This window comes from Dipodomys merriami, unplaced genomic scaffold, assembly GCF_024711535.1.
Source record: "Dipodomys merriami isolate MVZ:Mamm:240054 unplaced genomic scaffold, mDipMer1.0.p SCAF_71, whole genome shotgun sequence".
NCBI classification, from domain to species: Eukaryota; Metazoa; Chordata; class Mammalia; order Rodentia; family Heteromyidae; genus Dipodomys; species Dipodomys merriami.
In genome coordinates, this window is record NW_027206302.1 from 1261353 (window position 1) to 1313982 (window position 52630).

Consider the following 52630-nt stretch of genomic DNA (forward strand, 5'->3'; position numbering starts at 1 on the left):
GCTCTCAGTAATAATAATGGTTGTTTTCCCTTGTTAAGCCCCTACTAATTCTCAGGATGGTGGTAAGAGGCTTTAAAGATACATATCTTTGGACCCTAATAGCCCTGAGGAAGGTATTCTTATTACCTCTGCTTTATCAAAGAAGTTGAACAAAGCTAAGGTGCCTCAGTACCCTGAATCACCAAGTTCTGAATCATCCTACACTCCAAACTAGATTGAGGGAGAAATTTGGGAATAATTAGATTGAGAGTAAATAGGGTAGGAGAATAGAAGTCATTGAAATGAATGCAGAGTAAAACCAGGATTTGGGTCTGGGAAGGTGGCTTAGTGGTACACTGCTTGCCTAGCATGCATGAAGCCCTGGGTTGGATTCCTCAGTACCACATAAATAGAAAAGGCTGGAAGTGATGCTGTGGCTCAGGTGGTAGAATGCCTTGAGCAAAAGCAGCAGGGACAGTGCCCAGGCCCTGAGTTCAAGCCTCAGGACTGACAAAACAGCAACAACAACAAAAACATACACACACACCAACAGGATTTTCAGGTCCACAGTCTAAATAAAGTAGCTACAAATCATTATAAAATCAAATTATTGAGCCGGGCGCTGGTGGCTCACGCCTGTAATCCTAGCTACTCAGGAGGCTGAGATCTGAGGATCGCGGTTCAAAGCCAGCCCGGGCAGGAGAGACCGTGAGACTCCTATCTCCAATAAACCACCAGAAAACCAGAAGTGGCGCTGTAGCTCAAGTGGTAGAGGGCTCGCCTTGAGCTGAAGAGCTGAGGGACAAGCGCCCAGGCCCAGAGTTCAAGCCCCACGACTGACAAAAAAAAAAAAAAATCAAATTATTGGAAGTGACGTTGTAGCTCAAGTGGTAGAGTGCTAGCCTTGAGCTGAAGAGCTGAGGGACAACGCCCAGGCCCAGAGTTCAAGCCCCACAACCGACAAAAAAAAAAAAAAAAATCAAATTACTGGGTTGGGAAGGTAGCTCAGTAGCAGAGTGCTTGCCTTGCATGCCTGAAGCCCTGGGTTCGATTCTTCAGCTCCACATAAGCAAAAAGAAAAAAGCTGGGAGTGGCGCTGTGGCTCAAGTGGTAGAGCGCTAGCCTTGAGCTGAAGAGCTGAGGGACAGCGCCCAGGCCCAGAGTTCAGGCCCCACGACCGGACCAAAAAAAAAAAATCAAATTATTATTTCTGTTCATAAACTCTATAGTCAGGAAGTTTATACTGCTATTTGTTAATGTTTACCACAAGCCTGCAATGTAGATATTACCTCCCACTTCATAGAAGAGGAAGGAAGGTTCTAAGAGTTGGTGATTTTCCTAATGATACACCAAAGCATTGCTGGGTTTGAATGTCTGCCTTGCTCCAAAATAAGTCTTTTCACAAGGCTGTTAACCCTCAGGTGAACCTAGGTCTAGGTGAACCTAGACCTCTAGGCTTCAGGGCAGGTTTCCTTGACTCCCATCTTTCTGGGAAACCCTTCACAACCATTCTAAACCCTGCAATGGAAAGTTACATTTTTGCTTGAGCAGTATGCATAAAATGAGAGTTTTACACCACAAACCCAAATTCAAGGAGTTCTACATGTCAGGTCTGGTCAGGTCTCTGTGTGCCAAATGAGACATGGTGAAAGGAAGAGAAAGATTACATGACACAATGTTATGGGAAGACTTTGCTTGAGTGTATTTTTAGCCATCTTTGAGGTACAGACATGAGTTATACGTTTAAATAGACAAAAGGCAGGGGTCAGGTGGAGAGAGGTATGCATAAAACAGTCTAGCGGCAGCACATGACTGAGAGCCAGTCAGGCTTGATCAGGTGGTATCTTGTTACGGTGAGTCATTGATGTCTGGCAGGTGTTTTGTCCTTCTTGGATTTTCAAATGGCAATAAGGTACCTATAGGAGAAAATAGCTCAGGATGAAAGACAGAGATACAAAATAGAGGAGACTGAGATACTTAGTTTTTATCCTGCTTTTAGTTAATTTGTGGCTCTATTATGAAGTCAGTGATCATCAGCAAAAGCAGCTTTTAAGCACTTTATTTTATACTGCAGCCTTAGGGCCTTGGATATTCTTGGGTTCTCCCTAGGAAGAAGAGCTCCTAGGACTCCTCTTCAACTGCATTCAGATAAAGGAAGTAAAGATCTGGCGGAAATCTGAAAAAATACTTTCTTAGTTTTTCTTTTGTGTCTATTTAAGGTGTACAACCAATGTTTTAATCTACATATGCAGTAACTGTTTATGCTAGTCTAGAAAACCCAGACACACCACTCCTCAGCTCCTTCCCAGACACATCTTTATCAAAGTTTTATTAGTCTCAGCTCAAGGTACCTCTATCAGGGCATCTCATTACAGAGCAAGGACACATTAGCCATTTGTAACACCACTGCCCAAGCAAGATTTTCAAGGACAGAGGCAGAAATGAATTGCAGGGGAGTTATAAATCCTCAGTGTCCTTTTCCTCTTCTCACGAAGTTGCCTTCAACCTACCTATTTCTTCACAGTCTGAAAGTATCTCTCACATTATCATCTCTTCTCATTTACTCACACTTCCTCCTGCCTGGAACTCATTTTCTCCTGGCTCAAATCTACTGTTTTGCATCCTAATCACACTTAATTTTCAGTTATCTTTTGGCACTTGCCATATTACCTTCCTTGTTACAGTTATTAAGAAAATCCACATTCAGCTGGGTGTCAGTGGCTCACATCTATAATCCTAGCTACTCAGGAGGCTGAAATCTTAGGATTTAGGTTCAAAGCCAGCCAGGGCAGGAATGTGGATTTTTTTTTTTTTTTGGTCGATTGTGGGGCTTGAACTCTGGACCTAGGCGCTGTCCCTCAGCTATTCAGCTCAAGGCTAGCACTCTACCACTTGAGCCACAGTGCAACTTCTGGTTTTCTGAGTGGTTTATTAGAGATAAGAGTCTCTCACAGACTTTCCTGCCTGGGCTGGCTTTGAACCAAGATCCTCAGATCTCAGCCTCCTGAGTAACTAGGATTACAGGCATGAGCCACCAGCGCCTGGCTAAAATATACTTTTTTTTTTTGTTTTGGTTGGTTGTGGGGCCTGAACTCTGGGCCTGGGCACTGTCCCTCAGCTCTTCACATCAAGGCTAGCGCTCTACCACTTGAGCCACAGCACCACTGCAGGCTTTTTTCTCTTTGCTTATGTGGTGCTGAGGAATCAAACCCAGGGCCTCATGCATGCAAGGCAAGCACTCTACCACTGAGCCACCTTCCCAGCCCCAAAATCTACATTCTTTTTTTTTCTTATTAAATCTACATTCTTTTAAGGGGAAATGCTTACTATATTTCATGGAATTAGGTTATTGTCTAATTCTAGAATCACAAATAAAAACCAGTTTCTTTAAATTTGTTGCATTTGTGTTTGGACAGTTTTTGCAACCAATAAAGAGCATCCTGACTCCTTAGAGCCTTTGAAACACAAAAGAGGCACCACTGACCCTTTGTGAGATCTGCTGTCTTCCTCATGGTACCCCATTTGTGAGTTCTTCTTAGTATAATTCTGTTCTTCTTGCATTGAGTACCCCAGCCTTTTAAAAATTTTAAGCATTAAAAATATATTTCCCTGCTGGGCACCAGTGGCTCATGCCTATAATCCTAGCTACTCAGAAGGCTGACATCTGAGGAGCGGGGTTTAAAACCAGGCCAGGAGAGACAGGCAGGAAAGTCCATTAGACTCTTATTTGCAATTATCCAACAGAAAACAGGAAGTGACGCTGTGGCTCAAGTGGTAGAGCTAGCCTTGGGCTGTAGAGCTGAGGGACAGCACCCAAGCTCAGAGTTCAAGCCCCATGACCTACCCCCCCAAAATATGTATATTATGTATGTGTATGTATATATATCCCAATCTCTAAGCATAGAAAGCATTATAAGTACATATGTAGAGTATCCAGCCTCTTTGATTTTGTTTTTTTGTTATTGTTCGTCGTTTGTGAACTCTGGGCCTGAACTCTGGCCTTGGGCACTGTCCCTCAGCTTTTCAGCTCAAGGTTAGTGTTCTACCACTTGAGCCACAGTGCCACTTGAGTTTTTTCTGTTTATGTGGTGCTGAGGAATCGAACCCAGGGCCTCATGCATGCAAGGCAAGCACTCTACCACTGAGCCACCTTCCCAGCCCCCTCTTTGATTTTAAATGCAAAATGTGACAATAACTTGTCCAGCACTGGTGGGTATAATCCTAGCTCCTCAGGAGGCCAAGATCTGAGGATCATGGTTCCAAGCCTGAGCAGAAAAGTCCAAGAGACTGTATGTCCCAAATAACCAGCAAAAAGCTGGACTGGGATTGTTGTCCAAGTGGTAGAGACCCACTATAGCTAGCAAGCCCAGCTAGTCAGGTCCTGAATTCAAACTGCAGAAGGGGGTAGGGAATTCTCTGCTCCAGGTACAGTGGGTCTCTAATCTCTCCTTCCCTCGTAAGTCCTACAATAAGTAGCCTTCAGTCTTCCCACGGAGCCATCCTTCCACGATTTCCCCTGCAGGCTTTCTCCCCCAACTCCACCACTCAGCCAGGCCTCTCCCTCCCACCTCCTGGTCCTCTGTTTGGGCAGTATTTTCCTCCCCTCCTTTCCCGGCTTCAGCCGGCAGCTTCCTCCCTGCCGCCTCTAGGTGCGAGCCTCCCCGCTGCGCGACCCCCCGGCCCGCCCGTTGGAGGAGGCGTGGCCCAGGATTAACAAGTCTCCCGCCCCACACTTGGCAGGCCGGCGCGCAGACAAAGACATTCCACCACCCCCGTCAGCTCCCCCAGAGGGGGGCGGGGCCATGTGCACCGCTAGCGCGGAGTCACGTGGGAAAGAAAAACGAAGGAAGTCTGCGGCAGCCCGCGCACGCGCGCCAAGCTCTGGTCCGGAAGGCTCAGACGGAAAAGTAAAAAGAGAGGCGACGTTTGCTGGCGCCCCGGTGATGCGCATGCGCACTGTCCCTACTGGGGACTTTGTTCTCCGCGGAGAAACTCTAGGGCGGTGCCGGTGGCAGGCTGCGCACGCGCGCCGCCTCACTTCCGGTGCTCTCTCGCTGGGTCGTTCGGGTCGGCTTCGGTCGCTGTCGATCCGGCTCTCCCACCTCCGCCAACCGCCGTCGGGCCTCTGCCGCCGCTGCGTCGCTTCCTCGCTTGCTCGCCCCACATCCTTCGCGATGCAGCGCCGGGACGACCCTGCCGCGCGCATGACCCGGTCCTCGGGCCGCAGCTGCTCCAAGGACCCCTCAGGTGCCCACCCCTCGGTGCGTCCGCCGCCGTCTCGGCAGCCGCCGCTGCCTCACCGGTCCCGGGGAGGAGGAGTCCGGGGGGGCGCCCGGGCCTCGCCCGCCACGCAGCCACCGCCGCTGCTGCCGCCCTCGGCCACGGGCCCAGACGCGACGGTGGGCGGTCCAGCACCGACCCCGCTGCTGCCTCCCTCGGCCACAGCCTCGGTCAAGATGGAAACGGAGAATAAGTACCTGCCTGAACTCATGGCCGAGAAGGATTCACTCGATCCGTCCTTTACTCACGCCATGCAGTTGCTGACGGCAGGTAAGCGGGCCCCGGGGGTCGCCTGGCCATCAGGCCAGGGATGGCCGCCGCTTTGTTCCTTTGCTCCCGCCCCCTCGGAGCCTGAGCATCAAGGGCTCCCTATCTGGTTCCATCCTTCGGGAGCGTGGAGACCATGTTTCCACCCCGGTCCGGAGTGGAGGTTTCTGGGCCGCGGTGAAGGCCCGAAGACGACTTTTTATTAAGCCATCTCCTAGCGCGAAGTGTTTTGATGGATAATGCCCCGGTTCCCGCCCACTTCCCCAACCCTGCCTCCTCCTCCTCCTCCTGCTCCGAGGGTTCAGATCCTTCAAAAAATGAACCTCTAACTCGCCGCTTTTCCCAAAAGGAAAGCCTTCTTTCTTGCTCACGAGTGGCCGCGAGCGCCTGGACCGAGGGTGTAGGAGGTGAAGACAGTTCGAGCGGGGAAGGATCGTGGAGGGAGGGCCGAGGTGAGGTCGTGGGACCGTAGGAATGCCCTTCCCAGCGCACCGCTGTCGATGGGGACAGACCATACTCAATGGTAACTGGAGCTTAAGTTACTCCGAGGCAGAAATGACTTGTGGGAATCCGACCTTCAGTTTTTCCGAATCTCATTTCCGATTTCGGCCGATGAAAATGAGAATTGTTACTTGGGCAGAAAAGTTCGTTGCCCTTTATTTCACAACATGTATTCACCATCATTCAAAGGGGAAAATAACCCTGGAGACAGTGAAATAAGAAGGTAGATGGGGGGGGGTTAGGAACTCCCAAGTTGGTGTGATGTTCCTCGGTGCGATGAACAAAAATTATTAAGTTGCTCAAGCATGGTCTATTTCTAGTTTTCTAGCTTGAGTGAAATAAATTAGGAATGGTAGACTTCTTTGTTCTCTTTATCTGTAGACTAGGTTTCCTTTTCTGATTAACACTGCCAAACACTCAGATACAAATTTCTCCCCCCACACCCCAAGCCATATGATCCTTTCTTCCAGTTGTTGTAGTGTGTCTTTTGATACCTAAATTTTTATTAACGCAAGTAAAAATCCATGCTTTCAACCCTGAATAAGTAGATGGAACAGTTGATAAATTGTACACAGTTCACCATTTCCTTCTTTTATTTTTCCCAACATTGGTGAGGGGTCTTAAAACACAGCAAACAAAACACGTGGTCAAGAAGCAGACATTAAGGTAAATTTAGACTTTCACTTCAGAGCTTTGCTTTTATAAAATGTTCAAGTTGTAATTTCTTTGTTCTAACATTAAGCTCTTTGAGGGAAAGAAAGTATTGCATTATATTTTTCAAATTGGCTTGTAAATAGTAAACTCCAGCCGTTTTGGACCATTCTGAAAGCATGTACCTGTGGACAGTGTCACAGTGTGTTAAAGGTTGATTTGTTGGTTTTAGTTTTCTAAGTCTTCACTCAGATTAAATGAAGGAGAATAAAATAACTTAAGGTTTTCAGCTTAGTTTGGAAACCTAGCCTAAATTAGTTTTCTTGGGAAAATTTCTGAACCTCAGTAACTTCATCTGTAAAGTAGGTTGGTGAATTGAGAGGATTAAGTGATGTATGTGTAAAATCACTAGTAGTTTCTTTGACCTAAACTCATTAGATAACTTCTCAGCACAGCTTTCTTTCTTTCTTTCTTTCTTTCTTTCTTTCTTTCTTTCTTTCTTTCTTTCTTTCTTTCTTTCTTTCTTTCTTTCTTTCTTTCTTTCTTTCTTGTTGGTCACGGGGCCTGAACTCTCTGAGCCTGGGCACTGTCCCTCAGCTCTTCAGCTCAAGGCTAGTGCTCTACCAGTTGAGCCATAGCACCACTTCTAGCTTTTTCTGCTTATGTGGTGCTGAGGAATCGAATCCAGGGCCTCATGCATGCAAGGCAAACACTCTACCACTGAGCCACCTTCCCAGTCCAGCACAGTTTTCTTCTAATTATAAATCCATGATAAGGTATGAAAACATAAGTTATATTTTTGCCTTTCTAAATAATGCCTATGATGCTCATCTTTTAAAAGATGGCTTCTAAAAGCTGGTGAGCCTTAAATGTTACTTACTATTTTTATTCTCAGCAGCCTAACTTGTTACTAATTTGTTACTCTAATTTTTTGGGGCGGGGGGAGTCCGGTCATGGGGCCTGAACTCTGGGCCTGGGCTCTGTCCCTCAGCTCTAAAGCTCAAGGCTAGCGCTCTACCACTTGAGCCACAGTGCCACTTCCGGCTTTTTTCTTTTTGCTTATGTGGTGCTGGGGAATCAAACCCAGGGCCTCAGGCATGCAAGGCAAGCGCTCTACCACTGAGCCACCTTCCCAGCCCTTTTTTTTTTTTTTGCGAGTCCTGGGGCTTGAACTCAGGGCCTGGGCACTGTCCCTGAGCTTCTTTTGCTCAAGGTTAGCACTCTACCACTTGAACCACACTGGCACTTCTGGCCTTTTCCAGTTATGTGGTACTGAGGAATTGAACCCAGGCTTCATGCATGCCAGCACTCTACCACTAAGCCACATTCCCAGCTCTTTAAAAATTTTTTTTAACTTGGATTTTCCTTTTAAAGTAAACTGAAATTTCATTGGAGAAATGATATTGAACTGATATTGGCTCACTTGAAACAACCGAATTGTTACGTGTGGAATTTTGGAGACTTTCTTAGCATGGATGAAGCTTCATATGTGTTTGGCCTAGATTTTAAAAATGGTTTCTGGTGCTAGGATTAAACCCAGAATTTTGTGCATACTAGTCAGGTGCTCTTCCACTAAATTACATGTTCCATTTCCAGCTTTTTTTTTTTTGGTAGCACTGGGTTGGAACAGATATGTTCTTTCTGTATAGCTCCGGCTGTCCTTTACTTCATCCACTGAATGCTAGAATTACAGGCATGTGCCACCATGCCCCATTTAAGGTATTTCTTTTTTTTGTTGGTTTTTTTTTTTTTTTTTGCCGGTCATGGGGCCTGAACTCTGGGTCTGGGCGCTGTCCCTCAGCTCTTCAGCTCAAGGCTAGTGCTCTACCACTGGAACCACAGCGCCACTTCCGGCTTTTTCTGTTTATGTAGTGCTAAGGAATCGAACCCAGGGCCTCATGCTTGCAAGGCATGCACTCTACCGCTGAGCTACCTTCCCAGCCCCTAAATACTCTCAATTCTTTTTTTTTTTTTGTCGGTCGTGGGACTTGAACTCTGGGCCTGGGCGCTGTCCCTCAGCTTTTCAGCTCAAGGCGAGCGCTCTGCCACTTGAGCTACAGCGCCACTCATTTAAGGTATTTCTGAATAATCTGGAAAAAGGAAAAGGGGTTGCAATGAAGTCACAACAAAAAAAAGTGAAGAAATGGGATTCTGAGAAGAGAGTATTTAAGCTCTGATAAAAATGCATGTAATATAGCTAACTTTTTTTTTTATGTCAGGCAGTGTCCTAAGTACTTCACATTAAATATCTAACCTTCACAAAGACTGTCAGCACATAGTTTAGTAATTGGCTAAGGTAACAATTACTAAGAAATCATCCAGGATTTGAAATCAGTTTGCACTTGGATTCATGCACCTGGTACCTCTCTCCCTCCAACAGTTCTTTCCCCCTTCCTGTATTATAGTGCTACCACAGTTGTACTTTAGAAAGTAAGTTGTAAAGTGTGCCATGGTAACAAATATCTGTATTTTCCGGGCTTGAGAGGCTGAGGTTGGAAGATCAGCTCAAGGCCACCCAGGGCTACATATTAAGACCCTGTCTCAAAAGTAGAAGTAATCTCTAGTTGAAAAAAGCATAAGCCGGGCGCTGGTGGCTCACACCTGTAATCCTAGCTGTTCAGGAGGCTGAGATCTGAGGATCTCGGTTCAAGGCCAGCCTGGGCAGGAAAGTCCATGAAACTTATCTCCAATAAACCACCAGAAAACCAGAAGTGGTGTTGTAGCTTAAGTGGTAGAGCGCTAGCCTTGAGCTGAAGAGCTGAGGGATGGTGCTCAGGCCCAGAGTTCAAGCCCTGTGACCGACAAAAAAACAAAAACAAAACAAAACATAAAATCTATGGGAAAATACCACATTGCTAACAAGGCAGTAAAGATGAAAGAAGTCAAGAAACAAGAGGAGGGGGAAACAGCAGAGCCTAGCATTTAAGGGCTGTGACTAGGAAAGGATCCTAGAGAGCTGTGTAGGTGGTATAAGGAGGGTGGTCTGGCACCTTATGTGGAATGGGAAGAGTTGCCATACCACCTTTGCCAGTACTACCTACACAACTCTCTCTCTGATCCTTTACCTAGTTTATTTTGCACTTATTCATATGTGGTAAACTATCCAATAGTCATGTGTGTCACCACCCCTTCTTCATGGCTAGGCTTGTCAGCTCCACCAGAATAGGGTTCATTTGTCAACTTTGTTAAACAGTGCCTCACCTATTCCTTAAAGAGTGCTGCCTAGAGAAGCCTGCAACACATTTTTTGTTTTTGTTTTTGTCGGTCGTGGGGCTAGAACTCTGGGCCTGGGCGCTGTCCCTGCACTCTTCAGCTCAAGGCAAGCGCTCTACTGCTATACATTTTATGAATGAATTTTCATCTTTATTGTAGGATAGGAAAAAATTGATGATTCCAAGGAATGTAAATTTTGAGTATAGATTTCTGATTGGCCAAGTTGATAGCTGTCATGACAATTAGTAGCATTTACAGACATGCTAAGTCTTAGTTATCTACCCATTCAAAGTAAACATTTTGAATACATTAACAGTCACCAGCAGATCTTGATTTGAATCAAGAGAACTATACCATGTCCTTGGAAGGAGGGGAGACTAAAGCTATAAAGCTGACAGTAGTTTTCAATTAATACTGATTTTTTTTTTTGCATTTTCCAAACTGATTCCAACTTGCTTTTTCAGTTTAACAAGTTGAATATAAGACAGGTGAAAGAATAAGTTTTAAAAAATATTTTTAGACTACTGAAAACAGTACATTGACAGGTCAGACAAGAGGTAGGGCTTAAAAGGATTTGAATTAAAATTCTTACACATTGTGGATAATATGTGAATTGGTACAACCACTTGGGATAACAGTTGGACATTCCTTTACCAATACCATCCCTAAGAATATACCAGAAGAAACCTGTACATGAATATTTTTTGTACCTGACTATCTCATTCATAATATGGTACACCTGTACACAAACAGTACTTTGTTTCATCATGTATTTGATAATCTGAGAGTTACAAAATATACATCAGTGAAAATGAATGAACTACATGTATGTACATAAAACAACATGAATGAATCTTGGGAAATGGATCTTAGTTAAAAATAAGACTAATATTGAGCCAGGTACTGGTGCTCAAGCCTGTAATCCTAGTTACTCTGGAGGCTGAGATCTGAGAATCACAGTTTGAAGCCAGCCCAGGCAGAAAAGTCCCCATGAGACTCTCATCTCCAGTTAACCACTAAAAAACCAGTGGTAGAGAATTAATCATGTGCTAACCTTGAGCAAAAAGAGCTCAGGAAGAGCACCCAGGTCTTGTTACAATCTATTGTGTTTAAGTAATAATATGCTATTTCCCAACCTTTAATTTTGTGAAAGTATGCTTCCCCAAAAGCAAGGTAAAAGTTAATGATAATCTAGGCTCAAAAGGGTGTATAATGGTTTAAGTAATAAAGTAAAAATTTTAGATTTGATGAAAGTCAACATGTCTTGTGGAATGTAGCAGTGTTGTGGGAAAAACAAATCAGACATCTACAGTATTAATATAAAGAGCATGAAATAAGATCTAGTTTTTGGTGAATGGTGTTAATAATGTGCAGCAAAGCCGGGTGCTGGTGGCTCTTGCCTGTAATCCTAGCTAATCTCAGGAGGCTGAGATCTGAGAATCATGGTTCAAAGCCAGCCTGTGCAGGAAAGTCTATGAGACTCTTACCTCCAATTAGCCACCAGAAAACTGGAAGTGGAGCTGTGTCTCAAGTGGTAGAGCACTTGCCTTGAACTGAAGAACTGAGGGACAGCGCCCAGGCCCAGAGGTAGAGCCCCATGACTGATGAATAAATAAGGTGCAATAGTAATCTTTATGATAGTAATAAAGCTCTCTCCTTTTAATTTCAAGGTAATGGATGATCAAGCTCATTATCACACATAGTATAGGTAAATTTGAATCATTTAAGAGTGTTTAACTGTATATCCTGAGCATGTGAAATTTTTCCTCAGTTGCAGTGCTCAGAACCATATTACACTCATGGATACCAGTGTCTAATACAAAGCAAAATGATTGGGTGTGGTTGGAGGCCCCAAGCTCAAACCCCAGTACCACCAAAAAAACATACATTCTCTTCCTGCCCTGGCCAGGTTCACACAGAACCTATGAATGTTGATAGTGGTATTATTTTGGGGGGTCCGGTTGTGGGGCCTGAACTCTGGGTGCTGTACCTCAGCTCTTCAGCTCAAGGCTAGCACTCTTAACACTTGAGCCACAGCGCCACTTCCGGCTTTTTTCTTTTTGCTTATGTGGTGCTGAGGAATCGAACCCAGGGCCTCATACATGCAAGGCAAGCACTCTACCACTGAGCCACCTTCCCAACCCTGATAGTGGTATTATTAACCCATTTATTTCAAATTATCTCTCCAATAGGTGAATAAACTGGTTACTCCCTATCATGGGAATACTACTTAGTAAGGCAAGAAATAAGTGTGTGTGTGTGTGTGTGTGTGTGTGTGTGTGTGTGTGTGTGTGTGTGTGTGTGTGTGTGTGTGTGTGTGTGTGTGTGTGTAGTGTACACACATACAAAATTTTTTTTTTGAGATAAGAGGCTTGTGCCCAACAACTGGTGACTCATACCTGTAATCCTACCTATTCAGGAGGCTGAGATCTGAGAATCGTGGTTCAAAGCCAGCCCAGGCAGGAAAGGACAAGAGACTCTTTATCTCCAGTTAACTACCAGAAAACTGGAATTGGAACATTGGCTCAAAGTGGTCAAAAGCAGCTCAGTGACAGTGCCCAGGCTTTGAGTTGAAGCCCCATGATTGGCTAAAAAATAAAAAATGAAGGCCTTTTGTTTTGTTTTTTTCTTTGCAAGTATTTCTATACATGTGATTCCAAAAGGTGGTACCAACAGAAAGGTAGAGAATCATCCATTCAGTAGTAATAGCAAGTGCACTGGGAGGACAATGTGATCCCTGACCTTTTGGAGTTTATTTGCCCTCCTAGTAATACTATTTCTGGGAAGATTTCTGGAAATGTTCAGGAAATCTTGACCATTGTCTTATTCCTTAAGCCACAAGTGATAAAAACTCATGCTTATAACCCTAGCTACTTAAGAAGCTGAGATCTGAGGATCATGTTTGAAGCCAGCTCAGGCAGAAAAGGCCATGGAGCTTGAACTCTGGGTCTGGGGGGCTGTCCCTGAGCTCTTCAGCTCAAGGCAAGCACTCTACCACTTGAACCACAGCACCCACTTCTGTCTTTTTCTGTGTATGTGGTGCTGAGGAATTGAACCCACTGCCTCATGCATGCGAGGCAAGCAGTCTACCACTGAGCCACCTTCCTAGCCCATGCACGAGACTCTTATCTCCAGTTAAACACCACAAAAGCTGGAATGAAGTTGTGGCTCAAGTGGTAGAACTCTAGTTTTGAGCTAAGTGGCTCAGGTACAGCGTCCAGGCCCTGAGTTCAAGGCCCGGGCCAACACCAAAGAATAAAAAAATAATAGTCCATAATCACAGCACTTGGGAGACTGAAGCTGAGACAGTAGGATTGCAAGTTCAGGGCTAGTGTGGGCTACCTGTGTCAAAAGAACAAAATTCATGTTCTGTCCTCTGAGGTATATTAAATAGTCTTAATTCTAATAAGCCTGATGGGAAAATTTAAATTATAATAAAAGAGTAAAAGAAATATGCTATAAGGTCAGTTGAGTTTACTTTGGTATAAATGGTATAAACTGTGTCTTGGATTTAAGTGTCTTCTTGTCACTGGTTTTGTGCTCTTATACAAACTATATAAATGTTTTAAACCCAGGCTTGTCTATTACATGGAAATACTAGTTATAAAGGCAGAATGAGAATTCAGAAGGAAGGCATTGGGTAACAGGATTGAGGGGGGAGCGTCACTTTATGTTGTTTACACCTCAGCTTTTCCTTGGCTCTTGGGACATCCAAGGTCTCCAGAGAGACCTTGGCAAAAATCACTTAAAGGAGTCAGTTTCAGAAATGTTTAGAAAGTACTTTTGCCTGAGGGCAAGCCATTTTTAGGAAGCTACTTGATAATATTTTAGGCTGTCCCAACTTTTTTTTTACTTTCCCAGGAAAGTAAAGCCAAAAAGAGAAATAGAGTTGAAAACAAAGAGGAATGAAAGACCATCAGGCAGCTGAATATCTGAGACTCCCACCACAGTCTCCATCTTTATCCACTGTTCATTGTTTTTAAGTTCATGACAGCGACTGAGGGTAGGAATTTTACTTAAAATTTTTTTTTCTTAAAAAATCAACTCAGGCCACCAGTGGCTGCTCACACCTGTAATCCTAGCTACTCAAGAGGCTGAGATCTGAGGATCTTGTTTCAAAGCCAGCCCGGACAGGAAAGTCCATTAAGACTTTTATTTCCAATAAACCACTAGAAAACCGGAAGTGATGTTGTGGCTCAAGTGGTAGAGCACTCGCCTTGAGCTGAAGAGCATAGGGACAGTGCTCAAGCCCAGAATTCAAGCCCCATGACCGACCCCCCCCCCAAAAAAAAAAAAAAGTTAAAAAATCAACTCAGCCCGGTGTCAATGGCTCACACCTGTAATCCAGCTTAGCTACTCAGGAGGCTGAGATTTGAGACATCTCCAGTATGCTATCAGAAAACCAGAAGTGGCATTGTGCTGTGTGGCTCAATGGTAGAGTGCTACTCTTGAGCTGAAGAGCTGAGGGATAGCGCCCAGGCCCAAAGTTTAAGTCCCACAATGTACAAAAACAACTCTTAGCCAGGCGCTCTTGGCTCATGCCTATAATTCTAGCTACTCAGGAGGCTGAAATCTGAGTCCAAGCAGGAAAGTCTGTGAGACTCATCTCCATTAAAACACTCAGAAAACCAGAGGTGGCCCTGTGGCTCAAGTGGTAGAGCACTAGCCTTGAAGAGCTGAGGGACAGTGCCCAGGCCCAGAGTTCAAGCCCCACAATCGATCTTCTTTCTCCCCTGCTCCCCCCTTACCCCCCAAAAAAGGTCTTGTGTACAGGGACTTTTTCTGCCCCAGCTGGCTTTGAACCTCTATGCTCAGATCTCAGCTTCCTGAGTAGCTAGGCAGGATCCACCGTGCCTGGCTACTAAAGTATTTTTGGGGGGGGGGGTCCGGTCGTGGGGCTAGCACTCTACCACTTGAGCCACAGCGCCACTTCCGGCTTTTTTCTTATGTGGTGCTGAGGAATCGAACCCAGGGCCTCAGGCATGCAAGGCAAGTGCTCTACCACTGAGCCACCTTCCCAGTCCCTACTAAAGTTTTTTTTTTTGGGGGGGGGGTCCAGTTGTGGGGCCTGAACTCTGGGCCTGGGCGCTGTCCCTCAGCTCAAAGCTAGTGCTGTACCATTTGAGCCACAGTGCCACTTCCAGCTTTTTTCTTTTTCCTTATGTGGTGCTGAGGAATCGAACCCAGGGCCTCAGGCATGCAAGGCAAGCGCTCTTCCACTGAGCCACCTTCCCAGCCCCTACTAAAGTATTTTTTAGGATAAATGAAGTGATATTTCTACACTATTTGGAAAATATGCATTGGATAAATGACCGTTTCATCCACTTCCAAATATAGAAGATAACTTTTACTAAAACTCCAGTTGTTGCTTGGTGTTGCTGTCTAGGCTAAACTACATTGAATGGTGGTTGTGTGTGTGTACGTACGTGCGTGTGTGCACGCACATGTATGCAAGCACTACCCATACTGGGATTTGAATTCAAGGCCTGGTCACTGTCCCTTGAGCCCCTAGCTCCATTTCTGGCTTTTGTTTTTTTTTTTGTTTTTTTTTTTTTGGCTGGTGCTGGTGTTTGAACTCAGGGCCTAGGCTCTGTCCCTGAGCTTCTTTTGAGCCACGGCTTCATTTCTGGCTTTTTTTTTTTTTTTTTGGTAGTTTAGTGAAGATAAGAGTGTGATGGACATTCCTCCTTGGGCTGGCTTTGAGCTCAGCTTTCTGAGTAACTAGGATTATAGGCGTGAGCCACTAGCATCCAGCTTCTAAGTTTTTAAAAGTGGTATAAGAAAGATACAGCTGAACTGCCTGCCTACATAGTTAGGAAAACAAGCACAGATCAAACAAAATATGTAATTTGTTCCACATTTTTACAAACATTTTTTTGATAAGCATACATTTATGATATAAGGATATTCTATTGTGACAATTACAAAGAAATATACAAGGTATACCAAATGTTAACCAACTCCGTGATATTCCTTTTTTTTTTTCTTGGTCGGTTATGGGGCTTGAACTCTGGGCCTGAGCTCTGTCCCTCAGCTCTTCAGCTCAAGTCGAGCGCTCTGCCACTTGAGCTACAGCGCCACTTCAGGTTTTCTGGTGGTTTATTGGAGATAGGAGTCTCACAGTCTTTCCTGCCCGGGCTGGCTTTGAACTGAGAATCCTCAGCTCTCAGCCTCCTGAGTAGCTAGGATTACAGGCGTGAGCCACCAGTGCCTGGCTAACTCTGTGATATTCTTATACAATTCCTTCATTCTCCCTTACTGAAGGTGTATTTACCACGGTTTCATTATGCTGTCTTTCTGAACTCAAGGCCTTGCACCCTGGGTCCACAATTTGAGCCAGGCTTCTACTTCTAGCTTTTCCTTGGTTAATTGGAAATAGAGACTTCTAGATTTTCTAGATTTTTCTGCCCAAGCTGGCTTCAAACCAAGATTCTCAGATCCAGAAGATCACAGTTTGAGGTTACCCAGGCCAAAAAGTTCATAAGACTTCCAAGAACTGGAGATTTGGCTCAAATGGTAGAGCTCCAGTTGAACAAGAAGCCAAATGAGTATGAGGCCTGCTAATTTCATACTCTGGTACTGCAAAAAAATATTTTTTTATAAGATCTGTTAAGGGTATAGATTTTCATTGTATGTTTGAGATGGAGTATTTTTTTTTTTTTGGTCGGTCGTGGGGCCTGAATTCTGGGCCTGGGGCCTGAACTCTGGGCCTGGGCACTGTCCCTGCGCTCTTCAGCTCAAGGCAAGCACTCTACTGCTTGAGCCACAGCGCCACTTCCAGTTTTCTAGTGGTTTATTGGAGATAAGAGTCTCACGGATGGGCTGGGAAGGTGGCTCAGTGGTAGAGTGCATGCATGAGGCTCTGGGTTTGATTCCTCAGCACCACATAAGCAAAAAGAAAAAAGCCGGAAATGGCGCTGTGGCTCAAGAGGTAGAGCGCTAGCCTTGAGCTGAAGAGCTGAGGGACAGCGCCCAGGCCCAGAGTTCAGGCCCCACGACCGGACCCAAAAAAAAAAAAAAGAGTCTCACGGACTTTTCTGCCCAGGCTGGCTTTGAACTGTGATCCTCAGATCTCAGCCTCCTGAGTAGCTAGGATTACAGGCGTGAGCCACCGGCACCCCGCTGGAGTGTCTTTATATAGTAAATCTGTGGTCCTTAAACCAGAAATATTTGTTAGGAATGCAAATCCTAACACAAATCTCAGCCTGGAGTTGGAACTCTGAAATCTGATTTTAACGAGCCCTCCATCATTCTGTTCATTCTGAAGTACATGCTGAAGTTTGAGAACCCTTGCCAAAGAATTACTGAATTAGGAATACAGTATGAGGGGCTGGGAAGGTGGCTCAGTGGTAGAGTGCTTGCCTTGAATGCATGAGGCCCTGGGTTCGATTTCTGAGCACCACATAAACAGCAAAAGCTGGAAGTGGCTCTGTGGCTCTTGTAGTAGAGTGCTAGCCTCGAGCTGAAGAGCTCAGAGACAGCACCCAGGCCCAGAGTTCAAGATCCACAACCGATTAAAAAAAAAAGAAAGAAAGAAAGAAAAATACAATATGAGCATTTTGTGGTGTTACTGGGGCTTGATTGAACTCAGGGCCTGGGCACTGTCCCTGAGCCTCTTGCTCAAGGCTAGCTCTCTACCACTTGAACCACAGTGCAACTTCTGGCCTTTTGTGGTTAAGTGGAGATAGAATCTCTTGACTTTTCCTGCCTTGGCTGTCTTTGAACTATGATTTGGTGCCCAACTTGAATATTTTATTTTTTGCCAGTCCTGGGGCTTGAACTCTGTCTGAGTGCCATCCCTGAGCCTTATTGTGATCAAGGCTGGCATTCTACCACTTGAGCCATAGCACCACTTCCAGCCTTTTCTGAGTAGTCTATTGAGATAAGAATCTCACCAACTTTTCTGCCTGGCTTCGAACTGTATTGTTCATATCTCAGCTTCCAGTGTAGTAAGGATTGCAGGCATGAGCCACAGGCAGCCACATATGAGTAGTTTTTATAAGAATATTCTGGGGGGGGGTGGGGGGGAGGCTGGGAAGGGATGGGAAGGGGAAACAAAGGAGGAGGCTATAATGCTTGATAAGAAACGTACTCATTATCTTGCCTATCTAATTGTAACCCTTCTGTACACTATTTTCACAATAAAAAATAAATAAAAATTAAAAAAAGAATATTCTGTGTTATTTAGAATATTACTTTGATTTTTAGAGAGATTTCCTTTTATGATTCTTAGTTGTAATCATAAAAATTTATAGGTGCTGCTCATTCCTTGGGCACTGCACCTATTTCTGTAGAATGGTTTGAAAAAAAGTACTTCTTTGAATTTTCTTGTTTAGGACATTGGTTTAATTTGGGCTAAACAGTGGTGAATATATATTAAGTACTCATTAAGAAATGAGCTTCAGGGGCTGGGAAGGTGGCTCAGTGGTAGAGCGCTTGCCTTGCATGCCTAAGGCCCTGGGTTCGACTCCTCAGCACCACATAAGCAAAAAGAAAAAAGCCAGAAGTGGCGCTGTGGCTCAAGTGGTAGAGCGCTAGCCTTGAGCTAAAGAGCTGAGGGACAGCGCCCAGGCCCAGAGTTCAGGCCCCACAACCGACCCCCCCCCCCAAAAAAAAAAAAAAGAAAGAAATGAGCTTCAGGGGCTGGGAAGGTGGCTCAGTGGTAGAGTGCTTGCCTTGCATGCCTGAGGCCCTGGGTTTGATTCTTCAGCACCACATAAGCAGAAAAAGCTGGAAGTGGCGCCGAGGCTTAAGTGGTAGAGCACTAGCTTTGAGTTGAAGAGCTGAGGGACAGCGCCCAGACTCAGAGTTCATGCCCCACGACCGACCCGCCCCCCCCCCTCGAAAAAGAAAAGATGAGCTTCAAGTGATAGAGTGCTAGCCTTAAGCAAAAGATGCTCAGGGATAGTGTGTGGGCCCCCAAGTTCAAGCCCCAGTACTGGAAAAAGAAAAAGTCACAGATTAATTTTTAAAATGAGCTTTATTTGGATATGAGCACATAAAAACTTACTTTATTTTGTCTTTCTAATAATTTGATGAGGTGTAGATATTGCCTTTTATCTTACAAATGAGGAAGCCAGTATTCAGAGCAATAAAATAGCTTATCTAGGTTAGCCTGGGGCTCTTGCCTATAATTCTAACTACTCAGAGGGCTAAGCTCTGAAGAAGTTCAAAGCCAGCCAAAAAATTCCAAAGACTTATATCTGCGGTAAACCACCAAAAAGTGGTAGAGAGCCAGCTTTGAGCGATAAAGCTAAGGAATAATGGCCAGGCCCTGTGTTCAAGACTCTGTGCAAGAATGCACACATGCACACACACACAGCTTAGGTCAGGTGCCAGTACTTGTCATCTAGGTAGTCAGAAGGCCATAGCAATTTGGGCCAGGCAGCAAAGTCCCGGAAGACTCTTTATCTCCAATTAAAAAGCTAGAAGTGGAGCTGTGGCTCAAGTGGTAGAGCACTAGCCTTGAGCAAAAAAAGCTCAAACACAGCACTCATGCCTGAGTTCAAGCTCCAGGACTAGCAAAAATCCCACAAACTTATCTAAACTAACAATTACTGAATAGCAAAGTAAGAACCAGGTCTTTCAAACTCATAAGATCATTTAAACACAGGGATAACTCCATTAAAATTTCTTTGTAGCATTAAGGCTTCTACAAAGAAATTTTAATGGAGCTATCCCTGTGTTTAAATGATTGATGTTTGGTTTTTCATCAAGATGCAACTGCCTACATTTTTTTTCTTAGTTTTTTTTTTTTTTTTTTTTGGTGTGGAGGGGGGAGGTTTGCCAGTTCTGTGGCTTTGAATTCAAGGCCTAGGTGCTGACCCTAAGCTTTTGCTTAAGGCTAGTGTTCTGTCACTTGAGCTACACCTTTACTTCTTGCCTAGGCTGACTTTTAAAAGTACAATTCTTAGATCTCAGGCCCTGAGTAGCTAGGATTACAGGCATGAGCCACTGGTGCCCTGCCATATAGATTTTTTTTTTTTTTTTTTTGGCGGTCGTGGGGCTTGAACTCTGGGCCTGGGTGCTGTCCCTCAGCTCTTCAGCTCAAGGCGAGCGCTCTACCACTTGAGCTACAGCGCCACTTCCGGTTTTCTAGTGGTTTATTGGAGATAGGAGTCTCACGGTCTCTCCTGCCCGGGCTGGCTTTGAACCGTGATCCTCAGATCTCAGCCTCCTGAGTAGCTAGGATTACAGGCGTGAGCCACCGGCGCCCGGCTGCCATATAGATTTTTATTTTTATTTTATTTTATTTATTTTTTTTTTTTGTCGGCCGTGGGGCTTGAACTCTGGGCCTGGGCGCTGTCCCTCAGCTCTTCAGCTCAAGGCGAGCGCTCTACCACTTGAGCTACAGTGCCACTTCCGGTTTTCTGGTGGTTTATTGGAGATAGGAGTCTCACGGTCTCCCCTGCCCGGGCTGGCTTTGAACTGCGATCCTCAGATCTCAGCCTCCTGAGTAGCTAGGATTACAGGCGTGAGCCACCAGCGCCCAGCTCATATAGATTTTTAAATTAGTATATAATAGTTGTTTGGGGAGTTGTTCATTATAACATTTCCATACATTTATACAGCATACCCCATCTACTTCATACCCTCTATCACTCTCCCTTATTTTTTCTTCCCTTTCTAAAAACAATTTCAAGTTTCATTGTTCTGTTTTCATATATGCATACAAAGTACTTTGACTATATTAACCCTCATTTATCCTTTACATTCTCTCCTACTCCTACTGATACCTGGACCCTAACACTATTTTATTCTCCTGTTACCTTTTTTTTTTTTTAAGTGTATATTGTACAAAAAGTTCAGGTTTGATACTGGGGCTTGAAGACAGGACTTGAAGCTCTTGTTTCTTTCATAGCTGGCACTCTTACCACTTGAGCCATCCCCCTAGCCCCTTACTTCAAGCTTTTGACTGGTTAATTGTAAATATGAGTCTCCCAGATTTGTCTGCCTGTGCTGGCTTTGAGCCAAGATTTTTTTTTTTTTTTTTTGGTTATGGGGCTTGAACTTGGCCTGGGTGCTGTCCCTCAGCTCTTCAGCTCAAGGCTAGCACTCTACCACTTGAGCCACAGTGCAACTTCTGGTTTTCTGATGGGTTTTATTGGAGATAAGAATCTCATGGACTTTCCTGACTGGGCCAGCTTTGAACTAAGATCCTTAGAGCTCAGCCTCCTGAGTAGTTAGGATTACAGGTGTGAACCACCCGCACTTAGCTGAACAAGATTCTCTTATCTCAACCTCAGAGTAGCTGAGTATAGCACTTGTTTTTTAATCTCCTTGATATTTTGACTTGTTTAAATCCCTTTATCAGTCTTGACCCATCTCACTCTATTATTTTATTAAATTCATTTACTCTGAAATCAAATATAATGTCTAGTGAGTGTAGAGACTTCAGGTGATGGTGGACAGCAGACAGCTCTTAATGGAGGCAGGCTTTGGTGACTTCAGCCATTCTGTCTAAAATTGCACATTCATTTTATACAGTAATCCATGCTATTGCTTTAAGTAGTCTTGGCAGTTTTTGTTTTGTTTTTAACCTGAGTAGAAATAAATCCTGTTTTTCTGTTTAGAAATTGAGAAGATTCAGAAAGGGGATTCAAAAAAAGATGATGAAGAGAACTACTTGGATTTGTTTTCTCATAAAAATATGAAGCTAAAAGAACGGGTGCTGATACCTGTCAAGCAGTATCCAAAGGTAAGACTAAAGTATCTCTCCTCTGATTTAATTTTGTCAGTAGGGCAGTCTTTGGAAAATGATAAAGACTTCCAGGGATTGCAGTATATAAGAACTGAAGCCTTTGAAGCTTCTCTTCCACAGTATATTACCTGTTTTTTACAGTTGAAACATACTAATATCAAAGCTATAGTCAGGAACAAATATAATGTTTGTTTGTTCATTTGTTGTCAGTTGTGGGGCTTGAACTCAGGCCATGGGCACTGTCACTGAGCTCTTTTGCTCAAGGCTATCTAGGGCTCTACTAGTTTGAGCCACAGCTCCACTTCGTGTTGGAGATAAGAGTCTCACAGACTTTCCTACTCACGCTAGCTTCAAACCACAATCCTCATATCTCATCCTCCTGAGTAGCTAGGATTGCAGGTGTAAGCCACCAGCACTTGGCTCTCTTTTTTTTTTTCCTTTTATTAGTTTTTATTTTTGTTTTTGTAGTACTGAGGAATCAAACCAGGGCCTCATACATGTTAGGCAAACACTCTACCACTAAGCCACATTCCGTGTCCTCCTCCCAACCCATTCTACTTTCTTTTTTTTTTTGGGGGGGGTCCAGTCATGGGGCCTGAACTCTGGGCTCTTCAGCTCAAGGCTAGCGCTCTACCACTTGAGCCACAGCGCCACTTCCGGCTTTTTTCTGTTTGCTTATGTGGTGCTGAGGAATCGAACCCAGGGCCTCATGCATGCAAGGCAAGCACTCTACCATTGAGCCACCTTCCCAGCCCCTCTCTTTTTTCTTATTGAGTAGTAGTACTTAGTACTGGGGATTGAACAGCCTTTTATTTGCTAGGCAGTACTTTATTAGTAGAGCCACACCTCCAGTCCATTTTACATTGGTTATTTTCAAAGTAGGGTCTCATTTTAGGCATAGTACTACAGTCTGGGCTATGTTCCTTCTACTTGTGCTTCCTTGTGTAATTGAGCGTTTGCCACTATATCCCACTATTAAGCTTCCCCCAAGCTGGGATAATAGTTGCATGCTACCATGTCCAGCCATTGGTTGAGATGCAGTCTCACAAACATCTTTTTGCCCAAGCTGGCTTGAGTTATCACCTCCCAGAATGCTAGGATTGGTCAAGCGGTAGTGGTGTAATCTTAGTACATAGTAGGCTGAGATCTGAGCATTGCTATTGAATATCAGCCCAGGCAGGAAAGTCTATGAGACTCTTACTCATCCCCCAAAAAGTGAAAGCAGAGTTGTGACTCAAGTGGTAGAGTACTAGTTATGAGCAAAAAAACTCAGGGACAGTGCCCAGACCCTGAGTTCAAGCCCAGGGATGGATGGATAACCCCTCCACCCCCCAACTAAAAAGCTAGGATTGAGCTCCATTTATAATAATTATTTTGTCACAATCAAAATTTCTTTTTCAGATGTTTGGTTCAAGTTCTAAGTTGAAAGAAAATAAAATCCTGGCGGGAGCTGGTGGCACATGCCTGTAATCCTAGCTACTGAGGAGGCTGAGATCTGAGGATCATGGTTCAAAGCCAGCCCGGGCAGGAAAGTCCGTGAGAATCTTATCTCCAATAAACCACTGGACTGGAAGTGCCGCTATGGCGTAAGCTGTAGAGCACTTGCCTTGAGCTGAAGAGCTGAGGGACAGGGCCCAAGCCCAGAGTTCAAGCCCCACAACTGACCCAAAAAAAAAAGAAAATCCTGAAGAGTTGCTCTCTTTCAAATATAATCTGAAATTAAATAAAAAAAAGATATATAAACCAAAGACAAGTGGCTCATGCCTATAATCCTAGCTAATCAGGAGGCTAAAATTTTAGATTTTTTTTTTCCCAGTTGTGGGGCTTGAACTCTGGGCTTGGGCGCTGTTCCTGAGCTCTTCAGCTCAAGGTGAGCGCTCTACCGCTTGAACCACAGTGCCACTTCGGTTTTCTAGTGGTTTATTGGAGATAAGAGTCTCACGGACTTTCCTGCCTGGACTGGCTTTGAACCAAGACCCTCAGATCTCAGCCTCCTGAGTAGCTAGGATTACCGGCGCAAGCCACCAGCACCTGGCTTGAAATTTTAGATTTTAATATGTTTATTTAAAAAGTATTAAAGATTGTAATGTGTAGGGAAAGCACCAGACTATATATTTGAAAGCCCAAACTCAGATCTAGAAACTACCACTAACTAGTTAAATAACCTTTAATAGTAGCTTTTGTATACCCTTCAGTAAAATGGAAACCATAATGTTCTAATGTTGAAAATCAAATGAAATAATGTAGGAATTTTTATAGGATAATGTATACTTAGAAATTTTTCAATTTTTCTGTCAGTTCAATTTTGTGGGGAAGATTCTTGGACCACAAGGAAATACAATCAAAAGACTGCAGGAAGAGACTGGTGCAAAGATCTCTGTTCTGGGAAAGGGCTCAATGAGAGATAAAGCCAAGGTAAGTTACAGCAGTGAGGCAGAACCACCCTTATTCTTACAGATGTAGAAAGTAGAGCCCCTTTACTCTTGCGTTTCACATAAGAGATTATAAACCAAGTTAATGTACTTGCTTAGTAACTGTAGAAGAGCCTAAATGTGTCTTGGTGATTATTTCCTTTCTGAATTTTGGTTGCATAGTAATAAAAATATTTGGTGATGGCAAACTTCTGTGAAACCTTGAAATAGGAGCTAAAACTTACCTAGATTGTAAAAACAGTGTATGCCTTTCTAATGATAAGAAAAAGTGAGAGCAGCAGGTGAGTTTGAGGATTAGATGGTTTGTTTTCATGCAAGCTGGAATGTGAGATATCAAAGCATATTTTCTGAGAACCATGAGTAATCTTGTCAGTAGAACCTACCTAATGCTGAACTCTTTTCCATACCATCGCCCTATACACTTTAATTGTAAATACCAAGAAATTTCCCACTACAACATAATAGTCAAGTCCTTAAGGGTTAACTTTTTAGATGAAGCATACCTGCTTAAGTTTTAAAAACTTTTTTTTTTTCTGTCGATTGTGGGGCGTGAACTCTGGGCCTGGGCGCTGTCCCTCAGCTCTTCAGCTCAAGGCTAGTGTTCTACCATTTGAGCCAGGGTGCCACTTCCAGCCTTTTCTGCTTATGTGGTGCTGAGGAATCAAACCCAGGGCCTCATGTATGCGAGGCAAGCTCTCTACCACTGAGCCACCTTCCCAGCCTTAAAAACTTTTATATAGCTTAATTGACACATCTTGTACTCTTGTCCAGTAACATTTTTCATTAGATGCATACAGTTAAATTGAAGCTTGGTATTTCAGCTAAAACCTAAGTCAGCTTTGTTTGTTTCTGTCTTTCTTTCCTAGGAACTTCCCAGACTACATAGGCCAGATAAGTAGAGCTAGTGGTGTTTAGCAAGAGCTCTACCTAGGATTTTAAAATAAACACAAGGCCATGATACATACATATTTGAATACAAGTAAATGCTTAGCAAACTGCTATTATCTGAATGGGAACTAGAATTAAAAGTTTTTTTCTGTTTTATGTCTTCTAATAAGAGCTCCAGCGAAATACCTCAGTGATTTAAGAAAATAGTTAACCAAGTATCAGTTTGTGTAAATTATTTCCTATGGAGTTGTGTGTGTGTGCGTGGGGCTTGAACTATGATGCCTGGATGCTATCCCTGAGCTTTTGTGCTCAGAGCTCTCTACCACTTCAGCTACAGCTCTACTTTTGGCTTTTTTTTTTTTGATAGTTATAAGAGTCTCACAGATTTTCATAGCCAGGTTGGTTTGGAACTACAATCCTTAGATCTCAGACTCCTGAGTGGCTAGGATTATAGATATGAGCCAACAGTGCCCAACTACCCTGTTGAGTTTTTTTGTATTTAATTTAATTAATTATTTAATTTTTATTTTTTGTCAGTCATGGGGCTTCAACTCTGGGCCTGGGCACTGTCCCTCAGCTCTTCAGCTCAAGGCTAGCACTCTACCACTTGAGCCACAGTACAACTTCTGGTTTTCTGAGAAGTTTATTGGAAATAAGAGTCTCATGGACTTTCTTGCCTGGGCTAGCTTTGAACTGATCCTCAGATCAGTAGCTAGTATTAAAGGTGTAAGCCACCTGCGGCCAGCTTGTATTTTATTTTCTCAAAATATTTTTCTGTTGATTTGAAACACAATAAACACAAAAAAATGGGCTTTTCTTTTATAGGATTATAGGAATTAAAACCAAATGATAATGACAGAGGTTTACTATTTTTCTTAGGCATTGGGTTTATATCTTACTGTCTGTTTGGCTTAGAGGTAAATTTGTTTTTCTTACTCCTTGTAATTAGCTATTTCTCTGCATTTTTCTAAAGGAAGAAGAGCTTCGCAAAGGTGGAGACCCCAAATATGCCCATTTGAACATGGACCTGCATGTCTTCATTGAAGTCTTTGGACCCCCATGTGAAGCTTACGCTCTTATGGCTCATGCCATGGAGGAAGTCAAGAAGTTTCTAGTACCAGTAAGGAAATCCATGCTGTCTGTATCTGAGAACTGCTTATATGTTTTTTTGTTTGTCTGTGTTTTTGTCAGTCACAGGGCTTGAACTTCTGGGCCTGGGCACTGTCCCTGAGCTCTTCATTTCAAAGCTAGTGCTCTACCACTTGAGCCACGGCGCCACTTTTCTGGTGGTTAATTGGAGATTAAGAGTCTCATGGACATTCCTGCCCAGGCTGGCTTTGAAACGAGATCCACAGATCTCAGCCTCCTGAGTAGCTAGGATTACAGGTGTGAGCCAGCTTTAGGCTAGGTTTCTTAACCAGGGTCTTGGCCTAACCTGAAATTGTATTCCATGTTCTGCTTTCTAATAATTTATGAGATTTTTTTTCCCATTTCTTGTATCTAGTTCTCATTGCATTGTGTCCCAAGACTACTCTACCCTTCTTCTAAAGTAGTTTTTTATTGTGTAGTAGTATCTATTAATATATTGGGTCCATAATGTGGCTCTATTCTGTAGCTGGTTAACAAGGATTTAATTGTTCATCAAGCTAAATATTTTGGTGCTAGTGTGGAAATCATATTAGAAAAATGAGTAAGGTAGAGTGTATGATTGAGACTTTTGAGTCTATAGCTGACAAGAAACATGCAGCATCTGATTAGTGTTAATAGCTGTTCTGACCTGATGGACTTGAGTGTTCCTGGTTTGTAGAGTTTACTCAAGTATAGTGATTTGGAAGTGACATCTGTTACTTGACCATTCATGAGATACTACAGAGGGTGAGATTAACTGAGATTTATGAAAATTTGGGGACCTGCCAGGGTATCCTTTTGTTTGTTTGTTTATTTGTTTGTTTGGGAGGATAGTATTGGGGTTGAAGTTAGGCCTTTGTACTACAAAGGAACATTACCACTGAGCCTCACCTGTAGCCCCCAGGGAACAAATTTTATTTACCTAGTCAGATTACATATTGAGAATCCCTCTAGAATCCCTCCCCCATTCTAGATTATTTGCATATACATAATGTCTGAAATAAAACTCATTTCATAAACACCTTATACATAGTTTGAAGGTATTTATTATCTCTGGCACTGGAGATTGAATACAGGCCTCTACACATGATAGGCAGCTACTCTACTACTGAGCTGCATCCCTACAACTGAAGGTAAAATGTTGCTCTGTTTGACTGCAACCCGCTGTATAAAGTCAGTGTGGAATTTTCTACTTGCAGCATCTTGTCAACACTCAAAAGTTGTGGATTGGGGCTGGGAAGGTGGCTCAGTGGTAGAGCACTTGCCTTGCATGCCTGAGGCCCTGGGTTCGATTCCTTAGCACCACATAAGCAAAAAGAAAAAAGCCAGAAGCCGGGCGCTGGTGGCTCACTCCTGTAATCCTAGCTACTCAGGAGGCTGAGATCTGAGGATCATGGTTCAAAGCCAGCCCGGGCAGGAGAGACCGTGAGACTCTTATCTCCAATAAACCACCAGAAAACCGGAAGTGGCACTGTAGCTCAAGTGGTAGAGCGCTCGCCTTGAGCTGAAGAGCTGAGGGACAGCGCTCAGGCCCAGAGTTCAAGCCCCATGACCGACCAAAAAAAAAAAAAAGAAAAAGAAAAGAAAAAAAAAGAAAAAGAAAAAAGCCAGAAGTGGCATTGTGGCTCAAGTGGTAGAGCGCTAGCCTTGAGCTGAGGAGCTGAGGGACAGCGCCCAGGCCCAGAGTTCAGGCCCCACGACCGGACCTCCCCCCGCCCCCCCCCCCCCCCAAAAAAAGAAAAAGTTGTGGATTTTGAAGCATTTCAGATTTTCGGAGTAAGGACACTTGACCCAAGTTATTATTGAATGAGTAGAAATTGGTATTGTTTTTGCCTTTTAGCAAGGCATGATGGTTGTAGTTTACAAGTGTGAAATCTGAAGTACATTTGAAATATGACTCAAAATTGAGGTGTGGGTCATGTTGTCATTACCAGAACTAAGAAGACATGACCAAAACAATAAATAAACAATAAAATGTTAGAACTAAAGGTAACGTCAAAGAAAGTGACAGCATATCAAAGGTTTTTTTTTTGTTGTTGTTGTTCGTCGTGGGGCTCGAACTCTGGGCCTGATCATTGTCCCTGAGCTCTGCTGCTCAAGGCCAGTGCTCTACCACTTGAGCCACAGCGCCACTTCCAGCTTTTTTTCTTTTTGCTTATGTAGTGCTGGGGAATCGAACCCAGGGCTTCATGCATGCAAGGCAAGCGCTCTACCACTGAGCCATCTTCCCAGCCCCATCAAAGGTGTTTTGTTTGGGTTTTTTTTTTTTTTTTTTTTGTTGGTCATAGGGCTTGAATTCTGGGCCTGAGCGCTGTCCCTCAGCTCTTCAGCTCAAGGCGAGCACTCTACCTCTTGAGCCACAGTGCCACTTCTGGTTTTCTGGTAGTTAATTGGAGATAAAAGTCTCAGGGACTTTGCTGCCAGGGGTGGCTCTGAACCATGATCCTCAGATCTCAGCCTCCTGAGTAGCTACATATCAAAGCTTTATAGGCCTCTAACATGGGTAATGCTGAACTTTATCACCTCTTTAGTTTTATTAATTAATTTATTTTTATTTCTTTTTTTTTTTTTGTCTGTTGTGGGGCCTGAACTCTGGGCCTGGTCACTGTCCCTCAGCTTTTCAACTCAAGGCTAGTGTTCTACCACTTGAGCCATAGCACCACTTTCGGCTTTTTCTGCTTATGTGGTGCTGAGGAATTGAACCCAGGGCCTCGTGCATACATGCAAGGCAAGCACTCTACCACTGAGCCACCTTCCCTACCCATCTCTTAATTTTAATGATGAACATATCTTTCTCAATTTTAATTAAAGAACTTTGAGACTGTTTCTGATGTTTCAATCACTATTTTTCCTCCAAATATTTGATATTCAACCTCAAATAGCTAAAATTTAAAATTAAAAAATTTTTAGAGCCTATATGGGCTTAGTTGCTCACCTCTATAATTCCAACTACTCAAGAAACTGAGGCAGGAGAATCATAAGTTTGAGGATAGCTAGGGCAATTTAGCAAGACACTGTCACAAAACAAAAAAAAAAAGTTGGGTGCACCTGTGGCTCATTCCTGTAATCCTAGCTAGTCAGGAGTTTTGAGATCTGAAAGTTTGAAGCCAGACTGGGTAGTAAAGTCCAATTAAATAGCAAAAAGCTAGAAGTGGAAGTATGGCTATAGCTAGCATTGATTGAAAATGATAAGCAAGAGAGGCCCTGAGTTCAAGCCCTAAGACATCACCCCTCCTGCCCAATTTTTCAAAATGCAAAATATCCTAGGGAAAAACTCAAAGATAGTTTTCCATTGATGGGAATTCTTTTTCTCTTTAAGGTATTATATTGAAACACCCTGAAGTCCTTAAATTTCTTTTTCTTTTCTTTTTCTTTTGTTTTCAGTTGTGGGTTTGAACTCTGGGCCTGGACGCTGTCCCTCACCTCTTTAGCTCAAGGCTAGGGTTTTTTCCCAACTGTAAAGTGGGGCGATTTACCCAGGATCGTTTCTAATATTAAACTAGAAAATCTATAGAAAAATTATATAGTACCTAATTCATAGAACTTCATTAATGTAGTGGCTTTTATTACTTTAGGAAAAGGAAACTTTTTGCAGAGAATGGATATATGAGTTTGCTAGGCTCTGAACTGTAAGTTGTCTAACATGGCTTGATAGGAAGCTATACATGGAGAGAAGATGAGATTGATCTGGAGAGCTAGTCAAGGACCACATCCTGAAGAACTCCATGTGAAAAACGAGGGATTCTGCCATAGACTTTGCTCAAAGAAGTAACTAGTAGGGTATAATTTGACTTCAGTGGATGAGTGCCCTAGGACTTTTCTGGGCTTTCAGTTATTTGTTATTCTTAGCATACAAGGTTCAGGTAGACCAGATGACTTCAGTAGATGGAGGTATTCCATAGTATACCTTCTTTTCCTAGGATATGATGGATGATATTTGCCAGGAACAATTTCTAGAGCTGTCCTACTTGAATGGAGTACCTGAACCCTCTCGTGGACGTGGGGTGCCAGTAAGAGGTCGGGGAGCTGCACCTCCCCCTCCACCTGTTCCCAGGTAAGAATAGGCAGTCAAAAAATTGGATGAAAAACTGACTGATACCATTTCTCTCTTGGTGGTGCTTTGGGTGTTTTGTTTTGTTAGTCCTGGGCTAACAAAACTGAACTCAGGGCCTGGGCACTGTCCCTGATCTTTTTTACTCAAGGCTAGTGCTCTACCACTTTGGGCCACAACTCTATTTCTGGTTTTCCAGTGGCTAATTGGAGATAAAAGTTACCCAGGGACTTTTCTGCCTGGGCTAGCTTTGAACCATGATCCTTCGATCTCAGCCTCTTGGGTAGTTAGGATTATAGTCATGAGCCCCAAATGCTCAGCTGTACTGCTGTTATCTCTAGCTTAGTAGGGCTCTCAAGATGTAATATCAGGTATGAAATTCTAGATCTTAGGCACTTTGGCTATAGTCAGATGCTTCAGTCCTACTGAAACTTGATTTTTCATTTTTAGACAATCCTAGCTTTTTTTTTTTTTTTTATTGGTCCAGCTTCAGAATTTTAACTGTTGTGACTAAAAGTTTATGGAGTATTTAAACTGTCCAGAACTGTCAAAATACACACCGATCTACTATATGACCTGGAGAAGTTCTCTCTGAGTCACTTACCATGTACTTCTTTGCTTAGATAGTAATCTAAGGCATCATAAAATGTATGTAGCTCCAGAAGTTGCAAACAAATCTGAGCATAAAGATGACCTATTGATTAAGAGCTCCATATCAAATAAACTTTTTTTTTTTAATAGAGGCCGTGGTGTTGTACCACCCCGGGGCGCTTTGGTGCGTGGTACTCCAGTAAGAGGTGCCATCACCAGAGGTGCCACTGTGACTCGAGGAGTGCCACCCCTACCTAGTGCAAGGGGTGCTCCAACACCAAGAGCTCGGACAGCAGGCATCCAGAGAATACCTTTACCTCCACCTCCTGCACCAGAAACATACGAAGAATATGTAAGGATATTTTTAAAATAATGTTCCATTTCCCAATATCTAGAAGGTTGCCGAAGACTGAATGACAGAATGTTAGCCATTTATGTGGATGACAGGGATTGAACTATGAGAAGATTTTTCCACTTTAGGCATAGTTTATTATCTGTGTGTAGATTAAATTGGAAATAACCAGTGCTTTATTTAATGTATAGTGTTTCGTTTTTACCAGTCCTGGGACTTGAACTCAGGGCTTGGGAGCTGTCCCTGAGCTTCTCTGTGCTCAAGGTTAGTACTCTAACACTTGAGTCACAGGGCCACTTCCAGTTTTTTTCTGAGTAGTTTATTGGAGATGAGGGTGTCATGGACTTTCCTGCCTGGGCTGGCTTCAAACCATGATCAGACTCCTGAGTAACTAGGATTAAAGGTGTGAGCCACTGGTGCCTGGCTTTGTACAGTATATTATTAAAGTAGCTTCTCCTGATAATAGTTCAAGTGTATTTTCCTACCTGCATTTACCCTCTGGTATATCATATTTGGGTTTGTTTATTTTTAGTAATTCTTTCTCTCTTGACTGTTCATAGAAGATATTAATACTTTAGAGGAAATTTTCAACTCTATTAATCTAGGAGCTCTTATACCTCTGTGAATTTTAATTACCTTTCTTACTCTAGGTTTGTGACTTTAATTCATTGTTTTATTTGTTCCAGGGATATGATGATACATATGCAGAGCAGAGTTATGAAGGATATGAAGGCTATTACAGCCAGAGCCAAGGGTGAGTCAGGCAATGGAAGTACTATTTTGTCTCCCAGAGATAAATGTTTGGAGTTGGAGTAACAGAGATTTAGATAGATTTAGGAGCAGGATGAGTCCAATTTTGCCTTTTGTTTATGTCCCTTCCCTACCCCCTTTCTGGATCCCAAACTTGCCTCAGATTCATGATCTTCCTATTTCAGCCTTTGGAGTGCTAGGATCACAGGGGTACACCATCACACCTAGCTCTCTGCTTTTGACATTTGAGGCACACATGTGGGACAACAAACTTGAGTAACAATCTGGGAATAGTAAATTCCTGGGCTGTAACAATATGGAGAGAAGCAGAAAGTATCTTTTATTTATTCATTTTCATTTATTTTTGTCAATCATGGGGCTTGAACTTACTGCCTGGATGCTGTCCCTGACCTCTTTTGCTCAGGGTTAGCACTCTACCACTTTGAGCCACAACCCGACTTCTGGTTTTCTGGTGGTTAATTGGTGATAAGTCTCACAGATTTTCCTGCTTTGAACCTCAGATCTCAGCCTCTGGAGTAGCTAGGATTATCGGCATGAGCCAGAAGCTCCCTGCTAAATTTTGATTTATTAAGAAATACCATAACTACATTACAGAATACTTTATAATTTTGTGTGTATGTTTGTGTGTGGGCATGTTCATGCTTCTGTGCCAGTCCTGAGGCTTGAACTTAGGGCCTGGGCACTGTCCCTGGACTTTTATGCTCAAGGCCAGTGCTCTACTGTTTTTGAGCCACAGCAGCATTTCCAGCTTTTTGTAGTTAATTGGAGATGAGAGTACAGACTTTCCTGCTGGGACTGGCTCAGTCCTCAGATCTTTAGCCTACAGAGTAGCTAGGATTATAGACATGAGCCATCAACACCTGGCTGAGTTCTCAAAAAAAAAAAAAAAAATATATATATATATATATATATAATTTATTTATTTATTTATTTTGTGGGTCGGGGCCTGAACTCTGGGCCTGGGCACTGTCCCTCAGTTCTTCAACTCAAGGCTAGCGTTCTACCACTTGAGCCACAGTGCCACTTCCATCTTTTTCTGCTTATGTGGTGCTGAGGAATCGAACCTAGGGCCTTGTGTCTGCAAAGCAAGCACTCAACCACTGAGCCACCTTCCTAGCCCTCTAAAAATTTTAAAGGCTAGAATCCTATCATCATGACTGAGATGTTTTTGTTACTTGTTTTAACACTTTTGTCTTTGATTTTCAGGGACTCAGAGTATTATGACTATGGACATGGGGAGGTTCAAGATTCTTATGAAGCTTATGGTATGTCTTTAGTTCTGTGGTGGGGCAAATATGCAAAGAAGCTCCTGGCAGGATGCTGGTTGACTGCATCCTTGAGAGTCAGACACACACGTTAGGAGAAATTTCAGAATATCACTGTGTTGGTAACTGTGGCATTAGGAGCCCTGCTCTTATTTGAATTTTATGATGTGCATGCCTTAAAACTGGTGCTGTGTCCAAGTGAACAGATTGGAGAAGCAGACTTTTTAGCTGATATCGATTGTTTCTACTTTAGACAGGAGATGCCTTGATCTGGATTATGTTACTGGATCTTTGCTGCTGATATCTATGTTGGGTTAGGGAACTTCGTGCATGCACACACACGCACCAGTACTAGGGCTTGAACTTTGAGCTGTCCCTGAGCATTTCAGTTCAAGGCTAGGGCTCTCCCACTTGAGCCACAGCGCCACTTCTGGCCTTTTCTGTTTATGTGGTGCTGAGGAATTGAACCCAGGGCCTCATGCGTGGGAGGCAAGCACTCTACTGCTGAGCCACCTTCCCAGCCCTCTACTCATTTTGTTTTGTTTTGTTTTTTTGTCGATTGTGGGTCCTGAACTCTGGGCCTGGGCACTGTCCCTCAGCTCTTCAGCTCTTCAGCTCAAGGCTAGCTCTCTACAACTTGAGCCAAAGCACTACTTCTGGCTTTTTCTGCTTATGTGGTGCTGAGGAATTGAACCCAGGGCCTTATGCGTGCAAGGCAAGCACTCTACCACTGAGCCACCTTCCCAGCCCCCCTCTACTCATTTTTAAAGCAACTTTGGGTCTCACTAAAAAAAAATTCAAGTCAGCTGTTGGTAACTCACACTGTAATCATAGCTACACAGGAGGCTGAGATCTGAGAATTTGTGGTTCAAAGCCAGCCCAAGCCAGCAGGAAAGACCATGAGACTCTTATCTTCAGTTAACCAGCAAAAAGCCAGAAGTGGAGCTGTGGCTCAAATGGTAGAGTGTTGGACTTGAGCAAAAATGCTCAGGGATAGCACCCAGGCCCTGAGTTCAAGCCCCAGGACTGGCACAAAAATATTTTTTTTCAAGCAGAGCAGATGCTCGATGACATGTGGTTCTTCAGGGCATTTAAAGGGAAAAGTAATTCCTGTTACATCAGATAAGAGGCTGTAAGGCTAGATCTAAGCCAGGACGTTTACTGGCACCTCCATATAGTATTGGAGACATCGCAACTCTGTCCTGATCCCATGAGAGCAATAGAAGCCGGAACAGCAGCAGGACCTGACTTCCCTGAGGTTTTGTTCAAAACATATTTCTCAAGTGTGCCCTCAAGCATCAATTATGGCCTCACATCTGTGGGTTGCTGAGGGAGAAGTGAGTACCATGTGCAGAAACCAGCCTTTTAAATATACTGTATTTTCAGCATACCCGAGGGACTTCCAGAAAGTCCTTGGCAAAGGGCTTAAGACTGGTTTACTGTCTCTTTCTGACCATAGCTAAAAAAAGAGGAGTTTTGCATCTATTGCTTCCAGACAAGATGAGTTCAACCCTTTGTAATGATAAGGAGTAGCTAATTAGTTGCTTGCCCTGGGGAAACTTTTTTTTTTTAAACAGGTTTAGCCTACTAGTAGTAGGTAGTTGCCATCATTAACACTGCACTGCTCTTTTCATGTACCACAGTTGAAAAGGGCTTATAAGTACCTCTGTGCTTCCCTTTTATCAGGAGCCCTGTGTATTTGATTGACTGAAACTGCATTTTTTATTTTTTGAAGGAAAGACAACTAGAAATAGGTGGCTGTTGTGTTTCTGGTATGATGTTGCTATGGTTAATTTGCTCTAGGCTTTACCTTTATTTGTAAAATAGAACTAGAAAAATAAATTGTCTTGTTGGTACCCAGAAGTCTCTTGGGAAATGATGGACATGGAGTGTGATACTATGAGTCTTAAGTACGGGTCTCTGTGACTTTGTGTGGAATTTAAGACCTGTGGTCATGGCAACAGGTATCTGAATTCAGGCATCTGGAGAAATATTTCAGGAATGAATTAGCATAGGAATAAATGGGAAAATAAGCTTCCTATGAGGTCAGCAATAGAAATAAGTAATCATCACAGGCTTTTTATTTTAACAAAGGCAAACTGTTTGAGGATGTCAACCTCAAATAATCTGGCTGCTGGACTATTTTTGTGTTTGTTTTGTTTCTTTGTTATTGGTCCTGGGCTTTGAACTTGGGGCCTAGGTGCTGTCCTTTTTTGCTCAAGCCTAGAGCTCTACCACTTGAGCCACAGCTCCACTTAGGCTTTTCAGTGGTTAATTGAAGGTATGAGAATATCACAGACCTTCCTTCCTGGGCTGGCAATAAACCTTGATCCAAGTAGCTAAGATTACAAGTATTAGCCACTTGGACTGTTAACATAAGAAAGGAACTGAGCAATCTTTCTAAACAGTTCAACAGTGCAACATTTGATTGTATTGTATCTGGTACTCCCCTCTCTTCCCCCAAGCAGTGAGTACCAGTTCTGCTGATAGGGGGGGGACCTTTTAATTTTAATATGGCTTTTGCATGCTTCTTCCAAAGAACCAGAGGAAACTTCCACTGGGAAACCTGACTTGCTGTTGCATGAAAAGGAGGACTATCCAATTCCAGTCAGAAAGATTTCCAGAAGTTTAGTTACCTTGCCTGAGGCTGCCTGTTAAATAGCTCTGGTATCAGTAAAGGCCATTACAGACTCACTAGATTAATAATTCCTAGATTTGGGGACCCGGTATATTAATCATGTTTGCTATGGAGAACTTTGTTGCTGGAGAATGCTGCAGAAAAAATCCATTTTGCTGAGTGTTCTTTTCTTTTTACTCAAAACTGGGGAATTGAATAGGTTGGTCAGGAGGACCAGAATATAGAGTAAGGGCCACTGGGGCAGTATTAAGAAACTAAAAGGGGCAAAATAGCAGCCTTTAATTGTGATATTTCTATTCTAAGTAAAGTTCTTTGAAGAAAAAAAATTGAAAGAAAACAGTGTTGTTGATCAGTTTGAAAATGGCTTTGATACATGGCTTATAAACTCTTTTATTTCCCCACAGGCCAAGATGATTGGAATGGGACCAAGCCATCTCTGAAGGCCCCCCCAGCTAGGCCAGTGAAAGGAGCATACAGAGAGCATCCATATGGACGTTACTAAAAACAAACAGGAGGGGAAAATATCAGTTATGAGCAAAGTTGTTACTGATTTCTTGTATCTCCCAGGATTCCTGTTGCTTTACCCACAACAGACAAGTAATTGTCTAAGTGTTTTTCTTCGTGGTACCCTTCTTCCCACCTTCCTCCATTCTTAACTCTGCATTCTGGCTTCTGTATGTAGTATTTTAAAATGAGTTAAAATAGATTTAGGAATATCGAATTAATTTTTTAAGTGTGTAGATGCTTTTTTCTTTGTTGTTTAAATAAAAACAGAAGTGTACCTTTTATAATAAAAAAATAAGTTGAGTAAAAAAAAAAACCTGTTAGTTTCAAAAGTGACATTGCTTGCTTAAAGGTTTTGAAGTAAAGGTTTGTTAACTTTCTCTTAGTTTTGATTTGAGGCATCCCGTAAAGTTGTAGTTGCAGAATCCCAAACTAGGCTACATTTCAAAATTCAGGGCTGTTTAATATTTAAAATCACAAACTATAACGGCAGTAGGTGCCACTATGTAAAAGTGAGCTCAGATGTCTCTAAAAACATTTCCTTTAAAAGCACATGGCGATTGAATCTTAAGGTTAAATTTTAATATGAAAGATCCTCATGAATTAAATAGTTGATGCAATTTTTTTTAATGTTAATTGACTTAAAAAACAACAAAATTAGGTTTGTAAAACTGACTTTTTTCATTATGTGGGTTTTGAAATCTAGCCCCAGACATACAGTGTTGAGAGATACTTAGGGGGGGAGGGAGATGTAGGATTTTAGGAGGTTGTTTGGGGGAGAAGAGCTGGCTACTTAAATTGAATGATCTTTCAGTAATAGTTCTGTGAATAAAATTTCAGTATTTAAAAATAAGAAGTATTTTGTCCATCTGAGATTCTGCACTCCATGAAAAGCTCACTTGGACACTAAGGCCAAAAGCTGATAGTTTCCATGAACTTGACATTGTCAATACTGAGTTGTTCCCAAGGTAGTTAGTCAAGTATGTCTCAACACTAGCATGATATAAAAAGGGACACTGCAGCTGAATGAAAAAGGAATCAAAATCCACTTTGTACATAAGTTAAAGTCCTAATTGGATTTGTACTGTCCTCCCATTTTGTTCTCGGAAGATTAAATGCTACATGTGTAAGTCTGCCTAAATAGGTAGCTTAAACTTATGTCAAAATGTCTGCAGCAGTTTGTCAATAAAGTTTAGTCCTTTTTTAATCAAAGTAAATGTGATGAATTGTCATTTTATTTTTTTGGGTGGACAATAAAATAGCTTTCTTTTTCAAATAAACTTAAATTAACTAAAGTTAATGGGCTTGTTAAAAGTTGGAGACATTCTTTAAAATGGTTGGGAGGGGGATTTATTTTAAGTTTTACCAAAAAAAAAAAAAGTTTATTGAGTTGTTAAGTTTTAGTTAAAAAATAACCAAAGCTTTTTTACCCCCTGGCAGTTGTTGAAAGTCCTATCAAATGTTCTAATCTCTGGAAAGAAAACCCCAACTGATCAAAAATTGAATTGGTTTTCATACATAACTATTATATTTAATGTGCCAGCCACCTAAACTAATACCTTCTGTAAAGCTCCCAGGTGGTCCTAAAGAGGGACACCAAATCTCTGAGCTCAGAAGGGGTTAACACTTGCCTTTAGATAGGACAATTCAGAAAACCCTGGGTTCCCTTAAAGGTTTCCCTTTCAATCTAGAAATGTTAATTCAGCTGGCCTGGGATACAATATGGCACAATAGGCTGGCCCTGAACTCCCTCCTGAGACCACTTAGAGGACATGATGGAATTGGTTGGCTCCATTTCCACTCCTCTGCTAATTCTCAAGAGTTCTCGTTCTCATGCCTTCCCTGAGAGCCGCCTAAACTGCTCGGGGGTGAAAAATTCTCTTGTATGAAGTGCCAAGCTGCCTGCAGCAGTGCATGATGGACATTTTTTTTTCTTTTTAAAACACACCAACAAAAACAATGTATTTATAGATTGTGATAAAGTGTAAATAACTGAATTCTCAACCATGGTTTGAAGTCAGCTTTCAGGGCATTATGTCTTGTTTTGATGAAAAGAGATCACTCTATACCCCCCTTTTTAAAGGAAAATTATCGCAAGAGAATCAGGATGTGTAAAGCTAACATGCATCGCAAAAAACCAAAGGTAACCTAAATGTCTGATTTTAATAGCACATATTTCTCTTTTATAATAAACTGTGACAGCAACTTGCATAAATAAATCTTTAGCTGTTAATTTTAATGTTAAAACTTTGCAAAACTTGTTTAATAAAAAATAGCTGTAAAAAGAAAAAACATGCTGCCACATAAATTAGCCATAACTTCTAATAATCCTGCCCATCACACGTGACTGTAATGTAACCTGGGCACAAAGTCTGACATCTTAAATGACACATTGTAAAAATTTCAATGACTGTAGATTAGACCTCCTGCTGCACCCCAAAGTAAAGCTTTCTTTTCAGCTATTTTAAAATGTACAAGGATGAGCCCTATAGGATCCCTTATTGATATTCATAGTGAAATGTTACTTAAAATTTCTTAAAAATTGCATGTTTCTTTCCTGTAATGTGTAAACTGCATGCAGGATCTCTATCTTTTATTTTGTATGTCTTTAAAACTTGCTCTTCAAAAGTCTGATTGCTCATTTCTCAATTTTCAGGTGATTGAAAACTTCTGAGGCAATTCCTGGACTAGAATGAATAGTGAAGACCTAAGTCAGGTATGTTTTAAGGTGGCTTTCTGGGAAGCATGATAGGTCTTATCATAATTGTGAAACAGTGTGCTAGGGAATGTAGACCAGATTAACTTGAGTCATAATGCTCTTTACCAATCTTCAGTATTAGAGGAACTAATTCCTCAAAAGCAGGTTGGGTGTTACTGGGGAAGCTAAGTGGATATTTTATGTAATAATACCTGTATTTTACAGTAGTAACAGAGACTAAGTAACTTCCCTTATAGCACGAGCTAGTATGTTCCCAGAATGTATCATCTTAAATTTGTAGGGAAGAAATGTTCTGCAAACTCAGGAAACCATTTGTAGAGATCCTGTGGTGTAGTAGATAAAGATTATAGAGCCTGATAGCCGGGCACCTGTGGCTCACACCTGTAATCCTAGCTACTCAGGAGGCTGAGATCTGAGGATCTTGGTTCAAAGCCAGCCCGGGCAGGAAAGTTGGTGAGACTCTTATCTCCAATAAACCACTAGAAAACCAGAAGTGGCTTTGTGGCTCAAGTGGTAGAGCGCTCGCCTTGAGCTGAAGAACTGAGGGACAGGGCCCAAGCCCTAAGTTCAAGCCCTACGACCGACCAAAAATCAATCAATCAAGCAATAAATAGAGCCTGATAAACCTGCTTGGATCTGTAAGCTGTCTTTGTTCAGGGGCACCAAAACAAGTACTTGTACATTTAGGGAAGGAATGTGTAACTACATAGTGATTGGTGAACTGAAGGAATCCTAAAAATACATAAGGCTGGAGCTTGGGGTGGTAGAGCACTTACTGAGCATATGTATGGCCTTGAGCTTAGTCATCAACAGTGCAAAAATAAAAACAAAATACATAGAGCAAAGAGCAAACCAATTGAGTGCTGTACTGTAAATATTAGTATATATGTGTGTGTGTATATATCTCCCCCCCCCCCCAGAATCCTTTAGTTTCAATATAACTCAGGTTTGCATAGTTGAAGACTCATAGCAGTGAGCCTTCCTGTTGCCAGAAGTCATCAAGGTACTAGCTGGTTTTCTCCCCTGCCTGAGTAAATGTTAGGGTTAGGTTGGCATGGAGGAACACATCCAGCCTTTAAAAGTAAAATTTGGCTTCTTGGAGCTTATTTCTTCCAGACCTTTCTCAACTGGGAACTTTTGACAATCTGGAAACTTTAAGGAGGACCATATGTAGTAAGCGCAGTTCTGGACATGGAGGAAGTCCAAATAATTTAGTTTCAACTCTTACTAGGGTAAATTTTAAAAATAAATGTTACTGCTGGGTTCTAGCAGCTCATGCCTGTAATCTTAGCTGCTCAGGACACTTGAGATCTGAGGGTCACAGTTCCAAGACAGCCCAGGTAGAAAAATGTGAAACTTATCTCCGCTTTACCACCAAAAAGCCAGAAGTGGAGGGGTGACTCGTGGTAGAGCACTAGCTTTGCTCTGAGTACAACACTTTCTCACACACACAAACACACACACACACCGTCCCGTTACTGAGTATATTTATCTATTTATTAGGATATTATGGGACACATACAGATTATGAAAAGGTTTCTATAGTAAGAGGAACTAATATGACAATTATCTCACGTAATTACCCACTTCTGTTTGTTTTTGTGATGAGTAGCTAAAGGGTCATTTAGCAAGAATTCTGCATACAGACTAATTTTAATACCTAAAAATCTTTATGTTGTCCATTAGATCTGATACCTATATTTTCTGACCTACATCTTCATGTCCCCATTTCCTCCCTTTTATTCCTAGGGGAGTTAAGTAGAAATGAGGGGCCAGAATGTAGCTATTTGGTAGAGCATATGCCTGCATGCAGGTTGCCCTGAGTTTGATCCTCAACCCTATAAACAAGCCAGTACATTATATTTATTTAATTTTTTGGTGGGGGGAGGGGTCCAGTCGTGGGGCCTGAACTCTGGGCCTGGGCACTATCCCTCAGCTCAAGGCTAGCACTCTACTGCTTGAGCCACAGTGCCACTTCCGGCTTTTTTCTTTTTTGCTTATGTGGTGCTGAGGAATCGAACCCAGGGCCTCATGCATGCAAGGCAAGCGCTCTACCACTGAGCCACCTTCCCAGCCCTGAAGTACATTCTATTTAGAGCAACTCATGTATTATAAGTTTTCTTAATTTGAATGAGATATCTAAGCAATTTGGACCCCTGAAGCAGTAACCTTTCAAGTATTTGAAACTCTTTAATTTGTTCCTCATCTCTGAAAATGTTTTGTAACATGATTTTCAAGAAGGAACCACAAGTTTGAATCTTAAAGGAAATGAATTTAATGTTTAAAATTTAGTCCTAGCCGGGCGCTGGTGGCTCACGCCTGTAATCCTAGCTACTCAGGAGGCTGAGATCTGAGTATCACGGTTCAAAGCCAGCCCGGGCAGGAGAGACCGTGAGACTCCTATCTCCAATAAACCACCAGAAAACCGGAAGTGGCACTGTAGCTCAAGTGGTAGAGCGCTCGCCTTGAGCTGAAGAGCTGAGGGACAGCGCCCAGGCCCAGAGTTCAAGCCCCAAGACCGACAAAAAAAAAAAAAAAAAAAAAATTTAGTCCTAATAAAACACATCTAGATATGAACTGTATCCTTTATCCTACCAGTTTGCAATGTTTAGTTAGCAACTATTAAAGGACAGGTTAGGAATTTTTTAAGTGTCCTTGCCATTTATTAATTTGTAAATGCAGTTTGTTAATTGGGACCCAAAATGCTTCATGCCTATACATATTCAGAGTGCTTCTAAACCTCAAACAGGGCAGGGGAGATAGAGGTGGTGGGTGAATGCTTGACAACTAAGTTCTTTGTCCCCCAAGGCTTTGTCCAAAGACAGTTTCTCTTTTTCTTTTTTTCTTTTTTTCTTTCATTGGTCATTGGGCTTTAACTGTGGATCTGGGTGCTCCCCCTGAGCTCTTCAGGTCAGTGCTAGCGCTCTACCACTTGAGCCACAATGCCACTTCCAGTTTTCTGGTGGTTTATTGGAAATAAAGAGTCTCATGGAGGGGCTGGGAAGGTGGCTCAGTGGTAGAGCGCTTGCCTTGCATGCATGAGGCCCTGGGTTCGATTCCTTAGCACTGCATAAGCAAAAAGCCAGAAGTGGTGCTGTGGCTCAAGTGGTAGAGTGCTAGCCTTGAGCTGAAGAGCTGAGGGACAGTGCCCAGGCCCAGAGTCAGGCCCCATGACCGGACCCAAAAAAAACAAAACAAAACAAAAAAACAGTGTCATGGACTCTTCTGCCCAGGCTGGCTTTCAACCGTGATCCTCAGATCTCAGCCTCCTGAGTACTAGGATTACAGGCATAAGCCACCAGCATCTGGCTTAGTTCTGAATTTGAAAAACTTCAGTGTAGGGAGCTGTTTGAGTGCTTAAGCATAAGAGTGACCCATGAACTCTGTTAGCCAATATATGTTGTCTTTCTGCCCTCTTTGGCTCCTACCTTTGTAAAAAGGAGAGTTCTCTTTCCTACCAGGTATTTGGGCGAGTTAAAAATGAAGTGGTAGGAATTTGCCTTATAAATGGATTCTCTGGTCTGGGAATATGGCTTAGTGCCAGAGTGCTTGCCTAACATGTATCAAACCCTGGGTTCAATTCCTCAGTACACAGAAAAGGCTGGAAGTGGCGCTGTGGCTCAAATGGTAGAGCACTAGCCTTGAGCCCCAGGACTGGCAAAAATATATATATATATTATCCTAGTATTGTATGCTTTTCATTCATCCTGTGAGTTGAGAACAAATCTTTAATAGATTAATAGTCTAATAGAAATTTTTCTCTAGCCAGGCATGTGAAATCCTAGCTATTCAGGAGGCTGAGATCTGAGGATCACGGTCGAAAGCCAGCCTGGGCAGGAAAGTCTGTCTGTGAAACTCTTTTATCTCCAGTAAACCACTAGAAAACTGGAAGTGGTGCTGTGGCTCAAGTGGTAGAGCACTCACCTTGAGCTGAAGAGCTGAGGGACAGGGCCCAAGCCCAGAGTTCAAGCCCCACGACCAATAAAAAATAAAAAAGAAATTTTTCTCTAAACAAAGTCTTTGCTTCACTGTCTTTAAGTCCTAAGTGGATAGAGTGCCCCCATTCTTTTAAGTTCTTATTTCTATGCTCTGTGCCAGGGGTATCAAATAACATCTCATTGACTTTTCATAACCCTGTGAAGTAAGGATTAGCTCTAGTATGTAGAGTAGAAAACTGTGTATCGCCTAAGAAGGTCATAGGGTCAGAAAGCTGGAGTTTTGACAACTAAGTCTTTTCTGTATCTACTTCGCTGCCACTTGGTCTTAAACTAAATAGCTAAAAAATTAGCTTACACAGAAATTTATTCTCATCTTTGATATATAGAATGAATGCTCCTGGCTTGGTTTCCAGATTTCCTGAAGCTAAAAGACTTGGCTCTGCCTGGCACCCATGGCACTTGCCTATAATCCTAGCTACTCAGAAGGCCGAGGTCTGAGTATCACCTGGGCAGGAAAGTCTGTGAGACTTTTTTTTTTTCTTTTTTTTTTTTTTAATTTTATTTTATTTTATTTGAGAACATACTGTACAGAGGGGCTACAATTACATGGGCAGGATAATGCATACATTTCTTACCAAGCATTGCAGCCTCCTCCTTTGTTTACCCTTCACCTCCCTTCCCAGCCTCCCCCCTCCCCCCACCCAATTATACCCCCCCACACACACCGACATTGTAAAGTTGGTTTTGACACGATGTGAGACTTTTTTTATTTTTTTCTGTTTTGACTCTTCATCTCCAATTACTCTCCAAAAGCTGGAAGTAGAGCTATGGTTCATGTGGTAAGAGTGTTAGTCTCAAGCAAAAAAAACTCAGGAACAGCACTCAGGCCCCAGAACCAGCACACAATGCATACACACAAATTGGATCATTCAGCGACCTCCTTTTTTTTCTGGACCCACATGTACCACCTGCTTTCTAGATTAATAATCATTGCATGTTTAAAGCCAATGCATACCTGATGAATATTTAATAGAATTGGACATGCTGAAAACAGCTGTCTGAGACAGCAGCTATTGTGGGGAGGGAAGGAAGTACACTGCTGCTGCTGCTGTTGTCATGTTTCCTGTCTAGAAAATAGGACTTCTAGGCTCCTTAGGAGCAAACACCTATGGCTTTAGGCATTGCAGCATAGACCCATTGTGGCCTGATTGATGTCCCAGGCTCAAAAGGAAAGTAAACTCTGCAGATTAAACCTTTTTGTTTGCAAATGACAAATAGAAACGTGTACTGATGTTTTGAATCAGTTTTGTAACTACCATATTGGAGTTTTCTATGCGGATGTCAGGAGCTCAGAGTATGTTCTAAATGTACCATTTCTAAAAGGAAGGAGAAAGGCGTGGCATGTTGATATTTGCCTAAATGCCAGCATTCTGGAGGCCAAGGTAGGAGGATCACAAGTTCAAGGCTGTCCAGTACTACATAGTGAAGTCCTATTAATTTGTGTACATAGATAAATGCATATTTAACAGGACTTAAAATTTCACAGCTATGTTGCTGCGCTTTGGTTTCAGCATTTCTGGACCAGAGATGCAATAGCTACTCAGCATTGGTGTCCTCATTCCCAACCTGTGTTTTGGTGATTGTCTTTGGCTGAATCTCAGATAGGAAGTGGGGGCAGGGAGAGATTTCAAGCTTTTTCCTTAGATACAAAGAATTTTGTTGCTTCAAGACAGACTGAGAGTTCGTGGAAACCTTGTATTGTTTCTAGACTGTAAAGCACAGGCAGACCATCAGCCCAAGATAATCAAATAGGACATAAGGCCAGAAATTTGGGTATGATTTCTGATCTTAATTTACATTAAGATTCCAGAATTGGCTGCTTTTTTTGTCAGCTTGGAGAGCCTGGCTTGTCTCTCAGACAGTCTTTCCTTAAACACTATGGTATGTGGAAGACATGTTCAACATAGAAGAATTTAGGATCAACCTAGACACAGTGTGGCTCATACCTGTGATTCTAGCTATTTGGGAGTCAGGGATCTCACAAGACCCTATCTCAACTAATAAAAGCTGTCATCCCAGCTATGCAGGAAGCATAAATAGTAGGGTCACAGTACGTTAACAAAAAGGAAGACTTTAGCTAGTCATCAGTGGCTCACGCCTGTAATCCTAGCTACTCAGTAGGCTGAGCTCTGAGGATCACAGTTCAAAGCCAGTCTGGGGAGGAAAGTCCATGAAACTCTTTATCTCCAGTAAATCACCAGAAAACGGTAAATGACTCGTGGTAGAGTGCTGCCTTGAGCTGAAGAGGCCCAGAGTTCAAGCCCCACGACAAAAAGATCCCATCTCAAAACCAGCAAAAAGCCAAGCTTGGAGGCTTTGCTGAAGTGGTAGAATGCCAGCTAAGCAAGCAAGTCAGTGCAGTAGGCCAACAAAAACCAAACAAAAAACTGATAAATGGAGAATGGTAATGGAAAACTGTTAGGAAACCTTGTTAGTCCAGGCAAGAAACGAGAAAGTCTTGTAGTAGGGCTGGTAGTATAATTCAGTGGATCTCTTAAGTTTAGTCCTCAGCACTATTTTAGTCTTCAAATGGTTGTACAAGGGTGTTAACAATTTAAAATGACCATTTATATGTCCAGTACTTCTTGATTAGTCATCTCTTCTATAATTCTTCGCTGTTTGTTCTGCCTTCCAGCACTTTTTTAAAAAAATGGTGGGTGTACTGAGGATGTACCTCAGTGGTAGAGTGCTTGCATAGTATGTGCAAGGCCCAGGGTTTGATTTACACACACACACACACACACACACACACACACACATAACAATAATAATAGTAGTAGTAGTAGTAGTAGTAAGTAATAATCAGGTACTGTGCCTGGAAATAAGAGAAATAAAAGCATTTGGAAGCTGTTAAGAGAAGAAAATAATTCAGTGATTGGGATGTGGGAGAGTATGGTTATATTAAAAATGTAAGTTGCAGCCAGGAGCTGAAACTTTAAAAAGTTGTACCAGCTGACTCACACCTGTAATCCTAGCTACTTAGGAAGCTGAGATCTGAGTATTATGGTTTGAAACCAACCCAGACAGGCAGTCTGTAAAACTCTTATCTCCAATTTACCAACATAAAGCTGGAGCTGTGGCTCAAGTGGTAAAGCACTAGCCTTGAGCAAAAATGCTCAGGTATATCAAGTGTCCAGACCCTGAGTTCAAGTCCCAGGACCAACACGCAAAAAAAAAAAATGTGGGCTGGGAAAGTGGCTCAGTGGTAGAGTGCTTGCCTTGCATGTATGAGGCCCCGGGTTCGATTCTTCAGCACCACATAAGCAGGGGAAAAAAAGCCGGAAGTGGCGCTGTGGCTCAAGTGGTAGAGCGCTAGCCTTGAGCTGAAGAGCTCAGGGACAGCACCCAGACCCAGAGTTCAGGCCCCACAACCAGACCAAAAAAAAAAAAAAAAAATGTGTATAGCTTAGGGCCAGAGGTTTAGTTAATTTCTTCCCAGGTCACTCAGCTCTGGTATGGCCAAGGAAGACTCATTTTCACTCATTTTCATTACTTGGCTAACAGCAAAGCCAGGTGTGATTTTTGTTTGTTTGTTTTCTAAACTAGAAATATACCTAGAAGTCTTTGTACTCGACAAAACAAGAGTTGTGCAGTGGAATAGGACGATTGTACGGAGGAACCTGACCAGAAGGAAAGCTGGGAAGCTCCTCCTCCTCCTCCACTACCACTTACTCTATAAGAAGCTTCATGTTCTTAATTTTCCACTTTGTGTCTTTGCAGCTGTCAGAGGATGCCAGGAACCAGGAGAACTACCTGCTGTACAAAGGCGGGCCTGAGGGCATTTGCTTTGCACAGAGAAAGCCAGGAGAGGAGATCAACAGTTGTGTTTGGCCCCACCTCTTGATCTGTCTGGTTTACCCACTGAAAGTCCACCAGGATTATCCTGTAATAAGTTTTTAGGCCCAGCATGGAATCCTCAGGGATTCAGTTCTGCTCAAAACTAATAAAGAGTTAAAGGAGCCCAGTGCTGGTGGCTCATACCTAACCCTAGCTACTCAGGAGGCTGAGATCTGAGGATTGAATTTTGAAGCCTGCCAGGCAGAAAACTGTGAGTCTCTTACCTCCAATAAGCTACTCCGAAAATAAATGGAAGTAGTGCTGTGGTAGAGCACTAGCCTTGAGCACAAAGAGGCTCAGGGACAGCGCCTAGGCCCTGAGTTCAAACCAAAAAACACAGTCAAAAGTGTCTTAACAGTATCCCAAACATGGCTCTCTAAATCAGAATACACTAGAATGCCTTATGTGTCATTCCTAGTCATCCTGATTCCCTTGACTCAAACACCTACCACCACCACCTGTTGCTCCCTGCTAAGCCTGTGTTGAGAGCATTCGCCTGGGAACCCTTGAACACTTCCAGAGGGCTCTCAGTCACCCCTCTTTTAACCCACTAATAAGGAAAGCCAAGTGAGAAGGTTCATTTTGAGGGGTGGTTATTTAACCATTAAGCCTATTTTTCTCATTGTTGATTACTTGTCCAGTTTTTCCCACTTCATCTCTGTACTATATTCCTCCATGAGTATCTACCCTTGCCCAAGGAGCTAAATAAAGATTTGGTTGTGAATGGTCCCAATATGGTAGCTTCTGTCAACTTTGGGAGAGAGCCAAAGCCCCCATCCAGTTCCTACTTTGCCTTTTCCTGTAGCTGTACTGGGCCAGCGTTTGTCCTAACCTTTTCTCTTGAGGATTAGAAAGTCAGGTCTTGATAGGCTTCTGGTTTCCTATGGCCTGCCTACGAGGTATATACTGAGCTTCCCAACAGTACTCAATTTTTTCTAATACCTTCTGGTTATTGGTCTTAACCAAGGATTGGAGGATTTTACTTAGAGACGAAGGGAAGTCTGTTTTAAACTTTTTTTTTTTAAGTAGGAACAGAAGTGTAATGGAAAGGAACCTTGAAATCAGTTGATTTACATTGGTTATTTAAGCTCAGCCTGCTTTTGTCATCATTGTTGGGTATAAATATCTAATAATTTAGTGATTGCTCAGTATGTACAAAGTAGTATCAAGCATCTATAGATACTGTTTCATTTGATCCCATTAGTTTCATAGATAAGAAAACAGGCTCGAGGATAATTTGCCTTGGGATAGAAAAAGTATTGTCAAGCCATGCCTGATGATGTACACTGGTAATCCCAGTGCTAGTAAGGTGGAGTCAGGAGGGTCTCTAGTTGGAGGCCATCATGGGCTGCATAGTTTCTTTTGAGACTATGAAGCAGTAAAATTCCCTGGGGTGTGAACTTTCAGTGTAAAACTGGGAATGTCCCAGGAAAATACATTTGTCTACGTCTGAGGCCTGATCTGAGGCTTGCTACAGAGGCTGCATTTCTTTGGCTTCTTAACTCACTTTTTAGCCAGACCCCCTAATTCAGTAGGCAAGAGGAGATAACCAGATAGCATTCCAGCTACAGATAAATGGAGGCACACGACTTGGGTCCTTTTCTGAGGGTCTAGTTAGGGTCTTGTGAAGATAGATAACCCCCAAAGTGAATGAAGGTCCTCAAAAAATATATAGGAAAGCTTATGCCAGAAGACAAACAATTCTGGACTCAAATCCCAGCTTGTCAATTGTGTTATTTTTTAGTGCCTGTTTACTCCATAAAAAGGATAAGAATCCTTCTACACTAAATGGGATCTTAGGAGCAAATGAAACATGTTGAAAAGCCTGGCACAGAAGCTAGACAGTACTGCTCAACACATTTCCCTCTTTTACTCCAGTCTGCATCTTACTAGCTGTGCCACCCATCACATAGCCTCTCCCCTCTCCCCATTACCACTTAGCCCTAGGGATCTTCCTATGACAGCTCTGACTTAGTGGGCTTGGCCCATCCACTCAACTGCTCTACATGTCATTCTGCAAGCTGAGACATGACATCAGCCTTCCCTGATCCTCTGGAGTGTTTTCAGCCATAAATATTTCAATAGGGCTTTTCTCTGGCTGTTGCCAGGGTGATAAGTTCTCAGGGGACTGGGGTGGGAGTTTGAAGGCTGACTAGCCCCAGAGCCAGTGCCTACAGCTCTGAAAGGCTGTTTTCCTGCCTGTTTTCTTTCCCTTTCTTTGGGCCACTCTGCTAACCTATGACTTCCAGACTCAGTTTTGCTCTTGTGTAAATTGTGAAAGTTATGCTCAGGTTAAATTATTAAATTTACTCACTAGTTCTACCTATTTTAACATAGGCAATAACTCTATATCAATACAGGTAAGTAGAAAAGACAGAAATAGAAATACTGGGGCTGGGAAGGTGGCTCAGTGGTAGAGTGCTTGCCTTGCATGCATGAGGTCCTGGGTTCAATTCCTCAGCACCACATAAGCAAAAAGAAAAAAGCCGGAAGTGGCGCTGTGGCTGAAGTGGTAGAGCGTTAGCCTTGAGCTGAAGAGCTGAGGGACAGCGTCCAGGCCCAGAGTTCAGGCCCCACGACCGGACCCCCCCCCCCAAAAAAAAAGACAGAAATGCTATAAAAATCCTGTGAAATCATAGCTAGTAAACTATGACTAGAGAAGCTAATAGGCCACATTGCTCTTTGTGATATGCCTAGATAGAGCTAAAGACCCAGGGCCTTGTGGATACCACTTTCAAAGATAGCTATGACATGCCCTCATTTTCCCCTGCTACCAAAGTCCCAGCTCCTCTAAGGGTTTCAATTCTAGCTAGACTACTTAGCCTGGCACAAAGTGACCAAAGCAATTGGGCCTAGTGTATATTAGCAGAATTGGGTCTTTGGCTCAACATGTAGAAACCCATACTCCCTGCCTACTTCTGTTCTAGAGACCATACGTCTGTATCGCTGTCAAGCTTCAGGTTGTGTAACATGCCCCTGCCCCATTTTTGGTATGGGTTTAAGAAGGAAAAGGGGGTCGGAGAGTAGACATTAGATCTGTCCCTTCCACCCCCCACCATTGAACAGTCGGTAAAGTCCAGAATTCTACATCTGATCAGTAATGCTCAGCTCAATTTCCCTTTCTTTAGTACCTCCAGTTTCTTTGTATGGGGCACTCTGGTGGTCTTGGCGTGCACTACAGGAGGTTAACCAAATGTGAGACAAATTTGAGGCCATTCTGAGATGGGAGGGCTTGTCTTATACCAAGGAAGAGAATTGTCTTCTAATCTGGCAGGCAACTTCCCAGATAGTGTACCTCTGCTGTATACTCTTCTATCAGCAATCTTGAGAATGAGTATGAATTGTCCTACTCCAGATGAAATAGACAAAGATGAGGAATCCAAATTCCTTTATAGCATTCAGGATCCCCTGGGTGATCTCACCTGGACCTATTTCATTTATTCTCAAGTGAAATGAGCTCACTATGCTGGAACATAACCTACTTCTGGACCTCCAATTATGCTGTTCTGTCTATCTTCCTTACCTCCCCACTCCCAAGTACATCACCTATAGAAACTAAAAAACAAGGGGCTGGGAAGGTGGCTCAGTGGTAGAGCACTTGCCTTGCATGCCTGAGGCCCTGTGTTCGATTCCTCAGCACCACATAAGCAAAAAGAAAAAAGCCGGAAGTGGCGCTGTGGCTCAAGTGGTAGAGCACTAGCTGAAGAGCTGAGGGACAGTGCCCAGGCCCAGAGTTCAGGCCCCACGACTGGACCCAAAAAAAAAAAAAAAAGTACAGCCGGGCACCAGTGGCTCATACCTGTAATCCTAGCTACTCCAGGAGCTGAGATCTGAGGATCATGGTTCAAAGCCAGCCCAGGCAGGAAAGCCTGTGGGACTCTTTATCTCCAATAAACCACTCAGAAAGCTGGAAGTGGCACTGTGGCTCAGTCCAAGGACCAACCAGAAAAACAGCAACAATACAAGATTCTTGAGCTGGGCTGGGAATGTGGCTCAGGTGGTAGAGTGCTAGCCTTGAGCAAAATGAAGCTCAGGGACAGTGCCCAGGCTTTGAGTTCAAGCCCCAGGACTGGCAAAAAAAAAAAAAAGATTCTTGAGCTGGGGATGTGGCTCAGTGGTAGAGTGCTTGCCTAGCATGTATGAAGCGCTGGGTTCGATTCCTCAGTACCACATAGACAGAAAAAGCTGGAAGGGGCACTATGGCTCAGGTGGTAGAGTTCTAGCCTTGAGCATAGAGAGAGGCTCAAGGTCAGAGCCCAGGCCCTGAGTTCAAGGAGCAGGACTGGGAGTCGGGGGTAGGGGGGGCAGGGGGAAGAGGCTTGGAAGGTGACTCAGTGGTAGAGTGCTTGCCTTGCAAGCATGAAGCCCTGGGTTCGATTCCCCAGCACCACATAAGCAGAAAAAGCCGGAAGTGTCACTGGCTCAAGTGGTAGAATGCTAGCCTTGAGCTGAAGAGCTGAAGGACAGTGCCAAGGCCCAGCGTTCAGACCCCATGACTGAAAAAAAAAAAAAAGAAAAAAGATCCTTGGGGGCTGGGAAGGTGGCTCAGTGGTAGAGTGCTTGCCTTGCATGCATGAGGCCCTGGGTTCGATTCCTCAGCACCACATAAGCAGAAAAAGCTGGAAATGGCGCTATAGCTCAAGTGGTAGAGTGCTGAAGAGCTGAGGGACAGCGCCCAGGCCCAGAGTTCAGGCCCCACAACTGGCAAAAAAAAAAAAGAAAAGAAAAGAAAAAAGATTCTTGGGTGCGTGAGAAACAAAAAGTGACAAAAGCCAGGTGACATTTCTTCAGAACCTGCCATGATAAATTCACATTTGTTTACTTTGTACTTTGTGATAGATCTTTTAATAATAGCAAAAGCCAGATATTGATGAGGTCACACCTGTAATCCTAGCAACTCATGAGGCTGAGATCTAAGAATCACAGTTCAGAGCCAGCCTGGCAGAAAAATCTATTAAGACTTATGTCCAGTTAGCAAAAAGTCAGAAGGTGGTGTGCCTCAAGTGGCAAAGCACCAGCCTTGAGTGAAAAAGCAAAATATGAGTGAAAGGGCCTGAAATTCAAGCCTTAGTATTGGTGTGCGCACACACAACCACACACACAGTAGCTTAAGACTGCATCACACAGTTGACTAACTTGATCCTCACCATAATCTCAGTACACATATTGATACTTTCCTCAATGAGGAAATAGGCACAGAGAGGTGAGGTAACTTCCTAAAGTCATTCATGCAGTCATTAATTACTCAGACTAAGATTTGATTTCCATATAAATTTGGCTCCAGAGAGTGCTTTTCTTTGTTGGTTGTGGGGCTTGCACTCTGGGTGTTGAGCTCTTTGACTCAAGGCTAGCTAGCACTCTACCACTTTAAGCCACAGCTCTACTTCTGATTTTTGAATGGTTAATTGGGGATAAGAGTCTCACAGACTTTCCTGTCCAAGCTGGCTTTGGTTCTTAGATTTTAGCCTTCTGAGTAGCTAGAGTCACAGGCATGAGCCACCAGCACCTGGCAGAGAGGGTGCTCTTAATAATCACACTTAAATATTGATAATGGATGCCAGTGGCTCACACCTGTAATACCAGTAATTTAAGAGACTGAGATCCAGAGTATCATGGTTCAAAGACAGCCTATAATCCAACACTCAGGAAGCAAAGGCAGATTTGCAAGTTAGAGGCCACCCTCAGTTACACAGAACTTGCCCCACCCTTACCCCCCCCCAAAAAAACTAAAATACATTGTGTATGGTTTTATTTATTTATGTTGCCAGTCCTGGAGTTTCAATTCACAGCCTGGGCACTATCCCTAAGCTTCTTTTGCTCAAGGCTTTGAGCCACAGTACCACTTTCCAGCTTTTTCTGTGTAT

The 52630-nt window shown here is 42.9% G+C and overlaps 1 protein-coding gene and 1 long non-coding RNA gene across 2 annotated transcripts; one reads left to right on the forward strand and one right to left on the reverse strand.

Moving 5' to 3' along the window:
- Positions 1-1667: 1667 nt before the first annotated feature.
- LOC138818030 (uncharacterized) lies at positions 1668-5048 on the reverse strand. Its single transcript, XR_011368953.1, has 3 exons — positions 4548-5048; positions 3464-3553; positions 1668-1895 (listed from the first exon to the last, which is right to left on the reverse strand). It is a non-coding gene; the product is annotated as an uncharacterized lncRNA (long non-coding RNA).
- Positions 4992-38497, forward strand: Khdrbs1 (KH RNA binding domain containing, signal transduction associated 1). The gene is made up of 9 exons (XM_070008855.1): positions 4992-5529; positions 21465-21589; positions 23891-24007; positions 25886-26032; positions 29961-30094; positions 30833-31034; positions 31721-31788; positions 33012-33070; positions 36113-38497. The coding sequence occupies exons 1-9, from the start codon at positions 5154-5156 to the stop codon at positions 36208-36210; spliced, it is 1326 nt and encodes a 441-aa protein (XP_069864956.1). The 5' UTR covers positions 4992-5153; the 3' UTR covers positions 36211-38497.
- The last annotated feature ends 14133 nt before the right edge of the window (positions 38498-52630 follow it).

Excerpts from the sequence above, each read along its gene's own strand:
- Khdrbs1 (XM_070008855.1), top strand. The coding sequence starts at position 5,154 with ATGCAGCGCCGGGACGACCCTGCCGCGCGCATGACCCGGTCCTCGGGC. Across the intron at positions 5,530-21,464 it reads CATGCAGTTGCTGACGGCAG|AAATTGAGAAGATTCAGAAA; the intron begins GTAAGCGGGCCC and ends TTTTCTGTTTAG. Across the intron at positions 33,071-36,112 it reads AGATTCTTATGAAGCTTATG|GCCAAGATGATTGGAATGGG; the intron begins GTATGTCTTTAG and ends ATTTCCCCACAG.